The following is a 72,089-nucleotide window of genomic DNA, read 5'->3' as shown; positions in this document are numbered from 1 at the left end:
TACTCCTGCTGATTACTCTGATTTAAAAATTTTTGGGTGTCCAGCATACATGCATGTAAATGAAGGAAAATTAGAGCCTCGGGCTAAAAAGTGCATTTTCCTTGGGTATGCTTCTGGGGTGAAAGGATACAGATTATGGTGTTCTGATCCCAAATCCCCAAAATTTATAATCAGTAGAGATGTTACTTTTGATGAATTGTTTATGTTATCTTCCAAAGAGGATTCTACTAGTTGTACAAATGATAGTGCGCAGAAGCATGTGGAGCTTGAGATTGGTAGTTCAGATTCTTTTAAGTCGAACTCTTCTACTCAAAGAATGCCAGTAGGTGGTCCTGAGTCTACTGACGCAAATGATCCAGAGGAAGAGCAATATTCCATAGCCAAGGATAGACCACGGAGAGATATTCGACCACCACAAAGATATGCAAATTTGGTTGCATATGCTTTGTCTGTTGCAGAAGAGACAAGTGAAGTTGGTGAGCCTACTTCCTACTCAGATGCAGTTTCTTGTGATAATTCCGCTAAATGGTTAATTACGATGAATGAAGAAATTGAGTCTCTCCATCGGAATAGAACTTGGGATCTTGTGAAACCGCCTTCAGGTAAGAAAATTATTGGATGCAAATGGGATACCATTGCTGAGGGAAAGGTCATTGTTCAGAAAATTCATACGAAGGACAATCCAGCTGATATGTTTACGAAGCCTATTCTGGTTTACAAGTTCAAGCAGTGCTTGGACTTGGTTGGTGTTCATTGTTGGTGATTGCCCGTTGGGGCTTTTATGAAGAAAGTGGAGCAAGTTTTGTTGGGACATGCCAAGGTGGAGATTTGTTAGTTTGGCAAGTCCCATAGTCCCACATCGGGAAAATCAGACTTGTTGTCTCGTCTTGGAACTATAAATAAGGGCCTGAGCTTTGAAGTCAAATGCACCACAAGAGGCACCATAAGTGGCATCACAAGATGCACCACAAGAAAAACCTAAGTGTTTGCTTTGGTTTAAGTCCATACTCAGTTAAATAGTTTGGACTTATAGTTTGGTTTTTCTTGTTTAGTATTTTCGGGTGTTTTATGGCCTAGGAACATCTTCCTAAGGCATTTGTAATTGTCCCTCTTTTGCAGTAGTAATTTGCTCCTCTTTCGTCCGTGGATATAGGTCAAAGTCAATTGACCGAACCACGTATATCTGGTGTTCTGGTGTTCTTGTCTCGCTTTTATTCTTTCTGTTTTATTGTCTTGTTGGGTTGCCAAAATTACCCTTTGGTAAATTTCCTGGGGCTAGCTCTAACAGAAACAACCGTCTGAGGATTTGAGTATGGCGCCGATGTAGATGCCTCACTTGCTTCCTCTTTCTCCTCCGGCGCTGACGTAGATACAGAGTGATGTTGGAGGAAGAGGAGGTAGAGTAATGTGGCACCAACATAGATGTCTCACCTCCCTCCTTTTCCTCCTCCGACACATATGGCTCACCTCTCTGCCTCCTCTTCCTCCACGTTATTAATGTTCAGATCGACATCAGCAAGGTCGACCATTGAAAATCAGCATCGACAAGACCGACCACCATGTCATTGTCACCAACTACCATCACAATAGTCACCCATGATGTCATTGTCTGTCACCACTATTAAAATTATTTTTTTGTCCATCATTTTTATGTTATTCATATATGTGTTATTACGCGTAAAATTTTCTATGAGTAAGATTGACGGTATTAGAATAAATAAAAGTAAATATTTTACTTTCATAATTAAAAAAATTTTAATATAATTTTTTTAAATCTAAGGATCAATATGTCAAAAAAAAAAAGTTTAACCATACAAGATAATATGTAATTAACTTATGCACATAAAGTTTTTAAAGATTAAGAAACTACAGCTAAAAACAACAAACAAAAGGACGTATAGAGCAATAAGGTTTCTCTTTTCCAACGAATAACAAAAACAACAACCAAAAATCCATCCTCCATCAATTATCGCTGAGGTATAAATGAAACAATTTAATGCAATGTTGCATCGTGTTTAACAATCCAAGGCATAGTCATCGTTACCAAAATTCAAACAAAATAAATTCTATCCACCTTGTCTAAGTTCGATTAGTTACTATGCCAAATGGAAAATATTAGAAACAAAATACAGACATCAAAAGAACAATAATAAGCCACATGTAAATAAACGGTAAAACAAAATAAGATGTTTAAATAGCTTCAAAACAAGGCCTAATCACCACATCTAACTATTGCATCAGTACCGGACTTCAACTGTCATTACCGGTATCAGGCACCTTCTGTGGATCGCCATCAATCCTCTCATGGACCTGAAGGACTTCCATCCATTAGCTCATCTTCAGCAGTCAAATCCTCCACGACTTCTCTTAGGCATCATCGACTCCTGGTATCCTCCTTGTTTTGGGACCTATGTTCCCAACTTGTACGTCTCCCGTTCCCTGTCCATTGTCTCCTGCAGATTCACCAGGTTATCAGCCCTCCTTGAAACTTACTGGCAGTTCTGCCTTGGTTCTAATACAAAGGGGGAAAAAGGTGATGTTTAAATAATGAACCAAATTAGAGAGATGTTAATGAATGATATGCAGTAGTGACACTTGTATTCTTATGGAATATTAGAACTATGCATATAATCAGAAAGTTACCTGTCTGAATTGAATTGTCAATATGCACACTTGGGTCAGAAATAAAAATAACTGGCCATAGAAACAGAAATATTTGATTAAAGTCAACCAAGTTATGTATACAAAAGTTCAAAAGATAGCCAGATAAAAAGTGCATTGACTTGTGGATCTATTACATAAAAAAGATATTCAGAAAGAAAAATTGCCACAAAAAGAGATTGGGATAAATTTCTGTAAAGAAGGGGAAAAAAATACAGGAAATGAAGAAGGTTTACAAAGCAAAATTAAAGAAAAAAAAAATCTGTACCTTGGAAAATTGAAAAGCTTCTTATGATGATCAGACCAGGACAGGAACAGCAACTCTAATTTCCTCTATCGTGCCTTAGCAGCAACACTTGCTCGAAGAGTCTATTATAGTGATAAAATGATAGGGCATAAACATTAGTAACTTTCAGGTTCATGCCACTAGTAGTTAAACGTTAATGTTGTCCAAAGGCAATTACCAGATCATGTTTCCATTTCTCTGTGATTTGCTCCCCCGCTCTTGTTGCCTTCGCTTCTGCCTGCTTGCATTGAGAACCATTTAATATGACGGATAAGCAACAACAAATTACGGAAAGGTGATAAGCTGGACACTCAAACAGAAGCAACATGTTTCCTCTGCATCTAATAATCATGCTTATATCCAAAGTGAACGACTGACGAACATAATTCACATTTAGAATGACCTCAAGAACTACAAAGAATAGAAGGCTTCCTCCACATGCCGGATAGAACTCGCAGAAACTGACATGCATTATTATAAGCAACCTAGTGGGGAAATAAAACAGATTGATCACTGCACAAAATAGAAGACAAAGTTTACTCACCCTTCTCGATGAGTCTGACCGACGCATGTCCCGCATCCTTCTCAATGATAATTTCTCATCCTCTTCACAAAACTTCTGAATCAAGAAGCATAAACACTTAAAAGATCCACAGGTACCAAGACACCTAGTAAAAGATCAATCTTAAATGTGACAGGTGACAAAAACTATGCAAAAAAGAAAGGAGACAAAAACATCATCGAAAGCTGTTCAGAAAGGTCTAAAAGGCAAAGTTTTATTGTGATACTTTGTCCAACTAGCCAATGCCAATCGGTAAGTGTGGCATATAGTTGTTGTAAAAAAACAAAAGGGTGCCGTGTATTTGTCCTTAGTATGATCTCTTGTCCACCATCTTATGAGTTCAAAGTATTACAACCACACTAAATAAAATCTCAGCTGTGGATATATTTAGATATTCAACACAATGCCATTAATTATTATCTAAACACAAAAATCAAGTACTTTCTAAGTTCTTTTGCTTTTTCAGATCAGATAAACAGATACTGTGATGTGATAAAATTCAAAGCATTACCTCCGGTGCCCCCAACAGCTGCTCCAGCATTTTTTTTATTCCCGGCATCCTGAATTAATTTGGGCTCACTTGGGGTTGGCTCTGGCAGTGCCATATCAAAATCGTACAATATCTCTCAAATATAATCACTAAAAATAGCGAAAATAATAGAGTACGGGATATTGTGGCTCACAGTCATTCGCACCAACACCATTGCTCCATAAATATAATATTTTTTACTCGTCCCTCTCTCCATTCGTAATAACACTCACCTCCACCATGGGATACTCCTCCTTGACGTCCTTCTCAGCACTCAAAGCCTCTTTAACCTCTTCACCGTCCAACTCCACCAAACAGAAAAAGCCAATCCAAAGAAAAAATAAACAACATTTTGCATGAAATTTTTGTTTTAGTGAGGGGGAGAGTGTAGTTTTTAAATTTTCGTATAAAGATATAATCGTAATGTAAGTATTCATTTTAAATTTTATAGAAAAACTTAAATATAAATTTGAGAACCTATTTATAAAATCTGATGATCTATTTGTAAACTTGGAGGATCTAATCATAAATATAAATAATATAAGGATTAAATTATAAAATATATAAAATAACAAATTTCATCACCTAAACCTCTATGCCTTTATTTCTAAGGAACCTAAGAAGACAGCTTATATCGGAGAAGAGAGAAAGAAAAAGAGAAAAAAATTTGGGGTTGAGGGTCTTTTTGCTCAAACCATCTCATTTGGTATCAAAAATTCTCAAAGACAGATGTTTTAACCCAATCCTATAGTAATCTTGATATCTAATTTTATCTTAATTTTATAAAATTTGAATGGTGTTGGTTTTATACATAATATCTCTGTTGTTCATGAATAAAATTATGAATTTAAAATTTTGAAATTCTGACCTTATTATTTTATTCTAGCCATAACATTCTACATTGAACTTTGATTTGGACAAAATCAAATTCATCCGAAAATAACTCATAGATCTATCTATTAATATATAAATTTGGAGTCTAAATACCTATCCAAACTTTATTTCAATTGACTCTATAGAATCTGTAAAATAGAGACAGTAAGTTCTAACCTTTTAGTTCTATTTTACTTATACTCTATGCTAAAGAATCCAATTATGCTAAAACATACTTCATGAGAAAGTTGGCTCATAGATATTTCTTTTCATAATAATATAAAAAGTTTAAAATATAAATACCTATTGAAACATCAGTTCTAATCAACTCTATAAATTCTGTAAAATAGAGATGATATTCTCTGACCCTTTATTACTAAACTATTTTTGCTGGAAACTCGAATTCTTATAAAGTTTAATTTATCTAAAACTAGATTGATATATATTTTAAATGACAGCTAGTTTGAGTAAATTAGAGTATAATTGGTTATTTAAATAATTTATGAAATGTACCTCTCAAATTTTACCAGAATTAAGTTTTTATCGATTTTGCCTATTCTTATTTCATCCCTTTGGGAATTGATTTCAATTAAAATCATTTCTTCAATTGAGCTTTATATTATTACTTTGAATTTTTATATGCTCTAGTGCTTAAATTATTTATATACTTGAATCTTGTAAGAAAATCTAGGGGTGATATCACATGTGCTTTAGATAAGAATGAAATGCATACAATATCAAATATGACATATAAGCATATATTTGTTATTTGTTCACTTGATATGCTTTGAAATATTTCATATGTCACTAATATGCTTCTAAACATTCTTATGCTTTTGATATGCACCCAATTGCTACTAATATGCTTCTAAACATTCTTATGCTTTTGATATGCACCCAATTGCTTCTTATGTCATTTGATATGTGACTAAATACTTTTTATACTAATGATATGCTCTAATTACCTTTCCTCTATTATTATGAATAAAGTATGTTTCGAATAAGATGACCTTTGTGATTTTGTATCTAATGAGATGCTATTTATTAACTCTTGTATCCTTGTTTTGTATTTCGATACCAAGCTGCTGAGCTTTATAGCTTACTCTATTGCAATATAATTTTGTTAGGTTAACTTATCACTCACTAAGATGTTTGAATTGGGCTTAGGCAATAAAAAATAGAAGATTTTAGGAAAATATTTATTGGTTGATATGCTTTTGTTATATAAGTACACTTTGCGTCTAATGAAATATTGATGATAAATTTGAACTAATGTGTTTTGTAAAAGTTTAAAGGACCTATCATATTTAGGATTTTGGAATGTTAAGTTTAATTTGTATAATGATATGGGCTTATAGTAAATGTTGGTTTTATGATTATATGGATTCCCACACTTGTGGATTTATGATGTGGTTATTATTTTGGTGAGGTGACTTCGGATTTTATGAATCATCGAATGATGTGGTGTATGATTATAAACTACATAGGTTTTATAGATTGTTAGATATTTAAATATTTTCAGTATTCTTAAATGTTAGTTTGGATCATGGATTTTGAATTATTGATAAAATTTAATATTATTAATTTAAGATAGAGTCACACCTCCTGAATATGATAATTCGAGGGGTATGACAAAGTGGTACGAGAGAAAGATTCGAGGATGACTAAGACCTTTTTGTTAATAAGCTAGATGTGTAATATATCTTGAGGTTTAGTAACTTTTATAAAGTGATTAACAAAAATTTCTCTTTTGGTATTTTTAGGAAGCAAGGATGATAAGGTCATCGGGTTCTCCTATTGTATATACTACTGATCGGTTGAGTGGGATTATGTGAACTCTTGAAACTATGACCCATTTGATGCGACAATAAGTTTAACAAGAAAGAAATGATGGAGCAGAGACATCAAATTAGACTAGACTAGGAATAGAACAATTTAAGAAGCTTAATCTTTCCTGTTTTAGTGATGAATCTGATACAATGGTAGCAAAATAATGGATGATGTGAATAGAGAAAATATTTGACATATTCAATTGTCCCGATGATCAAAAGGTTTTTCTAGTTACCTTTATATTAGAATGAGACGTTGGAGAACAACGAAGAGAATATATGAAGTCAGACATGAGCCTATCACTCGGAAGGTATTCGTAAAAAAGTTTAATGATAAATATTTTTTAGATTGTATTAAAGGACAGAAAGAATTGGAGTTCTTAAATATTATCAAGGGAAACTTGATAATAGCAAAATATGAAGCTCAATTCACTGAACTCTCTATATTTGTCACTTATGTAACCGATGATGAAACTAGAGAGGCAAAGAGATTTGAAAGGGGGTCTAAGGTAAGTAATAAGAAGTCAGATATCGGCCTTAGTATATATCAAGAGTTTCCAATAAAGAGTTATAAATATTTTAGTAACCAAAGAGTCAGACAATATTATTTGTATTTTACAAAATTCATAAAGTTGATTAGAGCAGATATTTTAATATACATTTGTATTTCAAATCTTTCATATCATGTATGAAAAGAAAGATCTATACGTTTAGTTTCTCAATAAGTAAGTTTTATCATAATTAGATTATTTAATAGAGAGTTACAAGTAAAATAGTACCAAAAGGTCGGAACTTACCATCTTTGTTTTATAGATTCCATGGAGTCAATTGAAATAAAAGCTTGGGTAAGTATTTAGACTCTAAATTTGCCAATCTTAGTATCAACAAAAAGATCTATGAGTCCATTTTTGGATAAATTTGGTTTTACCTAAATCAGAGTTCAATGTAGAAAGTTATGGTTAGAATACATCAATAAGGTCATAATCTTAAAAAATTTCAGATTCATAGTTTTAATCTTAAACAAGAGAGATATTATATATAAAGTTAACATATTTCAAATTTTACAAAATTGAGATGAAATCATAGATCAAGATTGCTATAAGATGGGGTTAGAACCCTTACCCTTAGGAATTTTTTAACCCAAATGAGATGGTTTGAACAAAAATACCCTAACCCAAATAAGATGATTTGAGAATTTATTATTTTATGTATTTTATAGTTTAGACCTTATATTATTTATATTTACGATTAGGTCCTCAAAGTTTACAAGTATGTCCTTGGAATTTTAGAAGCAGGTCCTCAAATTTATATTTAGGCTCTTCTATGGAATTCAAAATGGGTACTTACATTAAAATTAAATCCTTATATGAAAATTTAGAAATAAGGGATGTTACACTCTCCACCCCTTAAAAGAAAGATTTAGTTCTCTAAATTTATCATACCTCTATCAATGAAAAGATAAGATAAGTTTTTTTTATTTCCTCCTCTAGCTCCCAAGTTGTTTTGGCCTTAAAACTCCAAGCATATGCTGATGTGGTAGAAAGGGCTTTGATAATTTCCACCATTGTTGTCATATCCATGATATATTTCATGTTTCAATGCTTAGAAAGTATATACCTGATCCCTTTCAAATCATTAAGTATAATCTGATTGTGATTGATAAAGACTTGTCTTTTGTAGAAGAGATCACAAAGATTATTAATAAAAAGAAAGAGATCATAAGGAATCATGTCATCTCTCTAGTTAAAGTGATATGGAGGCATCATTCTAGGGAGAAGATAACTTGGGAGCTAGAGTAGGAAATGAAGAAAACTTTTCTTCATCTTTTCGTCGACTAAGAGATATGATAAATTTAAAGACTAAACTTTTCTTTTAAGGAGGGAAGAGTGTAACATCCCTCATTTTTTTATTTTTATATAAGGATCTAATTATAATGTAAGTATCCATTTTGAATTCTATAGAAGCGCCTAAATATAAATCTGAGGACTTGCTTATAAAAATCTGAGAATTTATTTATAAACTTTGAGGACCTAATAGTAAATATAAATAATACAAGGACTAAATTATAAAATATATAAAATAATAAATTTTACGATCTAAACCTCTTTGCCTTCGTTCCTAAGAAACTTGAGAAGACAACTTATATTGGAGAAGAGAGGAAGAGAGAAAGAAAAAGAAAAAAAGAGAGAAGAAAATTTAAGGCTTTTGGTCTTTTTGCTTAAATCATCTCATTTGATATCAAACATTTTCAAAGGTAAGTATTTTAACTATTGAATCTTGAATTTTGATAATAAAATCAATTGATGAAGTTATAATCTAAAAAGTATTTGAGTGATGTAGGATTAACTTCAATCATGGAAAGATAAATCAATTAAAACAATAGAATCAAACGTTGGGCTAGAGTGGAATATGTCAGAAGATTAGATATCGGGCCTGAGGATTGGTCGACGTGCCGAAATATAGACTTTGTGCCATGAGTTCGAGCATCAAGCTAGAAGGATCGGACAATACGCCAAGAAGATCAGATGTTGTAGTAGGTCAACATACCGATGGATTGAGTAATACGCCGAAAGAGATGATAATACGTTGAAGAATCTGACAAAGTACCGGATGAATCAATGACATGCCAGATAACATAAGATTCATGTTTGTAATCGTATTTGTCTAGATCGAAGAAGTTTAGGTCTTAATTAAGTTAGTTTCGGGTGTAACCATGCTGACTCAATTAGGGACCAATTAGGCTAGAGTTAAGATTGATTTGGGCATATTGGGAGGCCCATTCAGTGGTCCACAATTAGGTCAGGTAATGACATTGCTAGACCAGGCGGTTGAACCGCTTATGAGTTGGAATATATGAAGTGGATAGTTCCAGAAGACCCGTCGGTGATATCGCCCAGACTGACAGTGGTACCATTTAGACATAGTCTCTTAGACTATATCCAATAGTAGTACCACCCAAACTGGGTGGTGGTACCCCCTAGTACACTAGTCTACAGGCGGTGATACCGCTGGCACCCCGAAAACCTAAAGATTTAAATTTTGGATCTATTTTTTAAAGCTATTTGAGGCCTATAAATATTCTTCATTCCTACTTGGGATAGCAAGAAAAATAGTAGAAAAGGGGAAAGTATACTTGAGAAAAAGTGTGTAAACTCTCTTGAAGTATAGAGTCTCTTCCTCCTATGTTTAGAAGTTCTTCTAAAGGAGGAGTGAGGTATGTCTTAATATAAAAGAGAAGTATAAAGGTTCTCTCCTGAGCCTGTGAAAATGAGAAAGAGTTGTAAAGAGGGTAATTGGTCTTTGCCCATTGAAAGAAGATCGTTAGTGAACGCCGATGGCCTCGACGGAAGAGGAATCGGGAGTGGACGTAGGTTGCGATGATCGAACCACTATAAAATCGATTTGCATTTACTTTATACTTTTCATTCATATTACAAACTGATTTACTTGCTCACTACTCTTACCAACATTTTTAAGTCAAATATATTTTTGATATAGGTTTGATCGAATGAGTTTTTAAATCGTTGTAACTTTACGAAAGTACTAATTCACCCCCCACCCTCTTAGTGTCGTTTTGGTTCTAACTTTACGAAAGATGTTAGCTTTATACATGATATCTCTTTTATTTAGGAACAAAACTATGAATCTATAAATTTTTGAGATTTTGACTGTATTGCTTTATTCAAGTCATACCTTTCTAGACCAAACTCTGATTTGGACAAAATCAAATTCATTCAAAAATAGACTCGTAGATATTTCTATTAATACCAAGGTTAATAAATTTTGAGTCTAAATACCTACCTAAACTTTTATTTCAATTGACCCCATGAAATTTGTAAAACAATGACTATAAGTTCCGACCTTTTGGCACTCTTTTACTTGGAACTCTCTGTTAAAGAATCCAATTATGATAATACCTACTTCATGAGAAACTAGACTCATATGTCTTTCTTTTTATACTTGATATAAAAGATTTAAAGTACAAATGTCTATTAAAACATTTATTCTAATCAACTCTATGAATTCTGCAAAACAAAGACGACATTCTCTAACCCTTAGTACCTAAACTGTTTATAACTAACTCATTGTTGAAAACTCTTGGTATCTACTAAGGTTGATATTCAACTTCTTATTGCTAGCTTTAGACCCCTTTCAAATCTCTTTACCTTTCTAATTTCATCATTGATTATACGAGTGGCAAATCTAGAGAGTTTAATGAATTTAGTTTCATATTTTGCTACTATCAAGTTTCCTTGGATGAGATTTAAGAACTTCAATTCTTTTTACTTTCTAATACAATCTAAAATATATTTATCATTGAACTTTTGATTAGTAAAGTCAGAATCTCAAAAAAATTTAGATTCATGGTTTTATTCCTAAACAAGAGAGATATTGATATGAACCATCGAGTTGATTATAATTCTGTCAAAGGCCCCTTAACTATTCATGGAGGATCAATGATAAAAATTAAAGCTAAAATGATAAAAGAAGCCTTAACTTATTTATTAGAAGACATTTGGAAGGAGCAAACCGGTCAAGACTCAGTCAAGATTTTATGGATGCAAGAAGAGCCTAAAATGATCAACATGATTTATATGAGTCCAAATTATGAAAAAAAAGTCTAACTTTGAGAGAAGGATGAATTTTAAGCCCATTATAAGGAATAAAGACCATTCAGCCATATTGAACAATATTATGAACTGTGAGCTTATTCATGAATAATCATTCAAATCAATTCAAGACATATTCATGAGTGATTTATATTCATGAATTAGGAATATGAATATTATTTAATATATTTAATAGATTTATTCCTTTTGTATTTGGCCTTTGTACTATATAAACAAGGCTAACTCCCATTGTAAGAAAGCAATTCAGAAGAATAATCATCTTTCAACACTGGGAGTGTTTTATTTTTAAGTTCTTACATGAACTTTGGAACTTATCAAGTTTTTCTGCTTATGGTGTTCAAACCCCAAAAATCTTTGATTTTTCTTTCAACTTATCAAACTTTTTAGTTTATGACATTTTAAGGGAATCAAAGTGATGTTCTAATTATTTTATCAATTTTCTATTGATAAAGTTATTAGAATTGTTTCCCTTACTTCAATCTTGAACAATCCGTCTTGTTTCAATTTGTTGGAGGGTGTCAATTTGCATATGTATCATAGCTCTTTAGCTATCATGATGCATGGTTGCTAAGTTGAAGATTTTCATCATTTGGTATCAGAGCTTGGCTCAAGTTTGAGGTTTGCGTATCCATTTATTTGCTATCTTTTATATTTCTCTTTTCTCTTCTCTTTTTATATCTATAATTGTTGTTCTTCCTTCATATTCATTATTATAATTCTTATGTTATTACTATTCTTCTTTGTATTTTCACACTTTATAGTATAAAAAAAAAATCAAAGGGCAAAAAAAAAAGGATAAATCAAAGGTCGAAAATAAGAAGAAAGATATCAGAATTGAATTTTATTTTTTACCGATTTAGGGAATTCTTGTAAATTACAAAAATTCTATCTTTATTCATTTGAATTCTTGTTTTGATTTGGAAATCTTTCTTCATTCCACAAAAAAAAAATTTGTTCAATTGATATTTGCATTCTAATCTTTGCTTATGATTGAAGTGATCACCTTTCAATTGGCCTACTTTTGCTTACTTTCAAACCTGCCCAATTTCACTACTTTTGAATTGTCATCTGAATTGTTTGTTTAGGTACCTTAGTGTTGGGAAGAAACCTGTTAAAGCGGAATATTCTTTTCCCTCTTTGTGTATCAAAATGGGTTCCTCATCAAAATACCAACTCCAAATGTAAATATCAACCAGCATAGCATAAACAATAGAGCAAATAATTAATCACACAGTGAGATCAAATCTTTTTAACGTGGAAAATCCAATGTGAGAAAAACCACGGGACCATAGTCCACCTCAAACTTCCACTATCAATAATACTGATAACATGTTTATAGTAGGTCTTCTCTAGAATAACTAGAGGATCAGAATAACATCAAGATCATAGATCTTGGCTCAAGAATAGCATATCTTCATCATATAGGATGGATCTCCTCAAAAGAAAATTCTAGGTCTCACAAAGTGGATATCACAGAAAAGTATCTTAGAGAGGGTAAACTGCACATCAATACCGTTAGGATTGTAGAGTTTGCTGCAAGGATTCTCCACATAAAATTTGGGCCGAAACTGACAATGTTTGACCACAGATCGTCAAGCAAAAAACTCAGAAACCTAATCTTTCTCTCTCTATTTCTCTCTCCTCTTTCCTCTGCACGTTGCACGCTGCTCTGATCTATTTTTCTCACCTTCTCTCTCCTCTTTTTGATTTCTTTCATTTGCTGATTTGGGCTCAATAGGCCCAATTGTCCAAGCCCACATATGGGCTGGACCCAACACTTAGTTAATCTAAGAACTCAAAGAACAAAACAATAGAGGTAAAAGGCAAGAGTAGTGAGATCAATATCGAAAAAAGTAAAAAATTATGTGAAACATGAGTGGAGTGAATCAAATCTAGAGTGAAACACGTGAGGGAGTGTTGGTGAGGCTATTCTAACTTTGTTTTTCAGGTTGTGAACATGTTTAAAGATAAAGAAGCAAGTTCTTCATCAAATGATCTTTTGGTTCAGGCAATGCAGCAGCAATTTGAATGTATGTTCAAAGTGATGGGAGACAACCAACCTTTATCAAGGTGAACCACGGCGTGGGAGACAACTAACCTTTATCAATTATGAATATGATGGTGGCGATGATATAGATGATGACCAAGTTACTCTAATTGGTTAAGATGTTAATCCTAGGAGACAAACTATGAGAGGACGTTTTGATGGTGTGGATAGAAACATAGGCAGCATCAAAATGAAAATTTCTCATTTTCAAGGAAAGAATAATCCAGATGCCTATTTGAAGTGGGAATGAAAAGTGGGGCTAATATTTGAATGTCGTAACTACTCCGAAGAGAAAAAGATAAAATTAGCCACTGTTGAATTTTATGATTATGCTATTATTTGGTGGGATCAATTATGTAAAGACAGATATAGAAATGGTGAAAGGCCCGTAGAGACTTGCTTAAAGATGAAACAAATCAAAAGGAGGAGATTTGTCCCTAGCTAATGCTATAGGGATATGCATCAATGGCTTCAAACTTTAACACAAGGTTTCATGAGTGTTAATGAATATCACAAGGAGATGGAGATAGCCATGATAAGGGCTAATGTGGAGGAAGATCGTGGGGCCACTACGGCTCGATTCCTAAGTGGATTAAACAATAACATTGCTGATCTTGTAGAGTTGCAACATATGTGGAGATTGAGGACATGGTGAATGTGGCAATGAAGATTGAGAGGCAACTTAAAAGAAAAGGCACAAGCTATTATTTGAAACCTTATTTGGGTTCTCCTTCTTCTTGGAAACTGAATTGGAGTAAAAGGATGATAAACCCATTGTTAAGCCTAAAATTGATAAAGCTAAAGATAGAAATAAATCAGAAAGCAAGGGTAAATGTGAGAATCAACCTAATCAAATTAGAGACATTAAGTGTTTTAAGTGTCTTAAGCATGAACATGTGGCACGTGAATGTCCTAATAAGAGAGTTATGATTTTGAGAGATGAAATTATGGAATCTGAAAGTGAGCGAGAGGATGATGATAACATTCCAGAGGATGCTAGTAATGTAGAGTATGCTGAAGGTGAAAATCTAGTTATTCAACACACACTTAGTTTGCAAAATAAAAATGATAAAAATGGTGAACAACGTGAAAATCTATTTCATACTCATTGTTTGATTGCTAATAAGTTATACAATGTGATTGTTGATAGTGGAAGTTGTACAAATGTGACAAGCATTTTGCTCGAGGAGAAGCTGAAACTACCTACTATTAAACATTCAAAACCTTATAAGTTACAATGGTTGAATGATAGTGGTGTAGTTAAGGTAAATTGGCAAGTGTTAATTTCATTTTCAGTTGGTAGATATAAGGATGAAGTTTGGTATGATGTGGTACCTATGTATGCTGCTCATATGTTGTTGGAGAGACATTGACAATATGATCGAAGGGTAATACATAATGGATTCAAGAACCGTTATTCTTTGATCATGGATGAATAGAAATATCAGGTTGGACCTTTGCCTCCAAAGATAATTTTTGAAGACCAAATGCACATAAAACAACAATATGAGGAGCTTGAGTCTTCACTAACCAAAACTTTGGGGAGGGAGCAAGAAAGAGAGAAAAAAGACAAAGGTGAGTTGAGTGGTAAAAATGAGAGTATTAGGAAATACAAGGGGAGAGAAAATAAGGAAATCTTAAGTGAAAGGAAAATGAGTGTTTATGCCAAAATGAGTGATGTGAAGAAAGCCTTAATCATGAGGCAGCTCTTACTTGTACTTATGTACAAGGACGTTTTGATTGCTTCTAACAAAATTGACAAGAGTTTGCCTAGTGTTATTGTTAATCTTTTATAGGAAAATGAGGATCTCTTTCCTGAAAAAGTTCCTAATGGTTTGCCACTAATTAGAGGAATTGAGCATCAAATTGATTTCATTCCAAGCGCAAGCATACCAAATAAGCCAGTATATATATGCAACCCCGAAGAGACTAAGAAAATCCAAAAGAAAATAAGTGAGCTTATGGAAAAGGGGTATGTACGAGAAAGTAGAGTCCTTGTGCAGTTCCTGTTATGTTAGTGCATAAAAAGGATGGATCTCGAAGAATGTGTGTTGATTGCAGAGTCATCAATAAAATCATGATAAAGTATAGATATCCTATTCGTAGGTTAGATGATATGTTGGATGAATTGCATGGTTCTTTATGTGTTTTCTAAAATTGATTTAAAATCTAGATATTATCAAATAAGAATGTGTAAGGGTGATGAATAAAAAATCACTTTCAAAACTAAACATGATTTATATGAATGGTTGGTGATGCCTTTTAGCCTAACTAACGCACCTAGTACTTTCATGAGATTGATAAACCATATTTTACGTACTTACATTGGAAAGTTTATAGTGGTTTATTTTGATGATATACTTGTGTGTAGCAAAAATTTAGATGAGCATGTAAAACATTTAAAAGCTATTTTTGATGTGCTTAGAAAAGAAAAATTATATACTAATCTAAAGAAATATATTTTTTGCACTAATGAAATTACTTTTCTTGGATATGTTATTAACGACAAAGGAATAAATGTTCATCAAGAAAAAGTAAAAGTAATTAGGGAGTGGCTAAAACCCACTGGTGTTAGTGATGTTAGAAGTTTTTATAGTCTTATTAGCTTTTATAGAAGATTCATTAATGATTTTTCTATAATTGCTGCACCATTAACTGAATGCATAAAAAAGAATGTGGGATTTAAATGGGGTGACAAATAAGATGATGCTTTTAACTTGCTTAAAGATAAACTCAGTTCAACACCTTTACTTGCTTTATCTAACTTTGCTAAAGCTTTTGAGATTGAGTGTGATATAAGTGGAATAAGTATTGGAGGAGTTTTAATACAAGAAGGTAGACCAGTTGCATTCTTTAGTGAGAAGCTAAGTAGAGCAAGTCTTAACTACCCAACATATGACAATGAGTTTTATGCTTTAGTAAGAGTGTCAGAGACATGGCAACACTATCTTTAGTACAAAGAATTCATTATACACACCGATCATGAGTCCTTAAAATATCTCAAAGGACAAGGAATGCTAAACTGTAGCCATGCAAAATGGGTGAAGTTTTTTGAATCTTTCCATACATCAAGTACAAACAAGGCAAGGAAAATGTGGTTGTCGATGCTTTTTCTAAAAGGTATACTCTAATTTTTTAACTTAATGCAAAATTATTAGGTTTTGAGTACATTAAAGATTTATATAATTCTGACCATGATTTTGCTAATGTTTATAGGGTATATGAGAAAGGGGGTTTTGACAAGTTTTTTAGGCATGATGGATTTCTTTTCAAAGAAAATAAGTTATATGTTCCTCATTATTCAATGAGAGAATTACTTGTGAGAGAGGCACATAATGGAGGTTTAATGGGGGCATTTTTGGGTCAGAAAAATTTTAGATGTGTTATGTGATCATTTTTTTTCCACACATGAAAAAATATATTGAAGATTATATGAGAAATGCATTACTTGTAAATAAATTAAATATAAAATAATACCTCATGGGTTGTATACTCCTCTTCCTATAACTAGTGAGCCTTGGGTTGATATATCGATGGACTTTGTCTTGGGTTTACCTAGGTCAAAAGAAGGGAGAGATTCTATTTTTGTTGTTGTTGATGGATTTAGCAAGATGACATATTTCATTCCATGCCACAAAACAGATGATGCAACACATGTTGCGGGATTGTTCTTCAAAGAAATTGTGAGATTAAATAGTATTCCAAAGACAAGTGTGAGTGATAGTGATGTGAAGTTCCTTAGCCACTTTTTGGAAAACACTTTGGAACAAGTTCGGTACAAGACTATTGTATTCAACTACTTGTCATCCACAAATAGACAGATAAACAAAGGTAGTAAATCGAACTTTATCAACACTTTTGAGGGTCATAATTCAAAAGAATTTAAAATTTTGGGAGGAATGCTTGCCACATGTGGAGTTTGCTTATAATAGAAGTGGGCATGCTACAACATATCATTCCTTATTTGAAGTTGTGTACGGGTTCAATCCATTAACTCATATGAATTTGCTACCTTTACCTTCAGAAAAGGTCAATTTAGATGGTAAGTAAAAAACTGATTTTGTTAAAGCATTGCATGAAAGACTCCCGACAAAAATTAAAAAGAAAACTCTACAATATAACAAACAACACAATAAAGGCCGAAAGTAAGTAGTATTTGAACTTGATGATTGGGTTTGATTACACTTAAGGAAGGAAAGATTTCCTAGCCAAAGGAAGTCTAAACTAATGCCAAGAGGAGATGGTTTATTTTGAGTACTTCAAAAAATTAATGACAATGTATACAAGCTGGAACTACTATGTGAGTATGGTAATATTAGTGCAACCTTTAATGTTTCTAATTTATCTTTGTTTAATATAGGTGATGAAGGCACTGATTCGAGGACGAATCCTTTCGACGAAAGAGGGAATGATATTCCTCGAATCCTTTCGACGAAAGAGGGAATGATATGAATCATCAAGTTGATCATAATTATGCCGAAGGCCCCTTAACTATTCATGGAGGACTAATGATAAGAGTTAAAGCTAAAAGGATAAAAGAAACCTTAACTTATTTATTGGAAGTCATTTGGAATAAGCAAGCTAGTCAATACTTAGTCAAGATTTTATGGATGCAAGAATAGTCTAAAATAGTCAACATGATTCAAATAAGTCCAAATCATGAAGAGAAAGTCCAACTTTGAGAGAATGATGAATTTTAAGCCCATTACGAGGAATAAAGGTCATTCAGCCATATTAAACAATATTAGAAAATATGAGCTTATTCACGAATAATCATTCAAATCAATTCAAGACAGATTTATGAGTTATCTATATTCATGAATTAAGAATATGAATATCATTTAATATATTTAATGGGTTCATTCCCTTTGTATTTGGCTTTGTACTATATAAACAAAGCTAACTCCTATTGTAATGAAACAATTTAGAAGAATAATCATCTTTCAATACTAGTGAGTGTTTTGTTTTTAAGTTCTTACATGAACTTTTGAACTTATCAAGCTTTTCTATGGCGTTCAAATTTCAAAAATCTTTAATTTTTCTTTCAATTTATCAAACTTTTTAGTTTATGACATTTTAAGGGAATTAAAGTGTTGTTCTAATTATTTTATTAATTTTTTATTGATAAAATTATTAAAATAGTTTCCGTTACTTCAATATTGAATGATCCATCTTGTTTTAATTCGTTTGAGGATGTCAATTTGTATTCTATATGTATCGTAGCTCTTTAGCCATCGAGTTGTATAGTTGTTAAGTTAATGATTTCCTATAAAATTGAGATGAAATCATAGATAAAGATTATTGTAGAATGTGGTTAAAATGCTTGCCTCGGAGAATTTTTTATCACAAATTACATGATTTGTGCAAAAAGATCGTAAGTCCTAAATCTTCTTTCTCTTTTTTTTTTTTCTTCTCTCTCTTCCTCTCTTCTCCTTTTATATATTTTATAATATAGTCCTTGTATTATTTATATTTATGATTAGGTCCTCAAAATTTACAAATAAGTCATTAGATTTTTACAAACAAATCCTCAAATTTTATAAATAGATTCTCATATTTATATTTAGGCTTTTCTATAGAATTCAAAATGGGTACTTACATTATAATTAAATCTTTATACGAAAATTTAGAAATAAGAAATGTTACCCTCTCTCTCCTTTAAAAAAAAAAATTATACAAAATATTATTTATTTTTTCTTTGGATTGACTTTTCTGTTTGGTGGAGTTCGCGGTAAAGAGGTTAAAGAGGATTTGGATATTGAGAAGGGCGCCAAGGAGGATCCCACGGTAGAGGCACAATATCGATTTAGTTTTTCCCAATACTATGTTATTTTTGCTATTTTTAGTCATTATATTTGAGATATATTGTACCATTTTGATCGGCGCCGGAGAGCTCAACGCCAAATGAGCCTCTCTCTCTCTCTCTCTCTCTCTCTCTCTCTCTATATATATATATATATATATATATATATATATATATATATATATATATATATATATATATATATATATATATATAATTTTATTTTATTCATTTACCTCTGAATAGCCAAGTCATAATTTTTTCATCTAAAATAATATATTTTGAACCGTTGATTCAATAACACTTTACTGATCGATTCGAATTGAGAAGGTTCATTGCTGTTTAATATTTTAATTCTGTTAAAAAAATTTGTAAAATGATTGGTAGAATATACGGTAAGTTGCTATCATATGAGTGATAATCTCGATGAAGAAGTAAAGAACTTCTCTTTTGTCATTTTTTTTCTTATACATCTTTTTATTTTTTTATCTTCTTCTTTCTTTTATGTGCGGATTGTTATTCTTCTTTTCGATCATCTCTTTGTTATTTTATATTTTCCTTTCTTTTTGAACCAAGAAGATAAAAAAAAATTATGTAAGTATATTAATATCTTTAAAAAAATCTATTTTATATTGTACTTTCATGGAAGGCAATGTAATAACTCATTATATATATATATATATATATATAATTATAATTATAATTATAATGAGTTATTACAATGTTAAAAAAACTTTATTATAATGTCAAATTAGCCGAATCATTTAAATGTTAAATATTATTTGGGGAAAAATCTCTTGATTTATACAAAGAGTATTAGTACCAAAAAAGAATATGATTGAATAGCTAACCACTTGATTTCTCTTTTTTGGGGGCATTTTATGTTATTTGCCACATTTAATTGTCATTTAACAACATAGCCTTAGGAAGTTGTATTTACCAATTCCTGTTTTGAGAATCCATTTGCCATTTCGTGAATTATTGAGAAGTGAATATATCAAAAAGTGCATAAATTAACTTATTGGTTTCACTATTGCAACTTGTTTGCTATATTGAAAATATAAAAAAAATATTTTACAAATATCTCACAAATGGTTGGCGAGATAAAGACTTTAAAAACCAAAAGAGAAATTGAAATTTAACGATCAAAGAACATTTATGAAGAAAATCAAAAATTTCACCATCCAACATCTATCATAAGCATCATCGAGTTAAAACTAACTTAATTACGAATGCCTTTATAAACCCTCTTACATTTATCATTGAATTATTTTTATCTCAATCTTCTATAGACTAACTAAAGAGAAACTCATTCTGACTTAATTTTAAATCCTTTATAAACCCTCTTACGTTATCGTATCTTTGTCCCCATCAAAACTATAACTATATGAGACATTTATTAAATAATTAAATTTTAATTTTCAGATTTCTTTCAATCATAAAAGAGACTTTTTTTTTCTTCTCGTTATTATGATTCCTTGTACTGCAATCTGTCAATGAGATTAGTCATGGAAATTTAAAAATACTCATGGGATGACCCATGCATAATTGTACAAGTAAACAAAATGGAGTTTGGGACATGTTACAAACATCCAAATTCTGATTGAGAGCAAGTCTAATCCAAGTTAATGACACCTCAAGCACAAGCCCATCTGTTTCAATCCGGCTGCTGAGTTGAGCTTAGACCACTCTAAAGTGCATTTCCAACTCCAATTTTTCTTACTACCAAGAACACCTTTTTCATTCATTTTTGGGACCCATCCATAGGATGAATCGGTTCAATTACAGTTAAAAGTATTTTTAACAATATCAAAAAAAGTATTACAATATAATAACAAAATACTTTGTAAAAAACATTACAGTTACAAAATTTATTAAACGATGTAACGTAATACAAAAACACTATGTTCCATTATTTTTGTACTGTGTTATAATATTTTTTTAATATTATTGAAAACATTATAACGTAATGTAAAAATATTATAACTGAGCCGATTTACTATATGAATCAATTCATATGAAAATGAAGATAAAAGAAGTAGACGGCTGAAAATATTTGAAGTATCAAAAAATTACTGTTAGAAAATTTTAAAAAAATGAGAGATATTTCTTTAAAAAAAAAAATCTTTGGCAATTCACCCAACAATCAAAAGCACCCATTAGAGCATCAAATGTTCAGTTGGAGATGTCATTTTGTATGAAGTCGTTTGGTAAAATTATTTTGCAGCAAATAATTTACTTGCAAGCATTTAATTGTATACAAGTACACCAATTGTACATACAATTAAATCCCTAAATGCTAAACAATGAAAGCTAAACTTAACTACACTTTTCATCTTCTATTGTATCATCATCGCTTGATTCCACGCTCTCTCCTCCTTTAGTTTAATTCGTCAACAAATAACAAGTATACATGCAGGCTTCCAAATTATTGCAACTGCAATTATAATAATTCGTCAACTGTTGCGACAACTGCAACGGTTGAAGAAAATCAGCCAAAATCCAAATTGATAGAATCCCCCACCCAACATGACCTGACAGAAATGAACACAAAAAGAAGAGCATATCCTTTTAGCTGATCCATTCAACAAAGATCACTTTTCTGTGCACTTTCGGTGCTTTTCTATCATCCTCCACGTGCCAAAAGCAAGAACGATTCGGACAGATCACTAAATTAAGAACGCATTAGTTCCCCCAGAGCTCTCCACTCAACCCCTACTACTCGCGCTCTCCTTTATGCCCTCACCAAGAACCAACCTTTCCCAGAAACAGAAACAGTTGGCGACGAGTGAGAGATTACGACTCTTTCTACCATGTCGAAATGATCCTTCCATCATCAAGTGGAAATATAGTCACATAACAGAGGCTGAGAGCCAAAAATAATAGGCGACGATCAAGACTGCACCAAGATTTTAGAATCCAAGTCTATGGGAGACGGAAATGTTGTCCTTCCTCTTCTCTTCCGGCAGAAAACAAAAATAGGGTCCGCGGCGCGCGTGACAGCTTCCTGTCCGCTTTGCTTCGGGCCGAATCCAGAAATGTTTTTCTTCGAAAACTTCGAAAAAAATGTTTTTCTTCAAATTTATTTTCCTTATTTCCAATTCAGAAATTTAGTCCGTCGACTCCGCACTGCTTGTAAGTGAGAGATTGCTTCCGGGGGCTGATCGCGACCGCACAATCCACCGATGCCTATTTATTTAATTTAAATAAAAATACTTATAATTAAATACGTATTTTTCATTGGATTATTGTGATTTTTATCGGAAATTTTGGGAAAATGGGGGACGAGTTTGGCGGAAAGCGATGGGAGTCACCTGAACCCTAGGGGTGGAGATGCCGAAGAGGAGGATCTTGGCGGCAACGTCGCCGGTGAGGCGGAGGTCGACGCGGTCGTTGAGGGCGGCGTCGCGGACGAGGTTGAGGGCGTCGGACTGGAGCACGTTGAAACGGTCGACAACGACGCGGGTCTGCACCAAGCGCCGGCTGCGGGCCGGTTGTTCGAATCTCGGCACCGTTGCCACCCCCAGCGGCAACCCCCGGTACATCACGTCCAGCGCCGCCGCCTCGTAGCGGATCCCCACCTTGTTCGGGTTGTCCGCCATGAGCAGCAGCGTGATGTTCAGCGACAGGTACGCCGCTGGCGAAGAGGCCCCTCCTCCCCCGACGGTGGCACCGATGGCGGAGGCGGCGGGGGCAACGAGGAGGTACTGCACGACCACCTGCTGGAGGTCGAACTGTGGCTTCTTGGGCTTGAGGACGAGGACCACGACGAGAGCGATGGCGACGGCCAGGAGCGCGAGGAAGGTGAGAAGGAGGAACAGGCAGCAGCAGCAGCCCTTGAAGGAGGCGGCCGAGGAGGAGGTGGAGATGGACGGGCCGACGTAATGGCGTTGCCGGCGTGCCTCAGGCGGAGGGTACGGCCGATTGCTGTGGTGGTCACCGTTCGCGTGGTTGTTTGGGTTCGTCATTGCCGCCGAGTTTCGCCTCCGCCTCGCCTCCTTTCTTCCCTCCGTCAACTCCCTCGTTATCTCGGTCGCACTTTATACGGGAGCTCTGTGGGAGGACGACGGTGGAGGTGACAGCTGTTTCGAAGTGCCGCTTTTAAAGTATGTTGGCTTTACCTTTTGCATTTAGATCAACAATGTGGCAATTAATGTCGTTATTGTATTATTAGGATGTTTTACCTACATAACCATTGAGAGTTTGTAAATAGAATGTTTGTCCCTCCAAATTTTAATATTACGTATATATCTCTTACAAAATTTAAATTTTACATGTATCGCTATAGATATTTAAAATTTTACTCATAATCTCACACTAACATTATCCATCCATGTATTTTATCGAATTGAAAATATTAAAATTTTAATACCTTAAATATGTTTTTTTAATTCTCCAATTATTATGCTCTTTTTCCAATATTTGAGAATGGGATAAAAATTGTAATATTATTATATTAATCGGTCAATATTAACTAATAATTACATCAATAAGTTTGTTGAAAGTAAATATTTATCGTGATAATTCTTTGTTAGGATCAAGAGCACTAAGAGGGGGGGGGGTGAATTAGTGCAGCGGAAATCTTTCGACGATAAAAAACGTTCGAACGATAAAAACGATTTCGGTGTGAAAGTCGATTCTAATATTACTTTAACTTAAGATCAAGCAAGATGACGTTAAAGTCAATCTATGAAAGCAGTTTGCAGTTATGATGAAAACCAGAATATAAGTGCAAATTGAAATATAACGTTCGTATGAAGAAACTGATTTATGTCTAAATGTTGATTCGTAAATCACTTGATTAGACGAGATGCAGCTTAAGCAAGGATATAAAGGCAGTTTGCAGTTAAGATAGAAATCAAAACGTAAATGCAAACTGAAATATGATGATTGTACGAAAAAACAGATTTACATCTAAACGCTGATTCGGAAAGTGCAAAGCTTGAAACCCGATCGTATATGCGCAGAAAGCAGTAAGCTTTAGAGGAGGTTTGCAGTAAAGATAATATGCTCAAAGTAAATGCAAATCGAGATTTAGAGTGGTTCGGTCAATCTTGACCTACTCCACTTTTGTCTTCCTCCACCGACGAGGTCACCGAAGTAAACTAGAGGCCTTCCTTCAATAGGCGAAGGCTAACCACCCTTTTACAGTTTCACTCCTTTTGACGGGCTTAGGAGACAACCCTTACAGAATTTTCTCTCCTCTCTTTATAGCTCAGAACTTGGAAGAAAAGAGGGAGAAGAACTTTTGGCCTTTATAACAATTTTGAGCTCTAAAAATCACAGAACAAGATCAAGATTTCAGTGTGTATTCTGTGCCCTTTCAGTGCTAAATGGGTTGGGTATTTATAGGCCCCAACCCAGTTCAAATTTGGAGCTCAAAACTGTCAATTCTCGGAATTCCGGGATCAGGCGGTTGCACCTCCTGACTGGAGCGGTTGCACCACTTGGCAGAGCTCGAAGACTGAGCCTCTGGGCGGTGCTACCTCCTGTCAGGGGCGGTTGCACCTCCTGCCAGAGCTTTAAGACTAAGCTCAGGCGGTGCAACCTCCTGACTGAGGCGGTTGCACCGCTCAGCCAGTGCTCGGAGACCGAGCCCAGGCAGTGCCACCTCCTGTCAGGGGAGGTTGCACCGCCCAGTCTCGCTCGGAGACTGAGCCCAGGCGGTGCCACCGCCTGGCTGGAGCGGTTGCACCTCCCAGTCTCGCTTAGAGACTGAGCCCAGGCGGTGCAACCTCCTGCCTTGTGCGGTTCAACCGCCTGGCAGGGATCAGGGTCCGAATGAGTTGATCCATTTGGCCCAATTTGGGTTTTTCAGGGGCCCAATTGCCCCAAGATTAAGTTAATGGGATCACATTCCATTTCCAACTTAATCATTATGCTAACTACGATATTCCCTAAGACATTTACTGCAACTTGCTCCGGTGCGTCAATCGCTTCTTCCGGTGAGCTTCCGGCGAACTTCCGTCGATCATCCGACGAACCCTCGGTGATGCTCCTGCGGACTTCCGGCAAACTCTTGAACTTGCGACGATCCACTTGGCGAGTTCCGACGAGCTTCTTTGGTAAGCTCATGGACTTCTCAGATTTGTTCTTGCAGAACCTCCGACGACTGTCCGAACTTCTGTCGAACTCTCGAACTCCCAACGTGATAATTGTCTTGACTCCGGTGCAACTCCTGCTGCATGTCTTACTTTCATCGTAGTTAATCCTGCACACTTATCTCAACATATGGATTAGATAATAAATGACAATTGACTTCATCGTCAAAATACAAGATTCAATATTCTTGTCCAATTAATAATAGCGTAGCTGGGAATTACCAAACCTCATTTCTTTTTTTTTCTTTGTGACACCCACCGGGATGATCAAAATCTTTTGTTTTTTAAAGATTGATGCAGTTTGGTATTACTAATCATCATTCTTGCATTGGAAGTTAGACTGATACTTTTTTAACTTAAATTTTAATACAATTTTTTTTTTTTTTAATTTTATGAGTGGAAGGAAGGAAAGTCACTTCAATCTTTGTAATGATGGGACAAAATTAATTAAATTCCTAATTATCTAATTAATTTAGAATATATGAAATGATATATCATATCATAATATAATTGATAAAATATCGTTAGGATTGGATTAAACGTCATGTCGAACGATATCTTTTAGCGAGCTACAAGATGATCGATGGAAATCGTTGTTGGTATAACAAACTAATGACCGATTTCAATTATAGTTAAGAAATGCTGGAGAAACAACCTCGTCAGGGCTTCGCTACGACGCTATCACGTTGAAGGCACGTGATACCGAAGATTAAAAAATAGAAAAGGTGTTTTTTTTGGGTTATAGCTTGATGGACGCGGAGATCGGTTAATTTCTCGGAGATCGCAAACCCGCCCCACGGTCTCTCCTTGAGCGCGGGAACTCATCCGAGTTCGCCAAAATCTCCCGCCGTGCTCTCCTCCTCGAACCCTAGCTGTTGTTGGTCCGAATATCAGTTGGCTGGAGTTCGATCTGCAACGATCGGTTCCGGAAATCTGATGGGCAAATCCGTGGAAGAAGCAATGCTGAGGGAGATCGAGGGCACGCCGTCGCCCTCCGAGGCGAAGCGGCGGCGGAGATGCGTCCAGTCCAAGCTTTGTTGGGGTCGACCCAGGGGAGATGGTGGAGAGGCGGCCGCGACGGATGTGGTGGAGGCGGGGGAGAGCGAGCGGGAAGACACCGAGGGGGAGAACACGGGGAAGCGGGAGAGGAAGAGGAAACCCAAGGCAAAAACTCCCAAGAAGGTGATTTCTTGCAGATCGGTCTTTTTGTTTGGGGTTAGGTTTAAATATCTGACCGTTTCTAGGTTTCTTTTGTTGTTTTCTGTCTCTTGTATCCTCAAATTTCTGTCCCTTTTCTTTTTCTATTGGAGTTTGGTGGCAAGCCGGATTTCGAGTTCCCTTTAATTTCCAGTCATGAGAACAAGCCAAGATTCAGTTCAATGTGTTGCCAATCTTTTTTTCAATGATTCTCTCAAGAAGAAACATTGAATCTTTACCTTTTTGCATCCCTGCTTTCAATCTTTATAGAGCCGACAATTTTTCTTCTGAATTCAAGATTTTTTTTACATGCATATTGTCTAATCTCTTTAAAACTTCCCTTGCAGTCTCCAATTACCAGAAGGACACCAAGAACGGGAAACAAAAGTTCGTTGGTATCACCTGGTAAATTTACATATAGGCATCGTCAAATATGTTGCTGCCCCCAGGAAGTAGATGATTGGAGATGCATCATATTATTAAATAAAAGCAATATTTTCATGTACTGTAGAGTGACCCAACAAACTATTTAATGCATAAGATGGCTTGCACATGTGACATATTAATATATATATTTATAAGCTATTCTTTAACTGTTACAGTAACTTCTCTCTAATGAGTCTTAAACAGTATCATTATTGAATATGCTTATGTATAAAGCATATAAAATTTCTCATTAGCTTTTGTACGAAAAAATGATGAAGTTTAATACCACGTATTAATTGTTCTGATAAAAATTCTTTAATCATTTTTTAATGTGAAACTGAATGCAGACTTGGTTAATTTCTGTTTTTGAAGCATTGGTTCCTGTCATTTAGGTTGAGGTCTCACTAGTATCAATGTTATTATTAAAAACAGGGGGTATCTAATGGACTGTCATGACTCCTGTTTTTCTTGTGATCAAGAACCCTAGAGGCCATTCTAAATTCACTCGTGTTGTGTTAATATTTGAGGCACCATTAAGTTTCATTCTTGGCATGGCAAACTTAGTGGCCTCTCTCACCCTTCAAATAGTATGCATGTCCAAAGAATGGAAATTAAAATAGCCCATGATAACAACATGAAGAAAAATAATTCAGAAAGGTTGCACTCAAATAAATTAAAAAGAAAAAATGCAGAGAGCATGAACAATAAAAAAAGGATTCATAATCAGTGTATAATTCTAAAATTATAGAGTATGGTGGAATGACGTGAAATGATCAATATTACTCCCATTCATACATATTTCTTGTGTCTAATAAATGCAGATATGATAACCCAAACACGCTAGATTCTCATGTAGATGAGTTTTGTAATGTAATGAGGATGGTTAAAGAATGTCATATCTACTATGTATCATATTGAGGATTGTTAAAGAATAGAATAGAATTTGAGATCTACATGCCCTGACTTGGTCAGAAGAAGAACTGTGCAAAATATTACTGTCATAAATATTGGATTCTTGGACAATTCTTCATTTTTTAGTGCAATTGTAAGGCAAGGGGTTCTATGATTAACCATAGAGAATGTGCATGAAATTGTTAATGGTGCATCACTGACTGAATACATTATCCTCGATCAGTGAACAAATTAGATGATTCTGACCAAATACATTATCCTCGCTTGGTAACTATATAATGCTTACCCTTTGAGCCTGTTACTCTCTTTGTGAAGTTGAAATTTCCAGGAATTTGAGTGCTCATGCCTAATAGTATAATTTTTGCTTAGAAGTTCAGAATTTCCTCATGTATTTCCTTTAAACATGACTAAAGAAAGTCTTGTTTTCTTGTATTTCGCACTTCTTTGGAAAATATAAATTGACCTAATTTTCAGTTTTAACAATGGGTAAAAGATTCTGGATGCTGCTAATGCATTTTATGCATATTCATACATGCCCCTATATCTTGCTTGTAAAAGTGTTATTTAGGACATTCAGCAAAATAGAGGAAGTGAACTCTTTTCCTTATTTTTTGTTTAGATTCTATAATGAGGATTGATTCCTTGGAGCATTTTTGAAGGTAATAAGAGTGGCAAAAGTTTGAAGAATTGTCAGAGTAGTGATGCTAGTAAATCTGATGCCACAAAGGATCTAGATGGCCCATTCAGCCCAAAGTGTAATCTTCACTTAGAGGCAAAGCTAGCAGCCGAGGTACTTAGTATTTTCACTCTTTTGTTTGCTGGTAATTCCCTAAATTATTGTTGGTGTTCCAGGAATTTTATTTACCTTAGTTACATGCAGCTTCATGGAATGTTTCTTCTGCACCTTTCTTTTACAGTCGAAGAATTTCACTATGTACTGGTCATTGCTTATTCTCATTATCTATAAATAATTTAAGAATGAATGACAATAAATTAACTCATATATAATCTCTAAACTATGTTGTTCTTTACATTACACAGTTACAGTATCACAAATTTGTAAGTAATGTGTCTGACATTAATAGAACTGATGAAACACAGATTCCTGACCAGTTCGTTCAACATTATTGAAAGCTCAAGAATTTTAGTGTCATATCCTGTCTATTAATACTGCATACATGGTGTAGTCTGCATTCTTGCATGATGTAAGATCTTATAGGTTGAAGATGTATGTATTCCAAAATTTGCACTAACATGTAATGGAAACATTTGATTCATATCATGGTTTAAAGCAAGGTATGCAATATCGTACTGTACCGGTGTTTCGAGATTGGCTCGGTACGGTATGGTACCGGTGTATCGAGTGATACACCAGGGCGTACCGAGCGGTACACCAGGGCGTATCAAGCGGTACACCTTGGTGTACCGAACAATTTTATATATTTTCTTCATTACTATAGTACTGTAGTACTGTAGTACTGTAGCACTACTACAGTGTAATTCTGTAGCATTGTAGCGGTACCGGACAGTCTGCGTACCGGTATGCCGTCGGACCGGTACGTACCGCCCGTACCGGGCGGTACCATTCTGTCACGGACTTAGCTGGTTTTGCCTAAGTCGTGCGGCACCCTTGCGTGTCCGTCCGCAAAGGTCAGCCTCCCCGAAGTCTCCCATTGTCCCTTAGGACCAATAAAAGAGAGAACGAGTTAGAGAGAACGCCTCAATCGGGATCCACAAGCAAACATCTCCGAAAAACACTTCATAGACAATGCAAATTACAAACAAACTTTACAAGCTTTGAACAGTTGCACAACAAAGGGTAAAATGGTCCATTACAGATCGAGAATCTCTCGCACGTGTCCACATGACACAATATTTATTTACAAGCCTAAAGAGGCCACCAACCCAACTAAAATGGGACTATTAAGCCTTCGGTCGCCCCTCTACATGCTGTACAAGGCATGAACATGCCAAAAGACACGGACATACATAAGCATTACATCAAACATCTTGTTTAGAAGTTTGTCCGTGACATTCTCCCCCACTTATTCCTTCGACAACCTCGTTGAAGCCTTTGTCGACACTGCAACTCTTTGCCTTTGCTGAGTCTTCAATCTTCTGCTCCAGCTACAATGCGCCTCTTGGCTCCCAACTGCTCTCCGCTACTGTTTTTGAGTAGTCGAACCTTTGATCCGCCATGCTGCTTCAACTCACCAATGACTCTGACTCTGGTGTGGGGTTGGCTGAGTTGTGTTGATCCTTGTTGATTCCTGCTGATCCCCCAGATGAAGGAAAAGACCATCCTTACTGCGCCAATCTCTCAAATTCCTCATGTTGCTTGAACTGGGTGGATGCTTGTTGGAGCTTTAACGAGCATCGTCTCGCAAACTTATGAAGTTTTTGGTCATTCCTCCACAAAATTTGCTCATTGACTCTTCTTTCACTTAGTTGTCACATCCAAGTAGGTTCGCATCACTTCCGTTTTCGATTGGCATTTCGTTGGGAAATGAAGCGGACAATCTACTCTCAGTAGCACTAATCACCGTTGGTGAGGATTTGACAACTATTGTCTTCCATTATCTTCGAAGGGTCTTTGAACTTGTGCAGAGCTCCTCTGCTGGATAGATAAGAGAATTGGGGTACTCGGCTTCGCCCATTCTCTTAAGAGTTGAGAAGGCAAAGGTTACTTGACTTCGCCCGCCTCCTCGAGGTTGTACTCCATGCATCGAGCTGGTTACTAGCCTTTGCCTGCTCTTTGCTCACGCTTCTGAAGCACTTGAAGTGTTTGCACTCCTTGCGTTGAGTTAGTTACTGTGATTCACCTTCTCAATGCCATCGAACTTCTGGAATGCAGGAAGTTTTCACCCCAACTTGGAGTAATTCTCTCATAGGTTTGGTTGCCTCTGGGATTGTACCGTCTTCTCCATCAACCCTGCCGCCTACTCCACTGAGTAGCAAAGGTACAGCACCGCGTACTGCTTGCTTCGTTCCTTGGTTATGCACTCTTGCATGACCCGAAGTCCTTCACTTTCGGCTATCTTGATGAGAAGTTCATTGACACCGGTCTTACGAAGTTCTTCGGCCTCTGCCCTTCAGCCTTGTCTCAGTACTTGGAGATTGCCTTTGCATTCTCCACCTCCTCGGCCCCTTTCACGACCAAGCGCTCTCCCTCCATGAGAGCAAGGGATCAATGACTTTCACGGAAGTCTCGCCTCTGCGGTACCATGACGCTGCCATGCCCATGGCCCTACTATCCGTCGTCTTGCATCTGCATCCCTTTTCTTCACAATCAGTAGATATGCTTCTGTGGCACTCCTCCGAGTCCACTGATGCTTGATTTTGGGTAGCTAAGTCCCTCTGGACTCGTCGTTGCTTCCTCGCCCCTTTCGACCCCCTGCTTCAACACCTCAGTGTTCTCCAAGCAGCTCTCCTTTGGTCGATGGAAAGACAGATTGCAACTCCCATGCATGGCCTCTGCCATCGCATTATAGGGTTTACATCGATTTTGTTCTCCTTAGCTTCCTTGGCAGCAACGTTCGCTTACTCGACCTTGTCCTCTGACTTGTCGGGCTCCCTTAAGCGAATATGAGCTCTGGAGCAGTCCAACTCTCCAGCTGCTTCGATCATACCTCTGCATGATCAAGTCCCTCCCATGGAACTCACTGGTACTTGCATTCGAACTTTTCCCTTGGTGGAACACAGCCCTCATATGCTGATGACCAAGGCTTTCATCCGATGCAAAATTCGATGCGCTCACGGAAGACCTGCCTCTGCGGTACCATGGCCTTCACTCCTTGAATCCATAGCCCTTCTTGCCGTCGTGTTGTTCACCGAAGTGGAGCTTCCAGTATCTCCCGATCATACCTCCATATGATCTAGTCCCTCACGGGACTATGTCGTGTGTATCGCATTGCCACGAACTGTTCCACCACGATCCGCTGCACCATGTCGCTTCCTGGTGACATCTCCATTGCATTCTGATCTTTGTGGAATAAACTCGAATTGTGAACCCTCCATGTGTGGCCTCTGCCAATACATCGGAGGGTCTCTTCCACCTTCGATTTTGTTCGCTCCTTTGACAATCGACCTTCATCCACCCACTCTTGGGTCACACCTAGATGAAGCATCGCTCTAGGATAGTCCGTCGCCTAGTAGCTCCCGAAGTCCACCGACTTCACTGTAATTTGTGCACCATTGTCTAGATCCTGGGCCTCTGCCCCTACCAGCACAATCTCCGCTGCGCACCGCTTCTTTCATGACAACTTGAATGGCAACACCGTGGCATATTCTTTAAGAGTACCCACCTCTGAGTCCTCTTGCCCCGTGCTAAGGCCTTCTGAACCCAATTTCGCCTCCGCAAATTGAATCGCCTTAGTTCCTCCATCAAATGCTTCTCCGAGATAAGGTGCATGTTCCCAGAAGCTCCTTTCGTCTTTGGCACAATGCAAGATGAGTTCACTCCGTTAGAATGAAGAACCCATGGAACAATATGATTCTACTCTTGCCTTTGCAAGAGTTCATGTCCTTGACCTCTGTCTAAGGGAAGCACTGTGCCTCCGCTCCATGTTCCAACTTCTATGCTGGCTCCCTTCATACGGCTTGGGTACTTTGCCAAGTTACACCCAAGTTGCTCCGCTCCTCGTTTTTGCATTGAGTCGATGGTGGCCCTTGCGCCCACCATTCCACGGGTCAGCCCTCCCTTGAGTCCGATCTCCACATCGACTCCAAGTGTGCCTTCATTTAAGTTGCTTTGGGTCGCTCCCCCACTTGATCTCGCAATGCATCCACCAATGCATTCTCTCAAGCGAGATCATGTGATGACTCCTCGTCGCTTGCTCAGTCCATTGAGCTTCGTGAAGTCGTTGTTTGTTGAGGTACTCCTCAACATGTGAGGTCCGTCCCACATGATTCTCCCTCTGGAGAGCCGGGACTTATCCCTCCTGGATAACTGTCCCATTGGAGCAACATCTCTCTTTGTTTCGGAGACCACCATCCCCTTGGACTACTCCGATCTACTGAACAAACTGTGCATTGTTCTGCCTCCTGCAAACGCACTTGCTAGATTGCGACTCCACGTCAATACAACCCCCGCTGCACCACTCAAGGCCTAGCAACATGCTGAACTCGTTGCACACTTCAGCCTCCTATGGACGTATCCTTCACATGCCGAAGAGAAAGATTCAATGCTCCATGGCGCCGAGTTTCGGTCGCCTTGGGATGGCCGCGAACATTCCATCGTCCGCATACAAGCCCATGCATGAGTACCGAATTCTTTGAGTTAGCAATTCCCCTCACCTCTGTGAGCTTTGCATAACTCTGTCGATCGCTGAGTAACTCATTCCACCTTGCATGGTCTCATCCTTTACCAAGCGCCTTGCTTGTCTTGAGCACCATCAAGTATAGTTGTCAACGTTGAGCCGTAGATCAAACTCAGCCATCCCAACCTTTGTGCGCTCCGCATTCTTCCAAGCTTGCCTGTTCTCGTGGTGCCTCTTGCGCGAAGGGTTGGCCATTCCTCTGAATGCCAATGTCAGATGCTTGCTCCTCCGAGCGACTCCTTTTCCCAACATCTCTATGCCCGTTTTCCCCCAAACAGTCGCGTGTGTGCTGACTGCCCTCAACGCAGCCCCGCTAGGTCCCCCACGTTTGCATGCTAAGTGTTTCTATGAGTGCTTGTCCCGCTCTGATACCATCTGTCACGGACTTAGCTGGTTTTGCCTAAGTCGTGCGGCACCCTTGTGTGTCCGTCCGCAAATGTCAGCCTCTCCGAAGTCTCCCATTGTCCCTTAGGACCAATAAAAGAGAGAACGGGTTAGAGAGAACGCCTCAATCGAGATCCACAAGTAAACATCTCCGAAAAACACTTCATAGACAATGCAAATTACAAACAGACTTTACAAGCTCTGAACAGTTGCACAACAAAGGGTAAAATGATCTATTACAGATCGAGAATCTCTCGCACGTGTCCACATGACACAACCTTTATTTACAAGCCTAAAGAGGCCACCAACCCAACTAAAATGAGACTATTAAGCCTTCGGCCGCCTCTCTACATGCTGTACAAGGCATGAACATGCCAAAAGACACGGACATACATAAGCATTACATCAAACATCTTGTTTAGAAGTTTGTCCGTGACAATTCGGTACTGCATACCATGGTTTAAAGTACCTGTCAGGCTGACATGGGCCAACTAATTTTTTACTGGTCCAACCAAGCACTAGTAATGGATCATGCAGGTTGATACTCCTTGATATACCATTTTTTATTATTTTATTCAGTAAGACTAGGTGGTACAAGTTGGTATACTGCTCAGTATCTTGGTACCATGTTTGCCTGATAAGTTGCCAAAACCGATATTGGATTGATTTTCAAAATCTTCCCTTACATTTCCAGAGCAGATAATACTCTCACGTGCTCCCCATAATTGTCAACAATTTGTTTCCAGAGACTCTATGGTTCAGAAATTCCAAATTGATTCAATCATAATTCACCGTCAACATTTCCATGTTTTCCAAGTAGAAAATTTCCTGTGTACTTTCATGTGCAATTGTTCTCTTCTTGTATCTTTGTGTGTTTTCCTTTTGTCTAGGCAATGCAATCTTTATTCTAGAATGATCGTACTGTATTTCTACCTTTTATGCATAATCATACATTGACATTTTTGCCTTTATGAAAAAGGTTTACATGGCTCCTGTAGAGAGCCATTTAGAATTTTAAAAGTTAAAGAGAGGTTTGGTTCTCAAGGAGGTTGGGGTCCTATAAAAAGTGTAAACATGATGTTCTTTTTCCTGCTGGAGTCGCATGACCGTGGGGTTTTACAGTTCAGTTCTTTTTTTTCTGTATCTGTATGTCTTTCCAATCCTCTATTTTAAAGAGTAGCTGTTATACCTATCCAGCAGATGAGTATTATTAACAATATAACTAGGCTTCACCTTTTTGTAAAAGTTTTCAATTATAATTTTTTTAACCCCATGTAATTTAGGTTGCTCTGTCAGATTGACTGAGAACAAACTATTGTTTCTATTGACAGGAAAACATGCACTTATCCGCAGGAAAGCAGATGCACCCATTATTCACTTCTAGAAAAGAAGTCAAGATGTTGCAAGAGGTCCAAGATACTAAGAAGTTGGAGGACAGGCAATTGCCTTGGTATACGTGGGGCGAAGTTATTTCTTATGCACCTGTTCATATACTTGGTACTCAGGTGCATAGTTATGTTGGTTTCTACTTTCTGACTTTCTGTAAAGGTTATCAGCATATGATGTTCCTAAATATGACTGTTTCAGTAGTATATCTTGCTCTTTTTTCGGTTTTAGGTTGATGACGTTTCATTGGATTGGGGTAATTGGAACTTTATGGGGCAAACCCTTGACTATGGTGGTCGTGCTTTGGAAGATTCTTTAGTGGTTTGTGGGGGCTTAGTTAAGCCTTTAAGGCTAGATACTTCTTTTCTTGAGGAGATGCACATGAATCAAACATCAAACACAGAAGAAAAGAGCTCCACAATAACCACATTTGTAGTATCTGATGGGCAATATGAAAAGCAGCAGCTATTGCCCTACCTAGAGGTATTTCATTGCTGACTGTTACATGCTCAAAACTAATCATGTATGTGTTTGTAAGGTCCTCACTGTTGTTTTTGTTCTTTTGGCACCATTCTTCTGACTGTATATGTATTTCCAGTACCATCTAAATAGCAACTTTCCTTTGTTATCAAGATGTGGTAGTTATGTAGAAAACTCAGAGAGCAGGCATCAGGATGAACTTCATAAAGAAAGGTAAGAAATATGGAATTTCTCTTTTTTTTGTGCTGATCTTATAGGCACTATGTCAATTTTTGGAAAATCTCTATCTGTAGCCTTTTGTTTGTTGAACTTTTAATCTTGGCTTCCCCGGAAATTGTTTCTGAATTTTTTAGGTTGTTGTCATACTATAGACGTTCTGAGTATTGCCCTGAATGTAGCCTCTGGACAGCCAAGTACCAGCCAGAAAATGCCTCAGAGGTGAGATTCAAGTTTGCTCTCTCCTTGTGCTGCTCTTGGAATACAGAAAGCTAACAATTTTGAATTTTGATCAGAGCAAGGACAGGCACACTAGCCTGCATTAGTATGGATAATTGGCACTTGTGCCTTACCAAATATGCTTGATTTTTCATTCTGCTTGGTTTGTGCTAGTCAGCAGATATGCTACCAAAAAGAAAATCCTGCTGCTATCACATAAAATTTATTTTATCATTGATCAACATCTCAGATATGAGAGGCTAACTTTATCAGGTTGGTTCTGCAGGTCTGTGGAAATTTTCAATCAGTTAGACAGCTTAGTGAATGGCTCAAGTCTTGGCATGACAAAGGTCAAAAAAGTGGCAAGAAATGTAGCTCTAGGGAGCATTATACAGTTGAAGATGATGAAATCTTCTCTGAGACTGAATTTGATATGGATGACCGAGAAGATGATTTCAAACTTAGCAATGTGCTTTTGATTACCGGGCCAGTTGGGGTGCGTATTGACCTGCAAATAATTAGTATCTGTTTTTTTGTGTCTTTGTTCTTGATAGATTTGATAATGGTTGTGTTTCTAGAACTTTCTGTTAACTAATCATCTGGGATCTGATTTTCTCTAATTTTCTTGATAATATCATGTCTCAGAAAACTTAAGTGGGTGGGATTTTGCTTTAGATTACCATGGTTTAAAAACTTGGTCTGGTGCCAATATGGTTGACCGCTGCTGGGCCAAATATGGTTCTGGTATGAACTGATGTACCAATACTCGGTATGTGTCAATACCGCCCAGAGCAGAGAGAGAGAGAGAGAGAAAGAGAAATAGGAGAGAAGATGGGGGAGGTGGAGATGATGGTGGAGAGGGAACCAACAGAGAAGGCGGAGGTGGTGAAGGACAAGGCGGCTGAGAAGTGAAGGAGATGCAATGCATATTAAAGGAGGTGATGGTGGTGACATGAGGAGAGGATGGCGGTGGTGATGAGAGGAGGCAGATGCGGAGGTGAAGGCTGCTGTTGGTTCAGCAGATGCAGCTGCAGTTGTGGTGGAGGTTAAATTTGCAGCTTTGTCTGTAGTTGCAGCAGAGAGAGAGATAGAGGGGAGGAGTAATCTCTGCAAACAACTGTTGCTGTTTATAGTTTTCTAGAAGTTGTAAACTTTCCAAAGGCTCTATAAAAGCAGGTTTACAACTTTGAGAACCTTGTCAATTTACGGCCAAAAATGATTTACAGAAACTTAAGAGAGAAAAAAAAACCGGGTATGTACTTACCATCCAGTGCATCTTATTTTGAACTGGACCAAACAAAATTGCCCAATCCATGTGTCAGTCCCCTGCCGGACCAATAAATACTGTGGTGTACCTCATGGATTTTAAAACTTAATGCCTAGTTCTTTCTGTCATTTGTTAAGGTGCCACAGTAGATATGCACATTCTGGTACCAGATTGGGAAGAGTTAAACTTGCTCTATTACATGTATCCTACTTGTTTTTCACATTGCTTTAAGCTGTTAACTAGAAACAGCTTATTTATGTTTGGTACGTGTTACTTCAAACCAAGGTATGCAATTTCGAATAATACCGCCCGGTACGGGCGGTATGTACCGTTCCGTCAGCTTACTGGTACACGGACCGCCCGTTATCGAACGGAACTATATATATATATATAAATATTTTATAAAAAGCGACGTCGCGTCGCCTATATATATATATATATAAACGAGGCGACGTCACCGAGGCAACGCGACGTTGCCTTTTATAAAAATATTATATATATATATATATATAAACGAGGCGACGTCGCCCCGCGTGGGAGAAGGAAAAGGCGACGTCGCTGAGGCGATGCGAAGTAGGCTTATATATATATATATATATATATATATATATATATATATATATATCGAGCGGTATATCGCTCGGTATACAGTTTCATACCATACCGAGCGAACGTCGAAACTTCGGTACGGTACGAAATTGCATACCTTGCTTTAAACATATTTGCGAGTCAATGGTTACTGCAGATAAATGGTCATCTATTTGTATTTGTTGTTTCCAATAGTAGAAACCAATGATTTAAAAAGCGCTAGGCGCCAAAAGGCGCCAAGGTCCACAAACGCCCGAGGCGCTAGGCGCTCGCCCGAGCGAAGTAAGGCGCTAAAATATAAAAATATATAATATAATTAATAATTTTAAATAAATAAAAATTAACAACATTAAAATCAAAATAATATATTATTAATCTATTAACAGAAAATTAATCATTTCAAAATTCAATAAACTTAATATTAAGAGTATACTGAGCCTGATGGAGAAACGAGGAAGCAGCGGCGAGCGGCGGCGGCGGCGGCAGCGGCAGCAGTAGCAACGGTGAGCGACGGCAGCAGCAGCAGCGGCGAGCGGCGTTAGCGGCAGCAGCAGCAGCAGCGGCGGCGGGAAAGGGAAAGGGAGCGGAAGGCGCGAGCAGCGGGAGGCCTCGAGGGAGGCGCGAGCAGCGGGAAGGCTCGCGGGAGGGCTCACAGGAGGCGAGAGGGCTCGAGGGAGGCGCGAGCAGCGGGAAGGCTCGCGGGAGGGCTTGCAGGAGACGCGAGAACCGGGTGGGCTCGCGGGAGGCGCGAGCAGCGGGAGTGCTCGCAGGAGGCGCGAGCAGCGAGAGGGCTCGCGAGAGGCGTGAGCAGCGACAGCGGCGAGCAGCGGCAGCGAGCGACGAGATCGCGATCGGGATCGAGAGCGGCAGCGGCAGCAGGTTAGTGTTGGGTTAGGGTTGGGGTTATATCGGTTTAGTTGGTTCGATTGAACCAACTAACAACCGAACCAGGGCCGAACCAGACCTAAAATTCTGGTTCGGTCGCCTTGGTTTACCCAGGCGCTCGCCCGAAGCGCCCAGCGCCTGGGCTCGGGCGAGCGCCTAGGCGGCGCCTGTTTGAAGCGCGCCGCCTGGGACATTAGCGAGGCGCTCGGGCCTCGCCTCGCCCGAGCGCCTAGGCGAGCGCCCGAGCGCCTTTTGCAATCACTGGTAGAAACCTTGCTAGGACAAACTAAAACAAAATTTTCTTTATGATTCTATCTACAAATTTTTACTAGAAACACTCTCCAGATAAATATCATGTGTAAACTTTGATATGATGGTTGATATATCACCCATAATATGGTTTGCTTTATGAAGTAAAATCTCATTGTTTGATTGTTTTCATTATCTTTGGTACTAATGTACTTAGTTTTTTTATGATTTTTATTGATAATCCCTGCTCATCATGCACATATGCTAGACAGTGGACTTTTCATTTGACCTGCTTCAAGATATACTGACCATGCTGGGAATTTTATGTTGATGTATCTTACACTCTAGAACTTTGTATAACTTAGCCTTATATATAGCAATAGAAAATTGATCTTCTAATTGAAAAGTTATCATATACTTGGAATAAGAACCAAAGAAAATTAGAAAAAAAATGAAATCATAAATCATATCTCCCCCATTTTCTATAATTGCAAGTGGTGGTGACTTACTGTTCCTTTTATCATGTGATCATCTCACCCACATCTAGTGACTAAGATGAATGAGTTGAACTAAATTGCCACTTAGACAAGTTGTTCATCTGTGGTCTTTGCAGAGTGGAAAATCTGCTGCCATATATGCCTGTGCAAAAGAGCAAGGCTTTATAATAATTGAGGTACTCTTGATTTCTTTTGCCTTGTGTTAAAATACTTGTTTTGCATACAATTGTTTCATTAAAGAATGTTAGAAATAGAATATCATTCAACCTTTGCCATATGTAAGCTGGTGAGAAAAAATAAATTTGACAATCTTAAATTTTAGTTTTGTTTACAATTTTCTTTATGTACATTTTCTAATGTTGGTTAAAAGTAACCTGAACACTGATTGATGTAGAACACAAAGCAAGAGAGCAAGTGAGGAGTGAGATTAGAGAGGAGTGTAAGAGACTAGAAGAGTAGAGAAATGCAAGTTTTTTCATTCAAATTTGAAGTGTTTGATCCATTGACAAGCTCCACTATTTATAGGAGTTTAGGAGCCTTCGTACAATTAATGCAGGCAATGATTTCCAAGAGTAAACTCATAGGGAACTTGTATGCCCTTAAGAAATAAAAAATATAACTTCAATGAGACCTAAACAACTTTAAGACAATTTATTACCGCTGAGAAGAAAAAGAGTATACTTAATACAAAAATAGAGTCCTAAGGTTAGTACCTAGAAAGGGCAAAAGATTCTTTAATTTTGCACACAATTCTTAGAGTTTCTAAGCCAACTTGTAACACCACGATTAGTCTTACATTAAAGATGGGCAAGATTAAGATTGACTTATAAGGGTTTGATGAGTGTATTATTATCAACTTCAACTTAAGTATTTTGATCAATGGTTTAGGTTAAACGAAGTTGATGAGCTAGTTAGCTTATCAGGCTTGGGTCGTGACATTTGATATCAGAGCCGACTTAGTACTGGAGCATAGTAAGGGACTTGAGTAAGAAAGGGTTATCCGTGGATGGAGTTAGAGGACTCATCACGGAGTGGAACCACCACTAGGCTACGCTTCATATGCACCATGTTATGGTTTAATCTGGACTATGCTGGGTCTTGACGAGGATGTCAAGCTCTTGAGTGGGGGAAAATTGTAACACCTTGATTAGTCTCACATTAGAAGTGGGCAATATTAAGATTAGCATATAAGGGTTTTGATGAGTGTACTACAAAAAATTCAGTTTAAGCATTTTGACCAGTAGTTTGAACCAAACAAAGTTGATAGGCCAGTTAGCCCATCAGGCTCGAGTCGTGATATTTAATATCAGAGCTGACCTAGTATTTGATCATGGTAAGGGGGCTTAAGTAGGAAAGAGCTACTCGTGGATTGAGTCAAAGGATTCATCACGATTTGGAGCCATCATTAGGCTATGTTTTACATGCACTATACTAGGGTTTGATCTGGGCTATAATGGGTCTTGACAATGACATCAAGCCCTGAGCGGGGGAAATCATAACACCTTGATTAGTTTCACATTAAAAATAGGTAAGGTTAAGATTAGCTTATAAGGGTCTAATAAGTGTATTATTATTAATTTCAGTTTAAGCATTTTGATCAGTGGTTTAGGTCAAACGAAAATGATAAGTCAGTTATCCCATCAGGCTTGGGTTGTGACAACTAATTAATGACTTTTTTTATTGATTTCTTTACTTAGAATAAATCGTTAAATCCTTTAAAACTAGATGATTTCTCCATCTTTATCTCTAATTGGAAAATAATTTGATCTTAGAGAGTGATTTACAAGATCTTGGTCCAATAATCTAGCGTAAAGTCACGAAGTTCCTTCAAAATAATATGACAACGGAAGCTAGACGATTACACTACTTGACAAGAAAGTGTTGAGTGATTCTATTAGTAGACGTAATAAGACAATAATCAAGAATAGCCTCTACATTATCTTGTGTCGTGAGAGAGTCGGTGCTTTGGGAGGATTATCATATGCAAGAACATTGGTAGACGGAGGCGGCTCAAAAGTACCATGATATGGAATTGAATCCTTCATAATAAAAGCTAAACTTATATTTAAATCGAAAGGTATATCGAGCATGCATGTATTAGATTCTAGTTTTTGGATGATGAGGAAAGGACCAACAGATCAGGCTTGCAACTTCTTGAATGAGATTTTAGGGAATCTCTTAGGGCAAATGTGAACCAAGACATAATCATCAATTTGAAACTCTTAACTTCTATGATGTTCATTAACAACAAGTTTGTAACTTTCATTACTTATGACAATTTTATGTTGAATCTTAGTATGTAAATCATGAATATGTTGAACGAAGGAGTGGGCTAGTTCTGCGGCAAGTGGAAGGGGTGTATAAGCCAGGATTGTGTTTGTGAGTTTTGACAATTTGATAGGTGCGACATTGTGACACTATTTGAGCAACATATCGCTTTAAGGGAGGCTAGTAAAATCTATCCTTACTAATACAACAGTCTTGTCTTGGCCTAAGTGACCTGCTAATTCGCTCGCGTGCATTTCCCAAACAAGGAGGTCTCGAAGGGAGGATTTGGGAACATAATCTAGTGGATCGAAAAAGGTAACCATCCTTAATAATAAAGTTGATATGTTTATGAAGGTTTCCATCTTAGACTTCTTGGTAGATCTGAGTGAAGTCTGGACATTGGATATTCTCTTCTTTTAATCGTTCGAATCCTATGACCTTGACACTCATGGTAGATAGGATTGTAGAAACTTGACTAAGGGCATCAGTAGCTTTGTTTTGAGTGCTAAAACAATGTTTAATTACAAAAGAGTTTCATTGAGAAATTTAACCCACTTGGCATATCAGACATTTAACTTCTTTTGAGTATTTGAGTACCTTAGAGCTTGGTGGTTAGACAACAAGACAAACTCTTGTGGTTAGACAACAAGACATTGCACAATTGTATAGAATTCTTTGTCATAGGTTGTATAATATTGTTTTGCATCGTTGAGTTTCTCGTTGAAAAAGGTGATAGGTTGACTCTCTTGACTTAGAATTCTTTCTATGCCTATATTAAGGTGATAGGCATCACAATTGACCTCAAAGGGTTTACTAAGTGTGCCTAAGAACAGGAGCGATGGTCATTCTCATTTTGATGTTAACAAAGGCCTTGGTAGTAGCCAGGGTCTAAGAAAACTCACCATTCTTTAGACAATCAATGATAGGTGCCATAATGGAACTGAACCCTCTAATGAGCTTCCTATAGAAGGAGACTAATCTATGGAAACTTTGAACCTCAGAAAGGGTTTTAGGTCTAGGACACTCTAAATGATGTAGTTCTTTTTTGGATCAGTGATAATACCTTGGGCAGTAATGATGAAGTTGAGGAATATGGCATGTGTTTGCATGAACGAACACTTTTTCAGATTGACATAGAGCTTAGCACCTTGAAGGGTAGTAAGAACTCGTCAAAGATGTTCTAAATGAGTCTCTTTGGTCTTACTAAAGATCAATATGTTGTTAAATTAAACTATAACAAATTTGTTTATGTAGGGTTGTAAAACTTAGTTCATAAAGCACATGAAAGTGCTTGGGGCATTGGATAGACCAAAGGGCATGACTAGCCAATCGAATAGGCCATCTTGAATCTTGAATGTTGTTTTCCATTCGTCTTTAGGTCTAATACAAATCTGGTGGTATTCGCTTCTTAGGTCAATTTTGGAAAATCAACTAGATCCGACAAAAAGGTCTAGTATATCCTTAAGTCGAGAAATCGGGAAACGATATTTGATTGTTATCTTATTAATCGCTCGGCTATCAACACACATCCTTAAAGACTTATCTTTCTTTGGGTTTAACAAGGCAGGAACAACACAAGTACTGAGGTTGTGTCGCACAAATCCTTTAGCCAAAAGTTCTCCAACGTGCTTATTTAACTTAGCTCTTTCCTTAAGATTCATCTTGTAACGTGGGAGATTTGGGAGTTGTGATCCTAGGACAAGGTCAATAGTATGTTGGATATCTCTTAAGGGTGACAGTTCACTAGTTAATTCTGAAGGTATAATATTAGAAAATTCATCTAACAAGGTCTTAACATCAGGAGTTAGGTCAGGAGTATTACAGGGGCTCGAAATTTCTCTAGCAATAATAGTCACACAAAATTTGTTTATACTCTATTTTAAAAAATTTAAGATCCAATAAGTGTTGGGGGTTGTGGATGGGACTTGGGGCTTTTATATTTGTCCTTTTTCGATGGTTTCATTGGTCACAATATGATGTTTTACCTTTGTATTGTACGATATGTGTTTTCTGCTTATGATTGGTAACATCGAGGTCATACAATCGAGGTCATACAATCAAGGTCAACCTATAAGAATGTGGGCAATGCCCTTTGGTAGAACGTTAGAATAAACCTCATCTTGGTAATAATATATTTTCATTTTTGATTGGTACCAGGAACCTCTTAGTTGCATGTAAAGTGGTTTTGTCAACTCAGGTTATCTTGAATGGTGTCGAATGTGATTATACCATAAGGTTTAGTCTCTTGATAGTAGATTTTGAGATTATGTTCGTAGTGCTACCCCCATCTATAACCAACTTGCAATTTCTCTTCTTGGTTCAGATAAAAGTTTGAAAGATACTTGTCCTCTTCTATTCATTGGAATCACTAGTAGTAGAGAGAATGATGCAAACAACATTGACATGAGCATCTTCAATTTTTTCTTCACTTGAGTAGGTTTCGGGTTCAACTACTTGGTCTACTTTCTCGATTTGATCCTCTAGTTCTTATTTTAAAGGAAGGCTATGTTGAGGACAACAAGAGACAATGTACCTTTATTATGGTAGTAGTGACATTGGATTGAAGATAAACTAGTTTGAGAATCAGTGACCAAACGAGTTAAACGATTCATGGGTGGGCTAGGACTTTTGCTAGTAGTGGTATTTTTTTGCTTGACAAAGCCACTACTTGGGGGTAGATTTGGAAATAGTTCTATTGTTGCGAGATTGAGAAGATGCTCAATGAATCAGATAAAGTTTGAGGTACTTCTCAATCTCAAGGGCTCATCGGGAAGCTTCCTCTATGGTGTTAGGGAAACTAAGAGAGACTTCTCGTTGGATGTCAGGCCTTAACCTATTAACAAATCTTCAGACAGTGATGATTTGGTTCTCCTCCATTTCATACCCAAGTAAAAGTTCCTCAAATTGAGCCAAACACTTTGCCACACTAGAATTCAACTTAAAAGGTTTAACAATTGTTCAATCAGTTAGCTTTGAAGTTAGGGACAATCACCCTAAAGTCCAAGTCCATGCGCAAGGGATTGGCATGGGAGGTGCAAGGATCCATGAGTGGTGGCATTGTTTATTGAAGCTTTTGCTGCTAGTTGGGACTCACTGAGGTACAAGGCAGGTTTTTGATGAGCTCTAACACCAAACTGATGTCGAATGGAAAGAGCGAAGTAGAAAGGAAGTAAGAGCAAGAGAGCAAGAGAGGAGTGAAATTGGAGAGGAGAGTAAGAGACTGGAAGAGTAGAGAAAATGCAAGTGTTTTCATTCAAATCTGAAGTGTTTCATCCATTGACGAGCCCTAATTTATAAGGGTTTAGGAGCCTTTGTACGATCATTATAGGTAATGATTCCTAAGAGTAACCTCCTAGGAAACTTGTATGCCTTCAATTTTCAACACAACCCTTAGAGTTTCTAGGCCAACTAATTAATTATTTTTTTTGTTGATTCCTTTGCCTAGAATAAATCCTTCTTAAATCCTTTATAAAGCTAGATGGTTCTCCATCACTGATATGTTTCACATTTGAACGTTAGCATTAAGTAAAAGTTCTCAAATATGTCCAGTATTGCTTTCTGTGCATTATAGTAGTGATATAAAAGAATTTCGATTCACCGTATCTAATGGTTACTGAAGTCATCTTAGGCATCTGATAAATCTATTGTGTGTCAGGGGAAAATAGCACAGCAGGTAGAGGCATAAGACTATTCATGTCATGTTCACCTGTTTGTGTATTGTATTTGCTGTTCTGTCCAGGGTGTGGACACAGAGCAAGCACTGGGTTTTCTTTTGGTAGTTCTCTGGCATTTGACTTCACACATGCACACTTCTATCCCATGACTGCCATGGTCCTATTGTATGGACTATGGACCCTTAATTTTTGCTTAGGAACTTTTTTGTGAGTTGAAGTCATTGTGCTTTTCCTATTTTCTTTCAGACTGGATTTCAGTATCAACCTCACTTGCACTGTAACATGGGTCAACAGAAAAGCAAATGAGAGAACTATGAAATCAGCGACCATGGCACTCCATTTCCTGCTCATTATATCTCTTCTGTTTGGAGCTCCAATTCTTTCTTTCACATAATTGTTCTCTGTTGGCTGATCTTTTTTATAGGTTTTTACAATAGCATATCGAGTCATGTTTTCTCATGCATTCGCTCATACAACATTGGGATTCTGAACTAGGACTGAGAAACCATATCTGATACGTTGGAGAAAACCTTGACAAGTTCAAATTTGTGTTAAAGATTAGTTGCTTGTCACGTGTAGGGTATTGCCTGCTATCTCAGTTCATATTGGTATTAAATTTTCATCTATTTGAAGACAAAATCTCGGGACCTTTTGGATCAAAAAGGAAAAGGATATTAGAGGAGACACTATACTTCGAAGGTGCCTTGAGCTACACTGGATATCCTCTCTCTTTGTAAGGAAGACTGGAGCTTCTTCTATGCTGCAACTATTTGGCATTCCAATTGCTTCAAAATTTGGATTTTCTGTGTGGCATGAACATGATAATAAGACTTTTGTTGGTGGTGTTGATCATACGGCATAATTTGCAATACTGTTCAGTATAGTACAAGCAGTGTTTACTGGTCGAGCAGCCTATCGGTATGTGGACTAAGGTAAATTGGATGGTTCGGTCAATACATGGGCCTGTACCATCTGGTATGATCAGTATAAGGTCTGTGCTCCCTGGTACAGGATGATATTTTTTACCATATATTAGGTAGTCTCTTTTTTTCCTGTTTTCTTTTAGGCTTTTTTTCGAAACTCAGTACATGGAGGTGTATTTATTCTCGGTACACCGGTATGTAACATTTTGAGTCCTAACCGTGTACAATATCAGTACATGAAATTGCAAACCTTGATACAACATTTATATTTCAGTGTGATGCCTGGCCCTTGAGTTTGTTTCGTTATCTAAAAAGTCTGTTCAATGGTAGCATATAAATCTAGTTACTTCTTTTTGAATAATTCCCTTTAATAATTTTATGTTGTTAACTCTTGCTTTCTATATGTATACTGAGAAATGCTTGTGATCAACATTCTTTTGCATACTGGAAATGGTAAAAGTATAGCATGGACCATGGGATATTAAGTTCAAGAGCCAAAATTGAAACTTTATGCACTAGAATGGTTGAAACCCATTTCTGTCTTTTGTGATACAAGATAATCCTCTCTTAAGAGTAATGATGCAGTAATAGTTTCTATTTGTTTTCTTTGCCTGGAATTGGAGCAAGTCAATTTCAGATGGAAAATGCCAAATAACTAACATGCTTAAGACTTGTATATAGATCTCACAATCTTGATCATTAGTTACTTTTATCATTTTACTCTAGATCAAAAGTCACTGATGCCTAGTTGCTTTTTGTTTCTGTTTTGTGCTTACAACCTCTAATTCTTTAACAGGCTAATGCATCTGAATTGAGAAATGGTGCAAATATAAAGCGCAAATTTCAAGAGGCAATGGGATCACATAGATACAACAGATGGTTTATTTAAACTTTCATAGCATGCCTTTTTTGCTTCTCATTTGCTACCTTATTTGTTTTGTGCTTAAGCCATGCGGTCTTCCTTGATCATTTGTTCCATCTAGTTAAATTTGGCTTTAGTTAACTTTTATAGCATCCCTTTATATGTTTGCATGTTTTTTTTCTTATTGTACACATTTTCTGAAGTTTTTCTGAAATGTTTCTATATCACTAGGGTAATTGATTGGTCTAGTTTGTTGATAACTAAAATTAAACAAGTTACTCCGAATTTAAAGCATTAGTTGGTGCTAGAACCCTTGGTTTGTATGATTTTGCAGTCATGGCAAGAAGTTTTTTGATCATGCCTAACTCTCACTTATTTAACTTGGCTATTGACTTTAAAATTTGATGTCTGAATCATTGATTTAAAAAGCGTTAGGCGCCAAAAGGCGCTAAGGTCCAAAAACGCCTGAGGCGCTCGCCCAAGCGCTCGCTCGAGCGAAGCAAGGCGCTAAAAATATATAATATAATTAATAAATATAATTATTTAAAATTTTAAATAAAAATATGTTATTAAATTAAGAAAATCTAAGATACAAAATCATAATGTCACATTAACAAAAAGTTTCAAAATTCAAAATAATAAAATTTTATATCAAAATCATTCATCATAATCAATATTATTGTCATTTTCACATAAATAATCTTCATTGAATTCGTCCTCTTCCTCTTGTCCTTCGACTCCTTCATCAAAATATGTTTCATTCTTTATGGCTTCAACAATAGTAGGAGCCGAGCTTGATACTTTTGCACTCATTTTTCTCTTTGTCATATGTCTTATATATGTTTGTATTTCTCCAGCACCTGAAGTTCTTGCCACATCTTCCCATGTCAATCTATCATCTTCAAACACAAGCTCGTCTTCGGTATCTTGCAAGTTAGTACCTATTTCTCTCACCAATCACTCATTTGAATCATCAATATCTTGCAATGAGATTGGATCAATTCTATTTTGTAAATCATAACGAGCTTTCAAAGCTTGATTATATTTTATGTAAACAAGATCATACAATCGTTGATGTTCCAATCGATTTCTTCTCTTTGAGTGAATCTGTTATGTCATATAATTTAAAAATATATTAATACATCTATCTAAATAAATAAATAAATTAAAACAAAAATATTTAGTGATCCTTACATGCTCAAAGACACTCCAGTTTCGCTCACAACCCGAAACACTACATATCAAACTAAGTACTTTGATAGTAAATTGCTATAAGTTCGGGGTAGAATTTCCAAATAGACTCCACCATTTAGCTGCAAAATTTATGTTATTAGTAATAACATATTAACATAATATATATGAAATTAATTTTATTAAATTATTAATACTTGGAGACTTAGTTGTCCTGGATCGAACGACCATTGGAATTCCAAAAGGACCTTCAGCATTTTTATATAAAGATAATTCATGAATAATCTTATCTTGAACCTCAAGGTTGGGAACTAATCTTGCAATGCATTGATATAACCCATCCAAAACTTTTGCATCAAACCCAACATATTTAATCTTATAAAAGAATTCAGGGTTCAAATAATATCCTGCTGCATGTAAGGGACGATGAAGTTGACAATTCCATCTTTCGTCAATGATTGTAAAAATTTTCTCATATTTTTTTTTTATTTTCATTAAAAGATCTTTTAATCGTCTTCTTTGCTCTATTCATAGCCTCATAAATATATCTCATTGTAGGTTTATTTTCATTATCCACCAATCGAAGGACTCGAACAAGAGGGCCTATTACCTTTAATATATAAACTACATGATTCCAAAAGGATGACATTAAGATGATATCAGCAGCCCTCTTGCCTTTTGCTTCGTTTGCCCATTTGCTTGTCACTCATTTCTCAGAGGTAAACATGTTTCTCAGATTATGTTTTTGACGATGCACACTCTGTAATGTCGATGAAGTAGCAAATCGGGTGACACCATATCTCACTAATTCTTTGTTCCCTGTAAATTATCTAATCATATTCAAAGCCCCAATATGATTATAAAGAAATCCAACAACAAAAATTGCCCTTTCTAATCCTTTTTTGATGTCTAAGATCTTTCCAATATCCTCCAACATTAAATCAATACAATGTGTTGCACATGGAGTCCAATATAAGTGTTGTCTTTTTGTTTCAAGCAATTTACCTGAGACAAAGGATAACAAAAATGATAAGCCTTAAGAGTTTAACACATTTAATTGAAGATAAAATAATTAACAAATTCAAAAGATGAATATTACCACCTAATACATAGTTGCTTCTATTGTCGGTTATGATTTGAACGACATTTTGTTCTCCAATTTCTTCCATGAAGTTGTCAAGTAAATCAGATATCTTGTCTCCAGATTTTACAAAAGATTAAGCATCTATTGACTTCACAAACATAGTCCATAAATAACAATTAACCATAAAATTAATTATACTCCTGCGCCTCCTGTCAGTCTAAACATCTGACATATGCTGCCCATGATTCGACCCTTTGGTAAGTCATTTATATAATTCGACTCTTTTTGCAACAATGGAACTTGCATCTCATAATAACTTGGAGGTTTTATTCCTGCACTATATCTTCCAATAGCTTCAATCATATTCTTAAAACTGTCTAAACGAGTTGTACTAAGGGGAAGACCAACCTGATAGAAGAAGCGAGCAATGTGCTGAATTGTTTTTCCTCTTATTTCTTTATCACAAGCATCACCTATATTTGTTTGTCTAAATTTTTAGCCTCTTACTTGCCCTTGTTTTTGGGATCCTTGAAACATATATAGATCCATCGGTTCTTTTTTACCCTTCTTAGTACTCAGAATTTTTTTTCTTTTTTTGTCGTATACTTTTTTCCCACTTGGGTTAACACTCATAGAATAATCTTCTTCTTCAACCCTGAGATGTTTAACATTGTCTTCTGGTAAATTCCCGTAAGATTCATTCTTTTATATCTTTTTTTCATTCATATAACTCAGCAACTCTTCTTTTACCTCAGGTGGACACTTTTTGCAAGCTGCTGCATTCTTAAAATTTCCTACTAGATGTAGTTTTGCACGAAAAATACCACCTCTAGTAGTCTTATCGCAGAATATGCAAGTCACTGCATTAGGATTTTTCGGATCCTTCAGATAATTATACTTTTATGTAGGATCTTTTTTTGATGCCATTGGAGACTCTATTAAGTTGCTCTGTACACTTGCCATTTATCTTGAAACCTAACAATAATTTCAAATAAAAAAAAATTAATAGTATTAAAATCAAAATAATATATTATTAATCTAATAAATACAAATACTATTATTAGTATACTGTTAACTATATACTGTTAATAGTATACAGAAGGAGAAGAAGGAAGAGGAGTGTAAGGGGGTGCTGATTGAGAAAAGAGGAAGCAGCAACGGTAGTGGGAGTGGCGAGCGGCGACAGCGACAGCGGCAAGTAGCGACAGTGCCAGCGACCAGCGGGAGCAGGAGCAGGAGCGGCGACAGCGGTAGCGGTAGCGAGTAGTGACAGCAGCGGGAGCGACAGCGGTAACGAGCAGGGTTACGGTTGGGCAGCGACAGTTGATATCAGTTTTAGTTGGTTCGATTGAATCAACTAAAACACTAGAGACCGAATCAGACCTAAAATCTTAGATCGGTTGCCTGGTTTAACCCAGGCGCTCGCCCGAAGCGTGCCACTTGGAAGTGAAGCGAGGTGCTCGGGCCTCACTCCGCCTCGCCCGAGCGCCTATGCGAGCGCCCGAGCGCCTTTTTAAATCACTAGTCTGAATGACCTTTTATGTGAAGAAAAGGGTGCAAGTTTTTATCTGACACGATTAGGAAATACTTCATATGTTATCCCATAGGTTAATGCCTTTTGATGTTCTGAAAGTCCAGGATTAAATTACAAAGGATACCATAAGAGTAAGAGCATTACAAAATACAAATATAAGTGTTAGGACTCTAGCTAGGAGAGTCCTAATTGAGAGGGACATTCATGTAAAACCTACCTAAGCCGACCCCTATTAAAGAGGTGAAGAGGTCGGCTAGGGTTAGGAGGTTGTTTCTTAGAGATGAATTAGGAGTTGTAAAGGAATATGAGTCTTGAGTAGAAGTCATATTAGGAGTTGGTTAGAAGTAGGAGTCTTGAGTAGGAGTCCTATTAGGAGTTAGGATTTAGAAACCCTATAAATAGCCATGTATTCCTCCTCTTTTGATAAGCAATAGATGAATCTTTTCTGCAGCCTTTGAGCAGCAACTTGGAGGGAGGAACCCCTATAGAGTTCCAAGGAGGTCGATCCCCTAAAGAGATCAACCCCAAGTTTAGAATCTACAAGGGTTCTAACACCTGGTATCAAAGCAGCGTTCTTGGCGTCTCGCTGCCCTTCCATAGCCATCCATCAACCCTCCATAACCGCCCAAAGCAATTCCCACAATTGCTTAATAGATCTTTGCCAAATTCCGTCGTCATCTCCACCACCACGGATCATCCTTTGATCTCCCCGTGAATTGCAACAGGTTTTGGTTTTCTACCTTACTGCTGCAATTTAGTTATCCTTATTTGAAAATCCCAAAAAAATTATTCCTATATTGCTGCATAAACTTTTCTTCATAAAGTTTTCATCTCTACGACGAAAGATACATTGCAGAATTTCAACCGTATAGCATCGTCTGTTTGATCTTGATACTACGTTGTTTTTATCCAAATCTCTACGAAATTTTTATGATAGCTTTGACACTTCCTAACAGTGGAATTCCCTTTAGTTTCATCAAAAAATTCTCAATATAAACCACTGATCTTTTACGTCCAATCTGCTATACTTAAAAATCTGTGTTGCAGAAAATTTCAGCCGCATATTGTTGTCTTAACCCATCTATTTGCAATCTTTTTTGAATGAAATTTCTTAAACACTTCATAGATCATCTTGGCGTCCATCTAAGATTGATATATTAAGAAATTCATCTTTAAAAATGATTTTGTGTTGCTGTAAATTTTCGTCGTAACCCGCTGAAATTTTTCGACAAGAATTCTGCAATCGCAACTTGCACCAATTTCCTTGCTGTTATACTGCCGAAATTTTCTTAATTAAATTAGATATCCTTGATGTCATATAAACTGTGATTTTGCTATCAATTCGTTTCTCAATTCTCTCAAGTTTTTGGTGGAAATTACGTCGAGAAACCGTTGTTTCTTTGACGACAATTCTACTCTTACAAGACAGCACATACTTGCTGCAACTTCCACTTATTTCTATCAAACCTTTGCTACCATCTACCACAAATCCAAAACTTTAATCTACAGCCCTAAAACTCCACCAAAACACACCCTCCAATTGCACCCAAAATAGTCACAAAACAAGCTTAAACCGTAGCCTACATCCACCGATCTACCAACCCTTTCGACCATCACCTCTCTCAACCAATACATGCCTTTAACCCGACAACAAAAGAGAGATCTTAACATCACAGATTTGACGGCATATACTATGACATCTGAGGAGGTAATCAATGCTAAATTCGAAGCCTTCGAGGCGCGAATGAAGGATAAGATTCGGACGCTCTTTACCGAACTCAGATTTGGCCGACCACTAAGCCCGAAAAAATCACATCAAGGAGAGAGCTTTGCCCAATCGCACCAAGCCCAAAGATATGACTTCCAAGAGAGGGGAAGCTTTATGACCAACCCCAACTATCTATACATGAGAGTGGACTTCTCTAGATGGGAAGAAGGAGACCCGATTGGTTGGATCTCACGCGCGGAGTGATATTTTTGGTACCATAAAATCACGGATGCATCTATGGTGAAAATTGCAGCTATACATCTTGAAGGGGATGTTATACAGTGGTTTGATTGGTTTGAACATACTTATGGAGTCCTTTCATGGCGACAATTCAAAGGACTACTGATCCGCTTCAAACCAACCGATTACGAGAATATTGACGGACAACTAGCAAAGATCCGACAAACCTCTACCATTCAGGAGTACCAAACCAGGTTTGAAAGGTTATCTAATCAATCTCGTGATTGGTCTAAAAAACAGCTATTGAGGACCTTCATTGAGGGCTTGAAGCCGGAGATCCGAGGAGAAGTTAAAGCGCGACAACCATATACGCTTATGGCAGCCATCTCTTTCGCACGACATCAAGAGGAGCAATTGAACCATGAAGCTCAGAGGACTAGGGTCGCTCCTCAACCAGTAATATTGAAGCCCTCGGCCCCCCCTACTATCGACCAAGTCCCTACACCAAAGAGGTTAACAAGAGAAGAGCTTCGGGAGCGATATGCGAAGGGGTTATGTTGGCATTGTGACGAGCTGTGGAGCCGTAAACATCGCTGTAGTAAAGGGAGACTTCTTATGATTGAACCAATAGAAGAAGAGGTCATTGAACATCCAGAAGAGAGCCTTGAACATGAAGAATAAGATGCAGAAGAAGAGCCACAATCGACCGAAGTTACGGTACATACACTAGCCGGCTACTCAAACCCGCAAACGATGAAAGTTGGAGGCCTTCTCAAACAACAACCGATCACTGTTCTTATCGACACGGGCATTATTAATAACTTTCTAAACAGTAAGGTTACTATCCAGATGGCCTTACCTATCGAGAATTGCAACAGGTTTAACGTTAAGGTCGCCGATGGATGGATTTTGAAGTATGATCGTAGGCGCCCGCAAGTGAAACTGTTGCTGATCATGAGGCCTTACCAAGAGTTAATTGTATATTTCTTCCTTCTCCCTCTTGATGATCATGAGGCCATGCTCATAATTAAATGGTTGACGACATTAGGTGATATTTCTTGGAATTTTATGCAACTAATTATGAAATTTTACAGTAATGAGAAACATGTGATACTGAACGGGAAACGTGGGGGCAACGTAACGATGATTTGCACACAACAAATGGAGAAGGTTTTGCATAAAGCATGCAACAGATTTTTGGTACAACTTGAGCAACAAACTAAGGGAGAGCCAATAGAATTTGAAGATCCAAACCTACTTCCTTTGCTTGTTGAATTTTCAAATATATTTGATGAACCGTACAACCTACCTCTTACCCGTCGGCATGATCATTATATAACGATTCTTTCAGGCAAACCTCCAGCAAATACTCGGCCATATCAGTATCTACATCTCCAGAAGGATGAAATAGAAAGGATTGTAAAAGAGATGCTCGAAACAGGAGTTAGTCGGCCAAGTTGCAACCTCTAGTCTTCACCGGTGCTACTTATACGCAAGAAGGATGGAACATGGCGAATATACGTTGATTACCGAGCTCTCAATGGCATAACCATCAAGGACAAATACCTTATTCCAATAGCAGATGAATTGCTAGATGAAAGGGAGCACAAATCTTCACAAAGCTGGACCTTTGATTCGGGTATCATCAAATATGAGTGTACGAAGAAGACATACCGAAAACCACCTTTTGAACACACAACAACCATTACGAATTTTTGCTTTCTTCAACAGAAGGTGGAATATCTTGGGCATATCATATCAGAGGAAGGTGTGACAGTGGACCATTTCAAAATTGAAGCAATGCAAAACTGGCCTACCCCGAGGAACATAAAATTGCTACATGGCTTTTTGGGTTTAACAGGTTACTATCGTAAGTTCGTGAAAAACTATGGAAAGATCAATGCACCACTTACTTTCTTACTGGAAAAAGATGTCTTCCAATGGTTAGACAAAGCCTCCGCTGCCTTCGACAAACTTTAGGCAGCCATGACGACGACGCCGGTGCTAACACTACCAGATTTCAACCGACCCTTCATTATTGAGGCCGACGCATCTGGAGTCAGAATTGGAGCCATTCTCATGCAAGATGGTTGACCACTCGCATACACTAGCAAGGCTTTATCTCCCTCCCATCAAAATAAGTCAACATATGATAAGGAGATGCTCGCCATTGTGCGCGTAGCAACGAGGTGGAGTCCCTACTTGATTGGTCGACGATTTCAAATTAAAACCAACCATAAAAGCCTCAAGTACTTTTTGGAGCCAAAGATATCATCCCCTGATAGAAAAAATGGGTAATAAAACTTCTTGGATTTGATTATGAAATAACTTACAAAAGGGGAAAGAGAATGTTCTTACAGATGCGCTTTCGCAACTACCCGAGCAAGCTGAAGTTTCGGCCATTTCACTTCCGACCAGCGACTTTCTTGAGGATTTTAAGATTGAATGGTAGAAAGATTCAGAGACTAGTAAGATTATAAAAAAATTAGAGGAAGCACCAAGTTCCGTGGCTCATTACAATTGAGACTCAAAAGAATTACACTATAAGGGACGTATTGTGCTTATGATAAATTCTACTTGCATCTTCACGAGCAGATTTTGGACAAAGTTATTCCATATGTAGGGTACTAAATTGAAAAGGAGTACGACATATCACCCACAAATCAACTACCGGACAAAAGTTGTAAATAGGTGCTTGGAGACAGCCCAAAGCCACCCACCAAATATGACTAACCAAGGAGAACTCCAAACCCAGCCAAGTGCCATTATTGATCGACGGATCGTGACTCGACAACGACGACCCACTACTAAAGTGCTAATACAGTGGGTGAACCTACCAACAGAAGATGCCACTTGGGAGAACTATGACGACTTGAAGATCAAATTCTCAAAATTTATGAATCGTTAGCCTCGAGGACAAGGCTGATTTGAAGAGGGCGGGTCTGTTAGGACTCTAGCTAGGAGAGTCCTAATTGAGAGGGACATTCATGTAAAACCTACCTAAGTCAACCCCTATTAAAGAGGTGAAGAGGCCGGCTAGGGTTAGGAGGTTGTTTCTTAGAGATGAATTAGGAGTTGTAAAAGAATAGGAGTCTTGAGTAGAAGTCCTATTAGGAGTTGGTTAGAAGTAGGAGTCTTGAGTAGGAGTCCTATTAGGAGTTAGGGTTTAGAAACCCTATAAATAGCCATGTATTCCTCCTCTTTTGATAAGCAATAGATGAATCTTTTCTGCAGCCTTTGAGCAGCAACTTGTAGGGAGGAACCCTTATAGAGTTCCAAGGAGGCCGATCCCCTAAAGAGATCAATCCCAAGTTTAGAATCTACAAGGGTTCTAACAATAAGACTTCATAAAGAACATAACATGCACTGTCAAGTGTCAACACACTCTGAAGTTTGCTTATGCTTGTATCTGTTAAATTACCTAGTATGTAATTGAAAATCTTTATAAAGTTCTGATGCATATACTTGGATCGGAAATGATCATGACATCCCTTATTGACAAGGTCTTGGGAAGATTCAAGGGTCGCACAATAACCTCCTTTCCCAAGCTGGTAAATTGGTTCTTATAAACTCGGTTATAAATTCACTTCCAACTCATTTTTTTAGCTCTTGGATTTCTAACATGCTGATTTTTAGATTCTCCAAACTCTCTTGAGACTTCTTTTGGAATGATAACCAGAATCATAACAAGATGCATTTGATCAATTGGGCCAACATGACCCTCCCCAAGGAGGAAGGGGGTTTTGGTATCCGGGATCTTAAAACTGTTAAAAAAGCTATTTATGTCAAACACATAACTCCAATCCTAAACTCTTACAATGTCCTCTAGGTCAATGTTTTCCTTGCTAAATATGGTAAACTTCACCCTTGGATTTTCTTAGTTCGTAATAGAACTTCCCCAATGTACAGATCTATCCTTTATCTGACTTCAAGCAATAAGGATGGTTGTCGGAAACTTATAAACAGCAGTTGTAACACCAAGATCTGGGAAGACCCTTGGCTTGACAATATTCCATTTAACAAATGGCTCGTATTTATTGGAATGGATGTATTGAGTAATTACTAGTTTGTTTCTTATATTATTTCTAACTCTCATTGGAATGTTACAACTCTTGAAACTTTGTTTCACCCTTGTTTCATGGTAGTATCCAATCCATTCATCTCCCCCAGCATCCTGGCATGAATTTCTATGTTTGTACCTTTAATCCTTCAGGCGGTACAATAGTGAATAGTTCCTATGGGCATCTAACTAGATACTACACCTAGGAGGCTCCTTGGCAGGGCTGGAAGGCGATCTGGCGCCTTAGGATTGCTCCAAAGATTAAAATTTTCCTTTGGAAGTTTTCTTGGAATTGATTGCCAACCTCTAGCTTTATCTCCAGCATCATCCACTGTCAACTAGACCAATGCTTTGTATGTCATTTATATACTGACTCAACCACTTTCATTCTCTTTGATTGCATTTTCGCCCAAGCTTTCTGGGATTCCCTACAGCAGCTTTTAAACTATCGATTGCAACTTTTTTTCCTCTTGGTTTCAAGGAGATTGGTTTGGGGAAGGTTCGTCCTCTGAAGTGTCATCCCTACAGCAGCAGTTAGATGCTGGTTACCCATGTTGAGCAATCTTGTCATGGATCCAGGGCTCATCCTCTGAAAATATTTTAGCAAGAACACGAAGAAGCCACTTATTCCAATAGGCATTATTTGTCTTGTTTATTTTTGAGACTATGAATGATGCCAAATCCACCATCTTAAATGCCATATCTAATGAATATTATGCTGTATCATCATGATTGTAAACTTTTATCGAAACAACTTCTTAAGATAATTGTACTGATGATGATAACTTGAACTATTTCTGTTGCTTTGTTCAGGTCCTTTGATGATACCATAGGCTCAAGCAAGCAAAATCTTGATGTAGTGCCAGGCATGCCAAACACGAGAGATAATGTGAAATTTGAGAGTTTCACATTAAAGGCTCCGACTGATATGCAAGAGAATTTTCATACTGAATGCTCCCGGAACAAAGAGAACAGAATTGCAATTAAGACATTAATTCTCTTCGAGGATGTGGATACTGTTTTTGAGGAAGACTGTGGTTTTATATCTTCTGTACTTCAACTGGCAGAAACTGCAAAACGACCTATAATACTTACAAGCAATAGTGAGTTTGTGGTTCATATCTAAAGAGTTTCTTTATCAAGTTATATCCTGTTATGCATTATTAGTTTTGTCAACTTTGATGGGCAGGCAAGAATCCTGTCTTACCCCCACTATTGAATCGGCTGGTTTTAAATTTTGAGCTACCATCAGCTGCAGAGCTGTTTTGGCATTTATATATGGTAAGAGATTCAACTTCAATGTCATGTATTCCTTTTGTTCAGAAGAGCACCTTGGTCAAAAAACTGTCTAGTGATTAATTGTATCACTACAGATTTGTGCTTCTGAGAAGGCTCAAATTTCAGCCCACCTACTGGAGCAGTTAATTATATCATGTCTAGGTGATATTCGTAAGATCATCATGCTGCTTCAGTTCTGGTGCCAAGGTAACAAGTATCATGTAGGTAAGTAGCTACTCCTGATATATGCAATGAACTTTTTTACATGGAAGTATGGAACCATTTTGTGGCATAAGAAAGTCTTCATCTTGGACATTGTACTACCTGAACTTGGTGAGATTGAACTTCTTTGTTTGTTTAATATATATTTTTGTATACAACAACAAACACAAAGTCATTAAGTCTCAACTATAAGAGGTCGGTTATATGAATCTTTTGTCATCATTAAGATATGTAAAAGGCCATATATTTAGTTAAGTTTAAAGTACTTAAAATTTTTATTTATAGTTTCTATTAAAGTTTGTTTAGGTTTTCTTTTATCTCTCCTCGTACCATTAACATTAATCATTTCACTTCTTCTGACTATCGCATCTGAAGGTTTTCTAAGCACATGCTCATATCATATTAAACGTTTTTCTCTTATTTTATCCTCTATCAAAGCAATACCTAGTTGTTCACGAATAAAAATATTTATTTTTCTATCTTTCTTAATAACTTCAAATGTATTTGTTGGTCTCACAATCATCTTATAAAATTTTTCTTTTAATTTCAAATGTATTTGATGATCACACAAGACTCTTAATGCCCCTTGTTATTTTAATCATTCTGTTTTCACTCCATGAATAATATCTTCATCGATCTCTTTATCGTGTTGAATAATTGATCTAAAATACCTAAAACTTTTATTTAAAGAATTTCTTGTCCATCCAATTTAACTATATTCTCCTATCTATTTCTAGAATTGTTAAAATTATATCTTATATATTTAGTTTTAGTTTTACTTAATCTAAACCCTTTAGTTTCTAATGAGTGCCTCCATAGCTCAAGTTTATAATTAATTTCACTTAGGCTTTCATTAATTAAGATAATATCATCAGCAAATAACATACTGTCACGACCTTAGTTGGAATTGCCTAAGGCGTGAGGCACCCTTGCGGCCAAAGACGCGAACTTAGCTTGCGTTGCTTAAGTCGCGAGTCACCCTTGTGGCAAAGACGCGAACTTAGCTTGCGTTGCCTAAGTCGCGCTTCGCCCTTGCGATCTTGCTCCGCAAGGATCAGCCACTTTGTAACCTCTCGCAGGTCCCGAAGGACCTGTAAAAGAGAAAGAAAGTTAGATCGAAAGAACGAGCAACGGCCAAGTCCCGAAGTCTCGCGAAAAGGGAAGCTTTACAAGCAAATCGTCGAACACCTTGTGTGCACAAGAGAAAAGAGGGAGAGGGAGAAAAACAAGGCTTTCAAGGATGAACGAACAGCTGCAAGCCCACAAACAACCGCTCACCTGGTCCCGGGCGCAAAACCAAGTTCCCGTAAAGGTCACGTGCGAACTTGCGAAAGAGTGTTCAACGCCCGGTATATAACCGAAGCCCCATCCAGCCATGTGCCACCCGGGGGGTTCCTGGGGTCTGAGATGGCTGACATTTTGGTAAGCGGAGGCAGCTCTCCGCTCACCTCCCGCGGCACGCGAAAACGGAACTGTTTTGGGCTGTTTTGGGGCTGTTTTGCTCGGTTCGGTGAGCGGTCGCTTTGCAACGCTGCAGCTTGTTCGAACTTACATATTTACAAGCAAAATGACCCAAAACCATGAGAAAACATGCTGTCAAGCAGCTGTACATGCGGGTGTGAGCGACGAACGGTTCGTTGAACGGAGTTGTTGCGGGTGCGCGACGACCGTTCGTGACAATACGTTAAGGAGGTCTATCATGTAAATGGCTAGTAAGTTCATTCATTATCAATGTAAAAAGATAGAGACTTAATACAGATCCTTGATGTAATACTATGCTAATAGGAAAATTCATTAGACACACTTCCTATTGTTTCAATACTAGCGACATTATCATACATATCTTTAATAACATCAATATAATTAGTGGATACATATTTTTTTTTCTAAAACCCACTATAATAAATATCTAAGAACCCTATCATAGGCTTTTTCTAAGTCAATAAAAACTATATTGCCTTTTCTTATGTATGCAAAGTGATATATGACGAGAAAAGGCTCACGAGCTTGGAGACTAGGTTGGTTAACTAAAACATATCCTACATTGATCTCTTGGTCAAGTTTATGTAGATCATGCCACTCTCTTATTTCTCAACGTGTTTGCTTTTAATTACTGAAGACTTTAAGGAATGTTTAGTGTCATGGATGTCCCCATAATAGTTGCATTTTCTGTATTAAGCAAGCGAACAAAGTTGATCGAGAGATTATTGGTTTTCATATTATTAGTTAATTCATGCTAGTAGAAGGAGCATTATCATATCACAAAAGAGCACAGATATGCTATGGATGCATCAACTCATGCTAGTAGCAACTGTAAACCTAATTTTAACTGCAAGCAAGCATTTACATTTTGGAGGTTTGAATGGTATACCATAACCCTGATTTAGCTGTCATTCTGATATGTTGCATTCAGTGACCTTTTTCTTTCAGTGTTTCTTATTGATAAATTATGTGACAAGCATTATTTAATATAAGTTACCAAAATGTACTGTTTTCTATATCGTGTTTTCTTATAATCAGCTGTTTATGAGTTCTGTTCCTACTATCCAGTCAGGAATTTACACACCTGCAGTCCCCTTCAATTTGACATAGACACTGTGCATCTGGTAATTCCAAGAATAATTCCTTGGGGGTTTCAGTGTGAGTTGTCAGAAAAGGTGGCGGATGAGATCAGCAGATCAATGTTTTCAATGGAAGACAACATAAAGTTAATGGAATTCAAGCCAGCAGAAAAGGTTGGTTCTGCAAAAGTTGAAAAAATCCATAATGTAATCAACAAGAGAAAGAAAAGCAAATTAAAGAGGAAGCAGTCAGATCTAGACTCTACAGAGTTTCCAGCAGATGCCAAGGATCTTGATGACTTCTCTGATGCTTCGGAGTCATATGCAAGATTTGATCAACAACAAATAACTAGGCAGAGGGCTCATATCGTACTGTCTTCCCAGTCTGATGACGAACCAAGTGCTGTTGAACTTCAACCTGCAGAAATTGTGTCAGCTGATCTAAGCTATTGTCCATTGCCAGACATGTCCAATTTGTGCAGCTTACAAACTCTGAAAGTTGTAAGCCCGCTGAGGCCTCTAGCTGATTTAGAATATCAGTCTCAAAGGAATTGTATTCAGCCTCTACTGGAAAGTTCTGATATTGCATCTGTTTCACATATCTGTGACACATTCAAAGTGCAGGAAGTGTCGTGCGTTCCTGAATCTTCTTTTGTAGCTGAATCTGACATCAGCAGGAGAGACAATGCCATATCTATGGCAGTATCTTCCAATACCATAGCTGTTAATTTAATTGATTTACTTAATCCAATACATGACTCACCAGAAGTTAACAATTTGACTGCATCCATAACTGAGGTCAATTTGTGTCCTGTCAGCAATATAAATGAGGTTGATGCTGAATCAGTTTATGGTAATGAGGAGCTAGGTGATTCCCAAAATGGGGTTCAATTTCCAGCTAATGGAGATGGAATTGAACTTCCAGCTAGTGGATATCAATTTATGGATGAATGTAGCCGAGCTGATTTTTCCATTGGGTTAGTTCCTGGGAGATGTGAAAGATCTCCACGTGTCTTTTCAGTTCAGGAAACATGGCAAAGATTACGTAACCAGCGGGAAGAACTAAGAACATATTTAAGCAAAAACCAGATGGAGTACTCGGTTGTGGACCTTGCTTCTGGACTTACTGACTTGATCTCTGAAACTGATATCATGTTCAGTCGCTCTAACCTCCTCATAAATGTAAGATGCTTTGATCTTCTTCATTCTAGATATTCTGGATATTTTAATTTCCTATATGTGAGAACATTCTGATCAAGTTAGATATATTTGTACAGGACATTCTGGAGCCATCATTAATACCCTCTGAGCCAGATGATTTTTCCTGGTATGATAGGCAATATGAGATGGGATCCACATACGTTCAGCATGGTCTATGTCTTTACACAGATAAATGTGCCAAGACATGCCCAGATATGGTCTTTATGGAACCGGAGACTCTAGTATTGGAGATGCTGGCCTCCAGCACTAATGCTATGGCTATGGGAAAGCTACTCAGCCTGGAAAGTACCAATACACAGAACTTGTCTAATCATGGTTTGAATTTAAAGGAAATAGGTCATGGCATTTCCTTAGAAAGGTTTGTTCTTATTCCTGATTAAACAACATCTGAATATTTGCATATCAGCTATGTATGTTTTATAGCCCAAGGTTCGCCGTACCGTACCGGCGTTTCGACCCGGGCTCGGTACCGGTACGGTACAGTATACCGCTCGGTACACCCAGGTGTACCGAGCACTGTACACTGCTACAGTATTACTGTACACTACTACAGTGTCGGTACGGTACGGAGCGGTCCGCGTACCGCTGGCCTGTCGGACCGGTACGTACCGCCCGTACCGGGTGGTACAGTCGGTACGGTAAACCTTATTATAGCCAAAAAGCTATCTTTACTAGTTCAAATCATTTGGATTTTCAGTTTAATATCTTTGAGAGTTCAGCTCATCTACTCAGAATTATTGTAGCCTCTTGTGATGTTGGTTGAAAGTGGACAAAATAGTCGATTAACAATGTGAGGTTTCCATTTAATCTAATCATGAAACTTTTATAAAGTGACTGCATTCCAAAAGAATGCAAGTCTAAATTCCTATCTTTAATGAATTTCAAAAAATTTCAAAATTAATTTATTCTTGTCAATGTTTCCTTTCTATGGGCATTTTAGAAGATAAGACGCTATAAAGAGCAAGTTTTGACTTAGTACACTCCATTAGATGGTTTTTAGACACCAATGCAGATATAATTTTATTCCTAAGTGTAACGTGTCATATATTTTGCTTTGCCATAATTGCTTCCAGATATCTACTTGTGTTACTAACTAGTAAAAGATCAATTTTCTTTTACCTCTGACGGGATAAGAGCTATTTTGTTTATATTGAGAATATTTGTTGAAAGTAGTAATAACCGAGGTCTTCAATTTCGGGCGGTAACTAGTAAAAGATCATATATATATATATATATATATATCGAACGATATATCGCTCGGTATATAGTATCGTACTGTACTGAGCGACTGTCGAAACTTCGGTACGGTACGATATTTCAATCCTTGGTAATAACTGTGACACCCCTTGATGGAAAAGAGTTGGATGCCGTGGTTCTAATGTTGGCATCTCCTGCTAAGCTTTTGAAAAACACCCATGCGTTTTGATACCTTATCTTCTATATAATTGTACTTTACATGCATGTGCTTGCACACATATATGTATGCATGTTGTTTTTCATAAAGAGAGTATATTGCTAAGCATTTTGGCTACTTGGCTGCTACTGTGCAGGAAACAACAATGTGCTCTTATGGATGCTCTTCTTCCTTTAGTTCCTGCTAGGTTGTCAATGACCCTCAGAGGCTCTGGGTTCCACGATTACTTGTCCTTTACAAGCCGCATATCCCGATTTGAGAGTGCACGGATCTCAGAGAGCATGAAGGAAAACAGTCACCGAAGGTAATATCAATACTGAAATCCCTTTTCCTGTGAAATCTCTAGCAGCAAAAGAAACATTTCTGGAGGAACTGATATATAGCAATTTAGTCATTAATCTGAATAATTCTGTGGCCACATTGAGCTATCTAAGCATAATCCTGATTGATGGATTGGCACAGATCTAGGCTGATAATTTATGCCCGGACTTAGTTTGGATATGATACTTTGTGAGTGATAGAGACTGGCCAATTACCAAGTTCAGTGAAATGTGCATTGATCTTGATCCATTTCGATGTGGTTAATCTAATTCTCTGTATCATGCAGGTCTCGAGATTTACGGCACTATCTAAGCTCTGGCTCCCTTTTATTGTCTCGTGAGGATGTGGCATTGTTGGCTCGAGCCTGCTGCTTCAAGGAGGCAGTGCCTTAGGTCGAATTTGTTGATGGCTGCAATATAAATACAAATACTCACGCATTCAGTGTTGAGCTTTATTTTGATTTGGAGGTAGCTGATGAGAAGCAATTATTCTATTTATATAATTCCTTGTGTATCCTAGGGAAGGCGCTCGCATGTATATTCTTTAGCGCGGGGGGGGGGGGGGGGTGTTGTATAGTAAAAGGCTGATATAATTCAACTAACCTTGTCTGCTAATATGTAAGCATCCTCTGTAAAGCGCAGGATATATAACATTTCATCATTCACAGGTTAGGGTCTTGTAGTTGAGGATCTTTTGTTGATTTGGGAAAATATTATGACAAATCAATTGAATTTATGGCTGGATTTATTCAGTGGAAACATAACACAGCTTGCAGGTCTTTTGTGCTCTAAAATGTTCTTATCCAGCACGTGCTCCAGTATATGCATGTAGTATGTAGGTTACTTTTGTTGTATGCTTTAGTCTTACGTCGCGTGGTCACTTGCGGTTGATAGATTGATGGAGCACCCAAAGCTTGTAAAGTTATCTTTATTCTCTGTTTTGCTTGTGCCATTTTGATATTTATGGTTCTGTCGAATAGTTTTTTTTTTTTTTAAATGAAAGCAATCTTCACTATATTAAATTTATAGTATATATATTGTCTTAAATAGTAGTAGTTCCTTCAATTTGAGTAGGCTTAAATTGAAAGAAATCTTTATTCTCACGTGGGATTCGATGGACTGGTTTGAAGTGTTGTGGTTCATAAGTCGTCTCTTTTGTACTTCTAATGTGGGATTCGATGGACTGGTTTTAAGTGCATCCATTCCATATGTCGTCGTCTTGGCTTCTCAATCTTATGGCTAAAGTTTGGAATAATTTACACAGCACTTAGACCATTAAATATGGGTCAACACCGTGAGCCATTGAAATGTCTGGAAAACTGAGCACCAAAACCTATAATCTAGGAAATCTCCGAGACTTCGGTGGCATACGACCCAAAACCTATAATATAAATAGCCAACATCGCGCTTCCTCTCCTCTCAACGCTGTTTGAGCCCGCCATTACAAGTTGAACAGAGATGTCGATCGTCACGTGCGGCAACTTCTTCAATCCCTTCTCCCTCGACGTTTGTGACCCCTTCGATGCCTTCCGTTTTCTCGCTGAGATGCCCTCCGACTTCAGCTTTTGCCAACACCCGCGTCGAGTGGAAGGAGACACCCGAGGCGCACCTCCTCAAGGCGGACCTCCCTGGGGTGAAGAAAGAGGAGGTGGAGGAAGGCGAAAGGGTCCTCCAGATCAGCGGCGAGCGGCACAAGGAGAAGAGAGACAAGTGGCACCGCATGGAGCGGAGAGGCGGTAAAAGTTCCCGAGGAGGTTTCGGCTGTCGGAGAATGCAAGGGTCGATCAGGTGAAGGTGTTTGATATGAAGTACGAAGATGTTATATGTGTTTGATATGCTTTCCATTTATACACGAGGGAGGAAGGATTTTCTCATATAGTTGAAGAAATTTTAGTTGTTATCAAGAAAAATCTTAGCTGCTATCATGCCCCCGCAAAATGATGCTCCTGTTGTGAGTGAGTTTATTAGTTGATCAACCATATGTAAGTGAGAAACACGTAGTTGATATTTGATAACTTGTTCTCGCACGAAGTGAAAATCAATGGCTATATGTTTCATGCGTGAGTGGAATATTGGATTATGACGCATGGTAAGTGGCTCTGACATTATCACAATATATTGTAAGAGTAGAGGTGGAGTTGATGTCAAGTTCCTTGAGTAGATTCGTGACCCAATTGAGTTCTGCAGTAACCGTTGCAATGACATGATATTGCTTCTGTCTTTTGCTTCTGACATGACATGATATTGCTTCTGACATGAGTTCTGCAGCAACCGTTGCAATGGCACGATCTATAATTCAGTTTTAATTATAGATCGTGCAATTGTCTTTTACTTCTTAGAACTCCAAGGAAGATAATATATCTCGATGTGGATGTTTTGTCATCAAAATTTCCTACCCAATCAGCATCAACAAAGGCATAAAGATAAATCAGAGAGTATTTATAGAAAAAGAGGTCATGAAGATAAATCAGAGAGTATTTATAGAAAAAGAGGTCATGATTGAGAGTCCCGAGAAGATATCGCAAATTCGTTTGACTACAGACCAATGCATAATAGATGGTCGATGCATGAATTATGATAATTTATTGACTACAAATGAAATATCTAGACGAGTGAGAGATAAGTACTATAAGGAGCCAAGTACTTGACGGTATTGAGTTTGGTCCGTAGCAGGGCTTCCATCATATAGTTTGAGTGACTCGCCAATAGATAGAGGAGTTATAATTGCTTTTGCATCCTGCATGTTCATCTTTGATAATAGATCTTGAATATACTTTATTTGTGATAGGAAGAGTCGTAAAGATGTGTATGTTGCTTCCACTCCCTAAAAGTAGATCAAGGTTCGTAGATCTTTAAGGGAGAAACGATATGTCAAATGCCTAAGGAATGTCTTGATTTCTAGAGTGTTGTTGACTATGACAATAATATCATTCACATATATCAGAAGATATATTGTATTGCTACTTTGGTGATGGAGAAATAGAAAGGTATCAAATTTGGAGTTGATGAAATCATTTGATGTAAAAAACGAGCCAAGTTCGATGTACCAAGCTCTTGGAGCTTGACGAAGTCCATAAATAGCTTTTTCTAGTTTACAAACATGCCTTGATACTGAGGGTGGATAAAGCCATGAGATTGCTATTGAATCTTAGATTTTGATGACGAAATCAATTGATGTGTTTATGATCTAATCTGTGTTTTGAGTGACGTAAGAAGCTTCGATCAGGGAGAGATAATTAAAGCAGGAAGAATCATGTTGTGCGGAGTAGAACATTTTAGAAGAATGGACGTCGAGCGGAAGGATTGGTCGACGTATCGGTAGAAGGCTTCGGGCCATAGGTTCGGGCATTCGGCCAAAAAGAGCGAAAATTGTGCAAATGAAATCAAAGTTATAGAGGTCAATTGACCGATTGGGCAATAGGTCGGAAGAGAGGACGATACACCAAAGAATCGGATGAGGCATCGATGAACCAATGATATGCAGAATAACATTTGATTTAGCTTTGTAATTGCTAGTCATAGGTGCCCAGCAAGCCAATCACGTGAGTGATGGCACGTGTGACTTGATACAGAATCTTTTTGCTTATTATATTTTGGCGTATATCACTTTATAACTATTGCATAAATGCATACATATATTGTGATGTCCTTGGATTTGTGCAATGGGAATCGGATCGTGATGAGATCACGATAATGAGATCAATTCACCTTTAAACACATATCCTAAATAATCCCGGTCATAGGTTACTCGAGAGGGACATCGTGATAACCGGATAGACTGGTGTGCTGTATACTCGTCCATATGATGGCTGCAGCTGGTCTCATAGCTGCTCGTGTAGGGACACTAGGGATACAGTACAGGTGCTCATTGGAGAATGAGTTCACTGATTGATCCGCTTACGGAATGCTGGATGGTTGATGATGCCTTATTGTCAGACAGCGATTCCGTAGTCCTAGTGGTGTATCTGGTCCTTAGACTTGAGACACCAAGGATGTCCTGTATGAGTGCTCAACTCTTTGATACCAGACTTATAGGTTTGGCTGTCCCAGATCTAGTATAGCTGGTCATTGGGAGTGGTAGTCGACCTTACGAGGGCTATTGAGTGTCGATAGAGGATCATCCACTCTCGGCGTCATGAGAGGAATATCACATGTGTTCTTGCTCAAACAAATCCCTGGCCAGGGTCATTTGGGTCGAGAGAGAAAGAGTTCTCCGGGAGAATCCAATTAGAGCGAGACTCGAGTAGAAACCGTATGGGTCTGACATCACCATGCTCGATATACGGTCTCTAGGATATTAGATGGATGAGGGATTATAGATACACGGTAATTGAGGACAAACAAGTCCAATGGATTGGATTCCCCTGTATCATCTGGGGACTACGGCGTAGTGGCCTAGTACGTCCGTAGTCGATGAGTCGAGTGAATTATTACAGAGATAATAATTCACTGAGTTAGAAGGAGTTCTGACAGATATGACTCACGGCCAGCTCGATATTGGGCCTAGAGGGTCACACACATATGGTAGGTATTGCGATGAGTAGAGGTTCGGATATGAGATATCCGACCGAGCCCTTGTCTTATTGGATGCAGATCCAATACCCACTAGGGGAGGACCCATTAGGGTTTGACAGGGGACCTCTATAAATAGGAGGGATTCAGAGCCTCATAGGCTAGAGCCTTTGCTTGCCTTTCATATTCTCCTCTTCCTCTCCACCTCAGAGCAGGCCTGGAGTTTTGAGGAGCATCGTCGCAACCCTGCTGTGTGGATCACCGCTAGAGAGGAGGACGCTTGACCTCCTTTACCCTCTCCTAAGGATCTGCAAGGAAACAGGGATATACGATCTCCCTAGGTAACACAATCTACTCTATACGCAGTTTCATGTTTCGCGGATTTTTGCGCACCAATCATCGCACGACGACGAACATCTTTTTGGGAATCGGGGATTTTGTTTTCTTGTTCTTCTGCTGCGCATGTGATGTCGCCTCCAAGATTTCCCAACAGTGGTATCAGAGCCAGGTTGTTCGTGCGAATGATTGGTTTTGAACTGCGTGTGTTGTGTTTAGGAAGAATTTTGACGTGAAAATCGTTGGCGCAAAAGCGAGAAAGGGCAACAACAGTTGCTGCCCTCGATCTGCGTGCGTGAAGCGCAACTGAAGGCGAGCAGCACAGGGGCTGCGTCTGTAGTAGCCGGTCGGCGGCCTGCTTGCAGCAGGCTTGCTGCCGGCGGGGCTGGCAGCCCACGGGCAGAGGCGCCTACCGCCGCAGGTTAACGACGCGAGCCGGCGCTGCTCCCGCCGGCGAAACCCCCCCCACAGGGGCGGCCGCCCGGCGGGACAGCACCCCCTGCAGAGGCAGCGGCACTCGAAGGGGGCGCCCACCCGCAACGGCAGCGTAGCCAGCGGGCGTGCCGCCTGCAGGCGAGGGCAGTGCCCTTATTCGCCGCGCAGGCCACCGCCGGCAAGGTGGCGGCGGCACCAGCGTAGGGGGGAAAGGGCATTAGGGTTTTCTGGGCAAAAGCCAATTTTGCCCCTCAGAATTTGAGAAATTCCAGTTTCTGTCTTTTGTCCAAATTATGAAAATACCCTATAAATTCAGAAATTCCCTACATGTCCCTGATTTCAGAAAATATTAATTAATTAAAAGGTTTAGATGATTATTATTTTTATTATTATCTAGTAGTCCTACATAATGATGATTATTTATACATATGATGTATGATGTGTGGACGGATGATCATGGACCGTGTGATGTGTGTACTTGTGATTATTATTATTGAGGTCTGCGAGCCTCAATTATATTTCTCGTTTACTGTCGGGCCTGCGTGCCTATGATTAAGTTGTAATCACATGAGGAGGCGCAGCGGGAGCGTGGATGCAATAGCGGGACCCACGAGACGAACGATCGCGATGCATGAAGATGCATCAAGATGTCGACAGAATCGACGAGGACGAGATGGACGATCATAGGGCATGGAGATGCACCGTTGCGCACATAGATCTTGATGTGAGTGATTAGGCCTACTGGCTCGGGCCTAATCACATTAGGTTGTGGTCCATGATCATCTGGTGTAATTGATTATACACATACTAGATAAGTATATATATTTGCATGCGATGTAGATATATATTAAATATGTATATGTGTGACATGTCATATTAGGAGACCAAATCATAGAAACATCTCTCGATAATATTAAGTCGGTAAACGTGAGGCAATTAGATTGACCCACGTGGCCTTCCATCGTTATGAGTAGGAATTGATTCCCGGTGTAGGTTGAGTTGGTCGAGTCCCTCGAGACTCACCTATATCGCGATTCGCTATCTTGCTTACGACATAGAGATGTCACCGGTGACCTGAGGGCATGGTATACTTGGTCGAGTCTCTCGAGGGTATATCATCAAATCAGACTCATCTTGTAACGAAGGTGTTGACTTAACCGAGCATCATGGTTGGTCGAGTCCCTCGAGGCCATGGTGATTCGGAGGCCGAACAGGACGGGAATCATAAGGAGTTGTGATCGGCAAGAGTTGCCTACCTTTTAGGCTTAGTGTGATTGGTCGAGTCCCTCGAGGTTACACTAAGATGCTGATTAGATCCTGATCCCCACTAGAAGTCTGCCGGAGACTTCCGTTTCACGTGCTGAGGGTGTCGCGTGACTCGTTAATAAAATAGTGGGAGCATATTAAGATAGAAGTCCATATCTTGATAGTTTATTTCTTGCAAAATCTGCATGTTATTCATTTCTGCTGCATCTTTATTTTCAGAAAATGTCGCTTTCAAATCCCTTATGTGACATACTTGATGTCAACCGCCTCACTGGTCCAAATTATATGGATTGGCTCCATAACTTGAGAATTGATCTCACAACGGAGAAAATCGTATATGTCCTTGATACAGTGATGCCTACGCCCGAAGAAGGGACAAGCGAGGATGAGATCGCTCGCTACGTGAAGTACATTGATGACTCCACTCTTGCTCAGTGCTATATGTTGGGCTCTATGACTCCTGAGTTACAGAGACAACATGAAAAGATGGATGCCAGATCCATTCTCCTACATGTTCGTAAATTGTTTGAGGAACAGGGAAGGACTCAACGATATGAGATATCCAAGAGCCTTTTCCGCGCTAGGATGACTGAGGGGACACCGGTTCAGAACCATGTCCTAAAGATGATTGAGTGGATAGAGAAACTCACAGGTCTAGGAATGGTCCTAGAGGATAACTTGTGTGTAGACATTGTGCTTTAGTCCCTACCAGATTCCTTTTCACAGTTCATAATGAATTTTAATATGAACAAGCTTGAGGTGACTCTCCCAGAGCTCCTCAATATGTTGAGGGAGGCAGAGAGTACTATTAAGAAAGAGAAGCCAGTTCTCTACACTAGTGAGACCAGAAAGAAAAGGAAAGCAAAAAGGTCCCTTAAGAAGGGAAAGGGCAAGGGCAGACAAGGTAAAGCAAAGGTTGCTAAGAAAGACCCAGTAAAGGACAAAGGCCAGTGCTTCCACTGTGGTAAAGATGGGCACTGGAAGATGAACTGCAAAGAGTACCTTGCAGAAAGGGCGAAACAAAAGCTTGATGAAGCTTCAGGTACATTCATGATCAGTCTCTATTTGTCAGACTCTTATGATAACACATGGGTATTGGATACCGGTAGTGCTTATCATATATGCAATTCGTTGCAAGTTCTGGCAAGGCCTAGGAGACTAGAGAGAGGCGAGATGGACCTCAAGATGGGTAATGGAGCAAAAGTTGCTGTATTAGCTGTTGGCGAGGTCTCCCTACATCTGCCTAGTGGTGCTTTTATTGCATTAGATGCATGTTATTTTGTTCCTTCTATTATCAAAAACATTATCTCCATTTCATGTTTAACAGTTAGTGGATATAAATTTATTTTTGAGAACAATGGTTGTTCGATATTATTAGATGATAAGATCATCACGAAAGGAATATTGCATAAAGGTTTGTTTATGCAAGACACTACTCCACATATCATGAATGTAAGTGTCTAAGAGGAAACGAGATGAGGTGAACAGTGCATACCTATGGCATTGTAGGCTAGGTTACATCCATGAAAGAAGGATTCAAAAGTTGCTAAATAATGGATATCTAGATCCATTCGACTATGTGTCATATATAACTTGTGAGCCTTGCATTCGTGGAAAACTGACCAACTCTCCAT

General features: G+C 38.0%; 2 protein-coding genes and 1 long non-coding RNA gene across 4 annotated transcripts; 1 reads left to right on the top strand and 2 right to left on the bottom strand.

Annotated features, from left to right (window-relative positions):
• Positions 1 to 2,210: 2,210 nt before the first annotated feature.
• On the bottom strand, positions 2,211 to 3,187 carry LOC135675022 (uncharacterized). Its single transcript, XR_010513798.1, has 3 exons — positions 3,126 to 3,187; positions 2,930 to 3,030; positions 2,211 to 2,453 (listed from the first exon to the last, which is right to left on the bottom strand). It is a non-coding gene; the product is annotated as an uncharacterized LOC135675022 (long non-coding RNA).
• Positions 3,188 to 21,642: 18,455 nt separating this feature from the next.
• Positions 21,643 to 23,369, bottom strand: LOC135675020 (NDR1/HIN1-like protein 2). The gene is made up of 2 exons (XM_065185283.1): positions 22,536 to 23,369; positions 21,643 to 22,410 (listed from the first exon to the last, which is right to left on the bottom strand). The coding sequence occupies exons 1-2, from the start codon at positions 23,187 to 23,189 to the stop codon at positions 22,324 to 22,326; spliced, it is 741 nt and encodes a 246-aa protein (XP_065041355.1). The 5' UTR covers positions 23,190 to 23,369; the 3' UTR covers positions 21,643 to 22,323.
• A 2,700-nt stretch (positions 23,370 to 26,069) lies between these two features.
• LOC103985271 (uncharacterized) lies at positions 26,070 to 64,642 on the top strand. 2 transcript variants are annotated; one of them, XM_065183489.1, is made up of 17 exons: positions 26,070 to 26,504; positions 26,867 to 26,924; positions 28,517 to 28,647; positions 34,891 to 35,064; positions 35,177 to 35,428; positions 35,544 to 35,638; positions 35,779 to 35,863; positions 36,147 to 36,356; positions 39,463 to 39,522; positions 47,008 to 47,090; positions 57,704 to 57,993; positions 58,080 to 58,171; positions 58,264 to 58,393; positions 60,941 to 62,133; positions 62,229 to 62,530; positions 63,723 to 63,890; positions 64,194 to 64,642. In XM_065183489.1, exons 1-17 carry the CDS (start codon positions 26,259 to 26,261, stop codon positions 64,297 to 64,299), a joined length of 3,675 nt encoding a protein of 1,224 aa, XP_065039561.1. In that variant the 5' UTR covers positions 26,070 to 26,258; the 3' UTR covers positions 64,300 to 64,642. The 2 variants fall into 2 exon arrangements, with proteins under 2 accessions (XP_065039561.1, XP_018682287.2); XM_018826742.2 differs by lacking the exon at positions 39,463 to 39,522.
• Positions 64,643 to 72,089: the final 7,447 nt, after the last annotated feature.

The sequence above is a fragment of the Musa acuminata genome, chromosome BXJ1-5 (assembly GCF_036884655.1).
Source record: "Musa acuminata AAA Group cultivar baxijiao chromosome BXJ1-5, Cavendish_Baxijiao_AAA, whole genome shotgun sequence".
Classification (NCBI taxonomy): Eukaryota; Viridiplantae; Streptophyta; class Magnoliopsida; order Zingiberales; family Musaceae; genus Musa; species Musa acuminata.
The sequence above is the reverse complement of the archived record's forward strand: the minus strand, read 5'-3'. Positions and strand labels throughout refer to the sequence as shown.

Excerpts from the sequence above, each read along its gene's own strand:
- LOC103985271 (XM_065183489.1), top strand. The coding sequence starts at position 26,259 with ATGGGCAAATCCGTGGAAGAAGCAATGCTGAGGGAGATCGAGGGCACG. Across the intron at positions 28,648-34,890 it reads AGGCAAAGCTAGCAGCCGAG|GAAAACATGCACTTATCCGC; the intron begins GTACTTAGTATT and ends TTCTATTGACAG. Across the intron at positions 35,639-35,778 it reads GATGAACTTCATAAAGAAAG|GTTGTTGTCATACTATAGAC; the intron begins GTAAGAAATATG and ends TGAATTTTTTAG.
- LOC135675020 (XM_065185283.1), bottom strand. The coding sequence starts at position 23,189 with ATGACGAACCCAAACAACCACGCGAACGGTGACCACCACAGCAATCGG. Across the intron at positions 22,411-22,535 it reads TCTCCACCCCTAGGGTTCAG|GCATCGGTGGATTGTGCGGT; the intron begins GTGACTCCCATC and ends TTAAATAAATAG.